Below are 72,089 nucleotides of genomic sequence, written 5' to 3' on the forward strand. Positions count from 1 at the left end.
ACAACATCATTGTGAGGAAGAATGTTACTCACAATAATGTAGGGTTAAATGCAAACTGTCCTGCACTAGTGAGTATAAAAATATGTGTAACTGTTGAAAAAAATCAGCCTGGCTGTCCCTGAAGAACAATGCATCTAACACCAACATCTTCAGATACAGATCTGTAGCACAAACATTTAGAATAGAAAATAGAATGACTAGAAGTAGAGCTGATTTAAATTTTGTTAGATCATTTATTCTATAAGCAACCTAGGTCATATTACAGTGGCTAGAACAATAACAATACTTAAACTGGATTAAAAATTGATAACAGACCACCACCAAGTTGTGGAATTTTTTTGCCATCAGGACTGATACTTTGGAAAATGGTATTTTGCCATCAAGCAATATAGCTACTGGCAAATCTCCACTATCTTTGAGAATTGGGAGATTCAAACTTTAAATAAAATAAATATCAACTCATCATCTGATCTTGGTAATCCTAATGGCTAGTTCATAAACTAGATAAAAAAAAAAAACATGAGCACATACCGAACCTGCAGATCTCAAAAAGACTGCAGAACACAGGTATTTGAGATATCAGTTGCAGGGAAAACTAGGCCCATAATTGTGACCTACTTATTGGTCAGATGCTTTAAAAAAGGTATTACTTACATATATCAAAGTAAATTATTATATTACATGAGATATAAACCAGGATGGGTTTATCCAGGAGAGATTATGTAAACAAATGTGATTCAGATCTGTACCGATATAATGAATATGGCAGAAACTGGACTACCAACTGATAGCATAAACCTTGTCAAAGCTGTGACTCAGTCTCTATTTCAACAGCTACATCAACAGTGGATCGTGGCATGGTCAAAGACAGAAAATCCAAGGTTAAGATCAGGAAAGCTTTGTCAAGCAACGTCTTTCTCATGAAATAAGTATCCCTAGGATATTGAATAACAGCTATATGTCTACCATTCCAACAATTTAAAACATCGGCACATCTATATTTGCGGATGGCACCAAAATAATAGGCATAGTGTCCATAATGACTGATCAAAATATTCTACAATTAGATACTACAATTTTATTTAGAAAAACTCCACATTTGGCCAGATAATCACCAAGTGTATTTTAATACTTGCAAATGGTAAGTAATGTAACTAAGGTTTCAAAACAACCAGCACCCATATGCTGTGAACCACAACCATTTAGATGGCTGTAGTGAGTTCAGAGATCTTGAGGTCATAGTAAACAGCAAACTGACATTTGACAAACATGCAACAATGGCAGTTAGAAAGTGTTACTATATCACTAAAACCATTTTGATTTTAGTTTCTTCACGGTACAATGATGAATTACCCCTACATAAGAGCTTAATTAGATCAGTGCCACAATGCAGCACTGCTTTTTGCATTTTTTGCTCTGGTAATGCTAATACAGTAGAAGAAAAACAGAAATACTACACAAAGTACATTTCATGCCACAGCAGATTAGGTTTAGCAATAAATTAATGGCAGGTCATCAATTTGCCAAGGACTGACTGGGCAGTGTTTGAAAAAATTAAGAAATCTGACCCATATGGGTGTACTACAGGTGCTCATGGGCTAATAGCTGATGACATTGTCCAACATGAATAGACAACACTCCAGATATGTGTGCCTGGATAACCAGTCACATCCATATACAAATCCAGCACACTAATAATGTATCACAGTGATGACCAATGATAAACTGATGCTATTAATCCATAAATGCAAGGTCCAAAGTTCTGTTCAAACATGTACCTGTTTTGCTGTAGTCACACCTTCTTCATTACAAAACATGTGACCACTTTAAATGTGTCTAAACGTTAAGTGTTTAGTAAGTTTTAAAGAACTATATCACAAATAAATACAAATCACCATTCATTTAAGCCAGGATTAAATAAAGCCCACAACATAATAATCCAAAATTCTTCACTGTCCGACAACATTTCATGTGACTGAAATGATCGTATGTTCTTGTTCCAAATTGTCGTGAAGTTTAAAACACAGAGCAATTACATATTATTAAATAAATAATCCATTCACTATAATGTGATTAAAAAGGTGCCATAAAAATCTGATGTTCATAGGTTTATAGATATATACTAGGATAATGATGACCAGGGCTTTTATATGCCTAGATTTGCAATCCAACCCAATTGTGCCCTTATGTATCATGGGTGTTTATTAGGATGTGGATGTTAATTAGGAAGTTTTTAGAGGTTATGTGGAGAGGTCTCTTATTCTGGCCATTACTTCTGCCTCTGTCTATCAGTGACATGAGGACCAGACCCAGGGTGAATTTTAGATTTCCCATCCATTGGTCAAAGTTATGATTAAATAGGGTTAGGAATGGACTCTGCTTCACATGGATGGGGAGCCTGTTCCAGAGAATGGGGATCCTTTGACACACATATTTGTCTTGATAACATTACTTATTTATATCACAAGCAAAATTTAAATCCTTCGACCTAGTGGCTCTTATGCTGTTTATTTTGTAGATGTGTAAAAGGTCCATCAGAGCTGAATCCAAGCATCCCTTGTATGCCAGGCATAGATCACCTCACTGTAACATTTAGGAGATAGAGTATAGAGATAGGACTTTAAGGCAATCCATATAAGATGATGTGTTTATACCCCGGATTCTCCTGGTCAGGAATCTTTGTGGGTATTCCAGCTGTTGCATATGCCTGGTCAGGCACATGCTGAAGAGGTAATTGTACTCAGGGATGTTTGATAGGAGCCGAATAAAGTGACACTATGACTTCCTTGGACATGAATGTCATACCCTTACTTATAAGTTAGTGAACATAGAATGATTTTCTTACTACGTTGGCCATTTGTTGATCAAAGGCCAGATTTCCATCTACATATATACTCAGATCCCTGACTACTGGGTTGACCTTTAAGGATGTTTTATTGAAGGAGTATGTAGCCCAGGTGGAAGATTTTTCAAAAGGCACTATAATGCATTTCTTGGCACTGAATTTTAGCCTGTGACTTTGACACCAATCATTTGCCTGTGTTAGATCCTCTTGTAAGATGCTTGCATCATGGGGAATGTATAATAACTCCCAATTTATAATCATCTGTGAACCTGGTCAGACAAAGGCCTTTGACGTGAGCTTTTGCATCCAAGATGTAGATGCCAAACAGAAGTGGTCCCAACATGGAGCCCTAAGGTACTCCTCTAGGGAGTGGTCTCTTAATGGGGGTGATATCACCAATCCTGACTTTCTGGGTGCTGTTCTGTGAGCCAGCTGGCAATCCAGGGAGTTATGTAGGGGTTCATGCCCAGTGTGGTGAGTTTAACTATACCCAAGTGGGGTATTGTATTGAATTCCTTTGCCAGTTCCAGGTAGGTTAATATGCACAGTTTTCCCCTCATCTATTGCCTTCGTGGGTGACCTTCTCAGAGAAGTCTATCAAGTTTAGTAGGTATAAGCTTTCTTTGAAAAAGGCTAACTGGGTTGTATCTAGTGTCTGAAGGTTGTCTATGTCTTTGATGATCATTTCCCTGATAATTCATGCCATGACTTTGAATATTACACTAGTCAGACCAATAGGCCTGTAGTTTCAGGGGAAGGTTAATGGCCTACCCTTTTGATGTGAGATAACTGTTTCAGCCCTCCATTCCCATGGTATAAGGTCTGTTTTGTGGCTATAGTTGAAAAGTGACTCAAATGGTCCTGATAGGTCATGTTGCAATCTATTTAGGAAGCTGTGTTTTTGGCCTTAGTGAGCATCACCAGGACCTGTTCCCTGTTAATAGTTGGAGGAGGGGGAGATGTTATGTATTTCATGGGAGGGAGGCAGGAGAGAGTAGGGGGTGGGAGTTTGAGCTGAATTTGGTAGCCAGCAAATTCTGCATGTCGCTTTTCTCAGTAAAGGTGGCACCATTGACTACCACTTCAGCAAACTGACTTGTATTACCTTTGATGTTTTGGATATAGCTGTAGAAGGCCTTGTGGTTGTCTTTAGCCTGTGAGGCTATCTTGACCTTATAATTGGCCTGGTTGGATTTAAATAGTCTCCTTAGTTTCCTGTTTAGTTTAATTACAGAGCTCCTATAATTATAGGAATTGATCTTCATGATTTTAGTTATGACTTTTTTCTTTTTGTTATATGCCCTAATAAGATTAGGATTCCATCACTGTGGTTTAGTTTTAGAGTTCCTTTGGGCTTACTTCTAGTGGGTACAGCAGTCTCTATACAGCCATTTACAAGGTTGTGCTGCAAACTTGGGGTTGGCAGGGGCCCTGAATTTTGACAAACTGTTGCTTAATAGGATGTAGTTTGCTTTGGAATAGTTCCTAACCTTTACGGGGTTTACTGAGGTTACAAAGTTGATTTTTATTTTGAGGGAGACAGCTTTGTGGTCCAACCTTATGAGTGAAGATGTGACACAGGGGGGTGCAGTACTCTTCCATAGTGGTGAACCAGGTGCAGTATGTTTGAACCTCTGGTATCTGTAATAATTATCTTGACAAGGGTATTTGTTTTAATGAAGCCGAGGAATCATTGTGCCTGTGCGTATGAGGAAATGTTATGTTTCCCAGTCTATAGAGTGGTAGTTAAAGTCTCCCCTAAATAGGATATTTGGTTTAATGGTGAGTGTCTCCAGTAGCCTTAGGAATGAGCTATGGACTAGGGACATAGAGGGTGACCTATAGTTTGCCAGAATATGGTATGGGACTTTGTCTACTGTGATTTGCACATGGATAAATTCCATGGAATTGTCCTGTTTAACCAGTATAGAGTTATGCTTATTGCTAATATAGACTGACACTCCTCCAATTGCTGTCCTTGCCTGTGCAGTTGATGGTCTAAATGTGCAGAAGGCACTGAAGCCTTGTACTTTTTCAGATTTAAACCATGTCTCAGTAACTGCACAAATGTCTATATTCTCCAGAGTGAGGAGAGTTTGTAGGGTGTGGAACTTCTTGTCTAGGTTCCTAAAAGTAAGACCTTTAGGTTTCTTTGGGTTTTCTTTGCAGTGTTGGTTGTTTTGTCAATTTGGCTTTGCCTAAAACAAAGGTCATAAGGGGTGGATAAAGATGTAGCCAATATTTGGAAATCTAGGGAGGACAGGTGCAGACCACCTTTTGCAAAACAATGTGGTCTGTTTACCCTGTCCTCCCATGCTTACAAATACAAATATTGAATCCCCCTGGAAAGACACCTGAAACTAAGTAATTTATTGAAACCAGTCATATTTTGTTAGACAAAATTGCTCTTATCAGCAATCACAGTTTGTCCAGAACTGACTCTTTCTGCAGTTCATATAGAGTCACATATATCAACAGTCTTGTTGCAGTATTATGCCCTTCGGTATGCCTTTCATTATACAACCCTCCGCCATTAGTGTATGACACCCAGCAACAAGGTGTGTGACTGTTTCCAGTTCTGTTTTACAGAACCTGCATATGTCTGTTTCTCCCACATCTTCACTGGTCTTTGTAAACCATCGTGTATGTAGTCCACTATCCTGCGCCTCCAATATTAACTTTTCATCTTTTGTTTAAATTCACCTCTCCTTAACAATTCCTGCATCAGATACTGACTGACATGAGGTTGTTCCAGGAGTTTTCTGTCCTTGCAATTATATTTATGCCTTTTCCACAATTCTTGCCTTCTTATCTGATCCTACTCCTTATTTATTTATTTAACATTTGTTTAGCGGGAAAGTCTGACTTGGAACAAAGCTATTTTTCAGTGGAGGCCCAGAGAGAAATGCCCCAGATGCATATCTTTTTTTTATATTCTTTCTTTTGTTTTTTTGACACATTAAGTTGCTTCCTGATTTTTGTCTACTTCTGGTTTGATTTCCATTCTCACTTGATGCTGATATGCATCTAGAAAAACTAAGCGGGGAAGTCATCTTAAGCTTGTTCTCCTCATGTTTTAAAACTTTCACTGCATTTGGATCTTTAGTGAAAGCAGATTTGTATGCATTCCTACAATTGTTGACCTCTGCACCTAATCAGTTTTGAGGAGACCTATACCTCCTTCAGAAAAAATAATCTATAATCCTTGTATCATACCTTTCAACTGTCCAGATTTTCACAGAATGTCCAGATTTTTGCCTCATATTTTTGCTTTTTTCTTAATAAAATGTGTAGTTTTCTGAAAAATCATTGAAAACTGAAGTTATTAAATAATAACATACATTTGAGGGTCACACTTCATATCCCTCAGAAAATGTATGCAAACACCAGTACTGTTATTCTATCAACTTTCTAAGTTTATAAGCGTAGTGTTTAAAACCTATTCCTATGTTTGGGCCTTTGTCCCCCCATTATTTTAGGCTCTATCCAGATTTCTTGCCCTTAGAGGATGAGAGGTATGCCTTGTATACACTGATTTTTGTATATCATTTTGTGAGCGTGAAGCATTTTTCTTGTTTTCCTGTCCAGCTGATCCAATATCTTTTGGAGCTAGTCAATTACCCCAAAACTGTAAGTTAGGAACAGGAAGCACAAATTAGTTTATAGCTTGGACATTATTCCTAGATGCCAGGGTTGTTTTCAGTATTAATTTTTGTCTTCTAAAATAGTCTTTCTGAGTTTTGCTCCTGTTCTCAGTTTTATTGTCAATCCTTCATCAATTCCCAAGTAGTTATACACTCCCTCCTGCTCTAGTTCCTTTATATCACATTTCCAGTCTGATATTTTTGGAGTTGCAGCTTTCCCACTTTAAATGTTGCTTTTTGCATATTTATTAAGACCAGATGACATTCTTACATTATCTGAGAAAGTTTTGACAACTTGACGTTGCGCTCTCAGCTCCTCATCTGATGAACTATACACATTTAAATAATTCACAAAAAGAAGGTGCAAAGACTTTTCACATTGTTTTTGGGGAGTCAAACTGTAGCCATGACATAATCTGTTAAGGATACAGCTTAATGGATTAAGGCAAGATAAAAGAGCAGATGTAACAAAGAGTCAACCTGGAATATCCCCCTTTGAATCTTTATCCCTAGGATAATCATTTGTCCTTTATCATGGCATAGCTGCAAGGTGGTTTGTCACTGTTTCATGGTCACAGTAATGTAATTGATCAATGTAGGGTGTATTTTATACATTTGTAAGGACTCCTTTATCCATGAATGTGGGATGATATCAAATGCTTTGTTGTAGTCTATCCATGCCATGGTTAGATTTTTCCCCTTTTTACAATTCTTCATTATGACTTTAATTAACAAAAATGTTCCATTGTTCAAAATTACTTTCTTTTGTTACTGTTCTGTTCTATTGCTATGAATAAACTCTGTCAGCAACATTTCAAGTATATAGTTTATATATCATTGGAAGGCAACTTGCTGATCTATAATTTTTAGGATGGCTTGCAGGTTCACTCTTAAGGAAGAGTATAATTTTTTCCTTTTGTTAACTAGGTTGGTGTCTGTTCAAGAAGTGGATATAAGTAGTTCTTGCTTAGGGCTAAATAAATAAAGATGTCCATACTTTTGGCTAGAAGCTAGGTACTGCTTCTGGACCTGGGGCTTTCCAGTTAGGAGCTTTTTTTAAATTTTGTTTCAGTTTCTCTCTCCATTACTTCACCCCATTTCATATCCTGTACATTTGAACTTCTTACTATTTATTTTACTTCTTCTATCCATTCCACATCTTAGTTATGTTCCTCAGGGTCTTCATAGATAGTTCTCCAAAATGTGTTTAATTCTTCTTTTTGCATATCTTTTAAGTTTTTCTGCCTGTACTGATATCTTTATTGTTAATAGTGTACAATAAAGTCTGGTCTGTTCTGATACTGCACATTGCTTTTATCACATATATCTTCCTAAGTATTTTTGTCGATCTGCTCCCTATTCTATACTCTTCTAACAGTGACACTTCTTGTCTTAATTGCTTTATAGTTTTCTCTATTCAGTACTTCCACGATAACATTTGATTTCTTCCCTTCGTTTCCCTTATTGCCCTGTGTTTTTGTGGTAAGTCGTTATTTGTTTTAATTTAGCTGCAGTTATATATCCTATTAATGTCTATTATATAATTACATTTCTGTTAATTGTCTTGATTACTGTGTTCATTTGTTTTTTTCAGGTGATTAACATTTTAAGTCTTATTTACTTTCTGTAATCTGTTTTTTTCATTGATCTTAATATGCCTATCCATGTCTATTAAATCAAGCAAATCTTCTCTTAGGTAATTTTCTTCTAAACTGAAGGCACATTCTTTGTTCTACGTTTCCTGTGGGCATTATACAGAAAGTTGCAGACCATCTTCCTGTGACATAGTCTCTTTAGATGCATCCTGCATCATCCTTTGCTCTTTCATGTGATATTCAGTGGCCTATCACTCCACAGCAGTGGCTGTGTCAGAATTGCCACTGTTTACTGCTACTTCCTTTGCTGTGCAACTCCAGCTGAACTTTTCTACTAGTTTCCTACTGAAGGCTCTGGAGAATCTTTATGTGGCAAGTGGTCAGATGCTTCCCATTCCTCCTATTTCTCTTTAATATGGGGACTCATTGCTCGAACATGCTGTGACATAACCTGTATTAGACTTCCTACATTAAATCCTTCACTTTGCAGGTATTTCATAACATCACATTCTATTTATTTAACTTCTGGTATACTAATCATTTGTTCTATGTCCCCCTTTGTGATCTTCTTTTTTATATTGTGAAATTTTCCATAGCTGAGTGCCTTTTGCTTGTATTTTTCTTCAAATTTCTTTGGAGTTGCTTTTTTGTATTTATTAGTTTGTCTTTCTCCTTTGAATAAATATTGATTCATATAAGCTATCTCTTTGTTTCCCCAAGTCTATGTTTCATTTTTATATCTTTCAAAAATCTCTAGGTTTTGTTGTTTATATTTTTGTACTTCTTCAGTCACTTTTTTTTCCAAAAGGCCCAAAGTTTCTTGGTTTATATATATATATATATATATATATATATATATATATTTTTTTTTTTTTTTTCATGGATCTGTTGTATTAATGAACACACATTTGTATTTGAAGCTTTTGACAGTTTTTCTTGTACAAGTATTTTTCTTTCCTTTAATTTCTCTGTTAATCTTTTCAGTACCTTCTATCTGGAAATGCTGGGTTCCTGCACAATAGTAACAATACATCATTTTTTTTGCCCTCAGTAGTCTCCTGTAGCATCTTTATGGCTCTTTTTATGGCTGTCAGTTTTTGTGCTTTTTGTGGACTACTACTTCCTTTTACAATGGGGAGGGGTGGGGGCATCCTCCCCCTAAGCTTGGCTTAACCTCAGTTTTGGAATGTTTCCGTGTCTTGAAGATTCTTCAATGCCATTTTCCAGTCCTGTTACTAGTGTCCATATCAGGATTGGGCACTTTTTTATCCTGGGATTTGTACACCTATATTTTTAAATTTTTAATCTACTTCTCTACATGATATATGCTATATGTTATATAACATACAGTCTATATATATCAGAGTCATCCTGATGAGATTTTGTAAAAACAGGGTCCACTTCTTGAAGGTACTCACCACTTGAGGATGAAGTAAATTCCATCAATACTAATCTTCTTTGCTTGCCAATTTTGTCATTTCTCCATTCTGAAGTCTTTTGGGTTTCTAACACCATGAGAGGAATGGGCCCCATTCCCAAGTCAAACTATGATTAACGTTCATGAAATTAGTATTGTTTCAATCTTTGATGTCAGCCAAAAGTGCTCTGTGCAGCACATGCAATGTGTCCAGTAATGTCTCCTTCTGCAAATTGTACAGACTTACATACACTGGAAACATATCTAAATATGATTTAAATTATTTTTTATAAGACCCAGTTGCTCCTACTGCTATTGGAACTGTGGGTATCCTTCTTCCACATTGCCCTTGTTTCTGCCTGCAAATCCTGTTATTTTATGACTTTATGTCTATCTGTACGTAAGACATTGTGTAGTCTCTAGGTGTACTGATTTCAATGAACAAAGCTATTTTTGTTTTCTTTTCCCAGACTATATCTGGTTTTCTTGCATCGATTTTTGAACTGTTGGTAATGGCTGATCCCATGTGATATAAACTTCATCATTTTCTATAATGCTTTGTGGCTCATGGTTCCAATGTTTTTCAGCTACTTCAGTATTATAATGTTTGCACAATACCAGTTTGAGGTGTAAAGTCAACTTATTTCACAAATGTGGAATGCATTGAGCTCTGTCCAGATTTCTAGCACTAAAAAGTTGAGAGGAATACGGCGACCATACAGTCAACTATATGGAACATAGGGAAATATGCTTGCTTGCAAATGATCTGTTCAGGCTGCCATTTACCTTGTGCATCTAGTGTTAACATCCAGTACCATTTCAAAATTTTTTTGAAATGTTTTCATCTCAGTGTTCACAAAAATGGACAGCTTTTGTGATTTAAACCATTAACTACATTTTAACTAACATTTTGTACTTGCATGTTAAGTAAAATCTATACAAGTAATGGCTATATTCTTACAAAATGCTATAATATGTGGTATAGAAAGCATTAATAAGTAAGAAGTGTTTTACTACAAATTTGGTTTCATCATTGTTGGATACAAGTCAAGAGTTCAATAATTACTTGAAAACATTTCCTTAGCAAAGAGAATTCCACAAAAGGTGTGAAATGAGGTGAAAATGTGTCCTTTCATTTTGATGAGGCAGTGGAGACAGAGGTCTCTGTTTGAGAGATTTCCTTACTATCGAGAGCTTCTCCCTGACAGGATTACAGTTTCAGTGTATGAGTAGTTGCGCAAAAGGCTTTATTGGTGGGGCTTGATTCCAACTTCCTAAAGGATTTTGGCCTCATTTGAGAACTTACAGTCAGAGGGAACAGTTGAAAGAGAGTTTAGCCCAATATTTTTATATTGCTTAATTCTATGTCCTGTATTTATAACAAAACTGGCTGACGTTTATGAAAGGAGGAATTATGAATTTAGACCCCATTTGTGGTATGTATTAGGGACAGAAACCATCATGTTAGAAGACTGCTATAGCATCACAATGTAATATAATTGAACCAGACAGCTGCTGAGTATTACAGCTTGGAAAGCTCCCTGTCCTGCATTAGGGTTATGTACCTGTCCTATCTGCTGACCAGGATTCCTGCTAAACAATAGTACCTGTTGCCTTTAACTACAATAAGGAATAGAAGCCAACCTCTCCCTGAGTTCATCCTTTCAAGAAAGTAAGAAAGTATGTTAGCTGCTTTGGTAAAGTATATTTGTCTAAACATTAGGTTCATTTAATAATCCTCCATTACCAGGATAGCCAGCAACCATACTCTTTTTGACTTCTTTTCTTCCCCCCTACCCTCTCTCACACCCTTCACCTTGCTTTACTATTTTCCTCCCCTACTACTAGATCCACTTCTTTCCTTCCAGGTGTTAATATTGTACTATAGCTTTTACCCACTAGATGGGACCCTCTTCCTTATTCATCTATTCCACTCCCTCATTTTTGAAACACTCAGGAAACTAGTTTTACCTTACTTATTCCATTGCACGTAACTAGTTGTATACCTTACTTATTTCTGCCTAGACCTACTTTAAGCTTCCATTTTTCACCTTCATCTACCTATCGACCCAACCTACCCAGACTATTACTGCATCTATCACCTCCTTTACTTACCAGCACCGAAACTTACCTCTAGCAGTCAGCATTTCCACTGATTGTTTTTCACAGGCTGTTTTTCCTCCTTACTTGGCTTTTCCTGCTCCGTTCGCCCTATGGGCTCACTCCACTCCCCTACCCTACCCCCAAATTTCACCCCCCCCACTGCATCTAGCCTAATACCTCACTAACCACTCCTACTCCCCTAACAGCCAATCACATTCCACACCTCGTTAATTTTTACCCTCTAGCTCACCACTCCTCCCATTACATCTTCTACTCTCACCTTCTCACTCCCCACTCTACTTCTTAAGCACTATGCCTATTTCACCTACATCCCCATACCTTACACCCCTACTTCTTTTCTCAATTCTCCCTCTCCTTTTCCTTCCATATATCTTAACTGCCTATGAACATCTTCACTGCTCTAACTTCCATCAGCCCTCAAAACAAACATCCCTTCCTGCTCTATCAACCACCCTGAAACACATAAACATAACATGCACAACCAACTATTTCCTTCCAGTGTATCACAGAGCCAACCATATTTCCTACAAACACTATCAAGTCAATAGAGCACATAACTTCCTGAATCTTACTCTTATTCACACTTACAGATTACACCTTCACCTCCTTATAGATGGTGACATTCATCCCAACCCCGGCCCTACCAGTAACACCCCTACCAACACAATCAGTCCTTCTTCTGCTTCCATACACAACCCTACAAAGCTTCCAGTTTCCCTCTTATTATGTCACTTAAATATATGTAGTATTAACAATAAAATAACTTACCTTCATGCCCTACTTGAGGTACACAACTTTGACATTCTATGTTTAACTGAGACATGGCTAAAACCATCTACCCAGGACTATGAAATCACTCCTCCAGGATATAGTATTTTAAGAATTGATCACCCTAACAAGAAGGGAGGGGGCATGGCCTTAATATATAAAACAGGGCTCCAACTTACACTACTAGACACTTGTCCTCCAGCTAATACCAATTCCAAAATTCTTTTCACCAAGTTACAACTAAATACTTGTAAGTCCGTCTATATTTTATGCTCATATCTTCCTCCAGGTAATAACATCAACTCCCTTGAAAACATCCTCAGCTGGCTGTCCACTAACTATCCTCAAGAAACCATTGTCCTAGGTGACTTTAATATTGACTGGAATACCTGTAATAATAATAACCCTTCTAACCACATAAACCTTCATGGCTTCTCTCAAATTGTCACCTTACCCAATTAAATCCATAAACCCACCAACAAAGAATCAATCCTTGCTTGGATCCTTATAAATACTCAGTCTCCAATCTACATGGTAGGCATCCTCCCCGATGACATGAGTGATCACTCTTTAACTTATTTAATTCAACATAAGACCAATACACCCTGTCCTATAACCTACAGAGCTTCTCGCTCCAATAGACACTTTAACCCTGAATATTTCCATAATGAGCTGAGCCTATGCAACTGGTCACCCTTGAAACACCTCCAACTAGAGAAAGCAGTGGCTTACTTCAATTCTAAGTTCCGTGAAATCCTCAACTTCCACGCCCCTTCCTGTACCCTTAGGAATTGGACCAAAACTGCACCATGGCTTACAAAAGAAACCAAACAAAAGATTTTGATGAGAAACAAATTTTGGTCTAGATGACGTTCTTCAAAGGACCCATCTGATCACATAAAATTTAAACAACTTGGAAACTATACTAAAGCATCTATTCTATTAGACAAAAAAACACTTCTTCTTTCAACTCCAGCAAACTTACCAACAAAGCCCACAGAAATTCTGATCAGGGATCAATAGACTCCTTCATCCAGGCAGCACTAAGACACCCACCCCCTCTGGAATAATCTAAGTCACTCCCAATCAAATTGCTGACTCCTTCAACAACTTCTTTACTGAAGCTATCCAGTCTCTTGCCAACTCACTACCTTCTTTATCCACAAATTCACCCCCCTCCTCCTTGACCTCTCCACCCACTTTCCAACTCCAACCTGTCCCTACTTCCCTTATCTGTATCCTACTACAAAAACTCAAACCCTCTACCCCCTCAGTAGACCTACCACCTGCTAACTATCTTCAAATTGCAGCCAAAGTTATTGTTTAACCTATTCAATCCTAATTAACAGAACCATAAAAGAAGGTACCATACCAACCATCTGGAAAATCTCACATATTATCCCCCTTCATAAGGGTGGGAACTCTACAGAACTTTCTAACTTTCGTCCAATTGCCCTACTTTCTCCCTTAGCTAAAATCATGGAAAAATGCATCCACCACAAACTACTTGACCACCTTCTCCGAAATGACTTATTAGCTAGATCTCAGCATGGCTTTAGACCCTTCCATAGCAATACTACTGCCCTCCTTTCATTTACTGACCACATCAACAAAAACCGTAACAATAATATCCTGTCCTCTGCTATCTTCATTGATCTTTCAAAGCATTTGACATGGTTAATCATCAAATACTTTTGAATCTTCTGAAATCCCTCTCACTTTACACTCAAGCACTACAGTGGTTCAAGTCCTACTTAGATAATAGGTAACAGGCAGTGCTCTGGGAAAACACTCTATCCACCCTTCTTCCTGTCTCCCTTGGTGTACCCCAAGGATCTAACTTAGGCCCTCTTCTATTCTCCATCTTTATCAACAATCTAGTTATTAGTATTCCCCAAGCTGTAACCATACAATACGTTGATGATTCCACTTTAATCTCCTCAGCTACAACTCCATCTGAACTCCATGCCCTCAACCAAAGTGTCTTTGAGCTTGTAGAAGATTGTTTTTTTTACAGCGCTGTCTCCTCCTCAACCCTAAAAAGACTAAACCACTATTTACTCCTACACAAAAGTCCACCCCATTTCACTTCTCTATAAAATCCAAAAATGGCACAGTCATATCTCCAGACACAACAGCCATACTCTTAGGGGTTACTGTTGACCCCAACCTTAACTCTGATACTCATATCAATACCACAATAAAATTGGTAAACCGAAAGCAAGGCTCCCTCTACAAAATTAAGCCCTTCATCATTCCTACAGCCAGAACTACTATTGCCCACACCCACCTCATCTCCACTCTCTTCTATGCCTCTCCTTTATACACAAATCTATCAAAAACCTACCTCAACAAGCTGTCAATCTCCTACAACAGTATAGATAGATTTGCTACCGGCTCCCCATTTAGAACCCACCACTGCCTAAATTGAAACCAACTCGGTTGGCTGGAACTACACAATCAGTTCTTATTTCAGCAACTAATTATTTCACATAAAACCCTTTATTATCCAGAGAAAACACCAATTCTTACAAATCTTATCAGTCCATACAAAAATCTTTCCAATCTACGCTCAGCTAATAAACTACTAGTATCCACATATAAACCCAATAATAAAGCAGGAGTTTCCCTTTTCTCTAATACTGTGGGTAAACGCTGGAACCTACTGCCTGGTGACCTCACTTGTATCTCCTCTACTTTACTTTTCAAAAAGAAACTTAAATTTTGTCTTACTAGCCACTGGCTCTGTCCCTGTACCAACCCTGACTAATACTTTCTCCTCCTGCTTTCAACATCAATAATTTTTCCTAAGCTATTTCACCTTACATTATTGTCACTTCTAAGATTACTACCTCTAAGTGGGACTTAGCATACCCAAGATAGACTTAACAGACATCCTACCTTCTTCTTCTAGAGGGGTAACCTCCCCTTTACTACTCTCTCCCATTCCTGATTTTCTTCTCTTCTATAACTAGTTTCTTTTCCCATTCCTTACTAATGACTTTGTTGTTCTGGGAATCTCCCTCTTTCTTCTATTACTTTCCCACAGTGTAAACAAAAAAACCTTACTAGTGAAAATAGGGGAAGGGGTATTTTATCTTAACTGAACTTTAATGTATCTGTAACTGAACTTTAATGTTTTGTCCTTTATTTCATCTTAACTGAACTTTAATGTATCTGTAACTGAACTTTAATATTTTGTAACTGTTATTGTATTTTTAATCTTAAAATTTTGTAATTTGAAATATTTTTAATCTTGTTTGATCCTTGTGGAGCTTTTCTTCCCGGGCCTCTACTGAAAATTGACATATATTCAGCTAGACTAGCCCGGTCAACAAATGTAAAATAAAAATAAAATAAAAAATAAATACTCAGTACAACAGTCTTGCCACATTATTATGCCTTTCAGTATTCAGTCCTTCTGCCATTAGTATATCACAACCAGCAACAAGATGCCTGTTTCCAATTATGTTTTAAAAAACCTACATTTGTCTGATTCTCTCACATTTCAATGGACTTTGTGAACGAACATGTACATAGTCAACTATCTTGGGCTGCTAATATAACCTTTCATCTTTTGGTTTAAATTCACCTCTCTTTAACCATTCCTGCATTCAAGCATGTCACCATGAGGTTGTGCCAAGAGTTTTCTATACTTGAAACTATAGTTATGCATTTTCTCCCTTTTAATTTCTCCAAGTCCTTTGAGTTTCTAATACCATGACAGGAATGGATCTCATTCCTAAGTCAACATATGATTAAAGTTTATGAAATTAGCACTGTTTCAATTTTTGATGTCAGCCAGAAGTACTCTTTGCAGCACCCGTAATGTGCCCAATAATGACTCCTGCAATTTGTATGGAGTTATATGTACTGGTAGCATATCTAAATATGATTGCATTTTTGTTTTGTTTTTAATTTTTCCAAATCTTTTGGGTTTCTAATTTCATGACAGGAATGGTCCCCATTCTTAAGTCAAAGCACAATTAAAGTTCATGAAATTAGTATTGTTTCAATCTTTGATGTCAGCCAGAAGTGCTCTTCGCAGTACCCAAAATGTGCCCAGTAATGACTCCTTCTGCAGTTCGTATGGAGTTACACATATTGGTAACATTTCCAAATATGTTTGTAGATTCTTTTTTATAAGATCTGTTGTTCCTACTACTGTTGGAACAATTTGGGTATCTTTCTTCCACATTGCTCTCATTTCTGCCTACAAATCCTGATATTTTATGACTTTGTGTCTCTCTGTACACAAGAAACTGTAGTCACAGGGTGTGGTGACTTCAATGATCAATGCTACTTTTGTCTTTTCTTGGAACACTATATCCAATTTTCTAGCATCTAACTGTTGGTAATGGATGATCCCATGTGATGTAGACGTCATCATTTTCTATGATGGTTTGTGACTCATGTTTCCATTGTTTTTCAGCCACTTCAATACCATAATGCTTGCACAATCCCCAGTGAAACAGTCTTGTGACATTATTATACCTTTCAGTAGCAGTCCTTCTGTCATTAGCATGTCGCAACCAGCAATGAGGTGTGCAACTGCTTCCAATTCTCTTATACAAAACCTGCATTTGTCTGCTTCTCTCACATGTTCAATGGACTTTGAACGAATGTGTACATAGCCCACATCCTTGTGCCAGCAATATTAAACTTTCATGTCTTGGTTTGAATTCACCTCTCCTTAACCATTCCTGTGTTCATTCCTGATCAACATGAGGTTCTTCCAGAAGTTTTCTATATTTGCAACTATATTTATGAATTTTCTAGAGTTCTTGCCTTCTCAGCTGGTCCTTCACCTTATATTCTTTATTTTGTGTTTTGGCACATTCAGTTGCTGCCTGATTTCTTTCTACTTGTGGTTTGATTTCCATTCCTGCTTGACGCCGATATACTTCTGCTAGCCTAACCAGGGAAGTCATCTTAGATTTATTCTCTGCATGTTTCTAAAGTTTTATTACAATTGGGTCTTGTGAGGTCAGCAGATATGTGTGGAATCCCACGATTGCAGATCTATACATATAATCAATTTCAAGGAGGCCCATCCCTCCTTCAGAACGGGGAATATATAATCTTGGTATGCACTGATGTTTATAAATCATTTGGTGAGCATGAAGCATCCTTCTTGTTTTCCTATCTAATCTATCCAATACATTTTGGGGCCACTCAATCACTCCAAAACTGTATGTTAGGACAGGAAGAACAAATTGGTTTATAGTTTAGATTTTGTTTCTATATGTCAACATTCTTTTCAGGATTAATTTAAGTCTTCTAAAGTATTCCTTACTAAGTTTTATTTGCATTTGTTCATGTTTTATTGTTGATGCTTCATCATTTCCCAAATATTTATGCACTCCCTCTTGCTCAAGTTTTTTTAAAATCACATTCTTGTCCCAAACTGATGTTTTCTTGGTGCTGCAGTTTTCCTGCTTTAAAGGTTGCTTTTGGACATTTATCAAGACCAAATGACATTCTTTTATCATCTGAAAAGGTTTTAACAACTTGCAGTTGTACTTTCAGTTCCTCCAAAAGAAGATAAGTCTTTATACTTAGTTTTTTCTAGGAGCCAAATTATAGCCAGTCAAGTAGACAGCTTAATGGGTTAAGAGCAAGGCAGAATAGCAGCGGTGACAGAGAGTCACCCTGGAATATCCCCTTTGAATTTTTATCCCTGGAGTAAAAATGTGTCCTTTATCATGGCTTAATTGCAAAGTGGTCTGCCACTGTTTCATGATCACTGCAATGTAGTCGATCAGTGTGGGGTGTATCTTATATATTTGTAAGCACTCTTTTATCCATAAATGTAAGATACAATCAAATGCTTTTTTGTAGTCCATCCATGCCATACTTAAATTCTTCCCCTTTTTACAGTTCTCCACTATAACTTTATTTAATAACAAATTGTCCTTTGGTCCATATGACTTTCTTTTATTGCCCTTTTGTTCTATTGCCATAATTGAATTTTTTTCTAAATGACTATAAACTCTGTCGGCATCAGTTCCAGTGTATAGTTTATATGTCATCAGAAGGCAAGTTACTGGTCTATAATTTTTAGGATAGCTTGCAGGTTCACTCTTAAGTAGGAGCATTGTTTTTCCTGTTGTTAGCCAGGTTGGTGTCTGTTCAGGGTGCACATATAAATAGTTCTTACTCATGGCTAAATCTTCGTGCAAAGATGTTAATACTTTTAACCAAAAGTTAGATACTGCATCTGGGCCTGGGGTTTTCCAGTTAGAGGTTTTTCTTAACTTTGTTTCAATCTCTCATGCTGGTACTTCATTGCATTTCATATCCTGTACCTTTAAACTTCTTATTCTTTCTTTTACTTCTTCTATCCATTTAACATTTTTGATATGTTCCACAAGATCTTCATAGATACTTTTCCAAAATGTATCTATGTCTTCTTTTTTTTTTGGTGGTCTTTCAATTCCTTCTACCTTGTTTCCCAATTCTCTATAACACTTTTTTGGGTCATCAATAAATTGCTTATTTTGAACTTTTCCTTGATATTTTTCTGTGCACCTTCTAAGTTTTTCTGCCTGTGCTGAGATTTTTAGTTTATTTGCCATAGTGTCTTAATTGCTTTATAGTTTTCTCTATTCAATACTTCCATGCTGGTATTCAATTTCTCTGCTTCCTTTCCCTCACTACCCTGTCTTTTTGTGATGGAATCAGTTATTAATTTAGCTGCACAGTAATATATCTTATTTACTTCTGTTATATCATATGCATCTCTATGGACAGTCCTGATTACTGTGTTAATGTGTTTTGTCAAACTTCTGACTTTTGATGTTTTATTGACCTTCTGCAGTCTATTTCTTTCAATGATCTTAATAGGTGTCTCTGTTTACATCAAAAATAAATATACTTCAAGGCTGGTCAAACAGGGCAATGCACTTGAGCTGCTCCATGTTTAAATCACCAAAGGTAAAATCCAATATCACTTCCTTGCAATCTACAGGTCCCCCTCTATGACCCAGGAAACCCATACCATGTATTTAAACTTATTAGAAACACTAACCATCCAACCCAATACCATTTTCATGGGTGACTTTAATTACCCCACTATTAACTGGGAATTCTATATGACACTAAATGCACATGCACAGCGATTCCTGGATTTTGTAAACACAAACTCCCTGAACCAGATGGTCAATACACCAACCAGGGTGAAACCATACTGGATCTAGTCCTTACTAATATGGGAGACTGCTGCACAACCTCTATGGTAATGCCTTCCCTGGTAAGGTCAGACCACAAAATGCTCTCCCTTGAAGTAAAAATAAAACCTGGATCCCCAGCTAAACATGGAATATTCTGGAACTATTCTAAGGTTAACCTCCTGCTATTAAGTGAGAACCTGGCAAAATTTCAAGCCCCCATAAACCCTGGGAACACTTCTGCCTATGCAGAACTTTTCACAGAAACCCTGTACAAGCATGTTAATAGCTGCATAGAGGCAGCTGTGCCCACCAGGAAGAAGTACAGAACTAACTCAAAAAACAAGCCACCCTAGTGGAATCACAAAATCAATCAGATGTATTACAGGAGGAAGAAAATCATGGCAAAATTAGGAGGTGCAGCACCCAGCAGGATAAAAAGCACTCTTATTAAACTAAACAAACATCTCAGAGGACAAATAAAGTCTACCAAAGCCAAATTTGAGTTAAGTTTGGCCTCCCAGGCCAAGGACAACCACAAAGCATTCTTTAGTTATGTCCGCAACCTCAAAGGCAATACACAATTGTGTGCAGAGCTCATTGTAAATGGAGTCACCTATACTGAGCCAGAAGATATAGCAAACCTACTGGCTGATAAATTCAGATCAAACTTTACTCCTCTCTCCCCCCTCAACCTTCCCCTCAGTAAATATCATCAAATATAACTCTCCCTGCTATCACTAGGGAACAGGTCCTTAATGCTCTCTCAAAGACCAAGAACACTGCATCAATGGGCCCAGACAATAGCCTTCTAAATAGCATGAAACATGACCTATCATGGCCTCTGGAATTGCTATTTAACTGTAGCCTCCAAATAGGATTCATTCCACATGAATGGAGAAAGGCAACAGTCATCCTTCTGCACAAAGGTGGGCCATCTACAGACCCTGGAAACTACAGACCCATAAGTTTCACTAGTCTTATATGTAAAGCCACAGAAAGAATTATCATGGAGATAATCAACAGAGATATAGTAAACCTCCAGACTTTGGACCCAACCAAGTTTGTTTTTTTCAAGGGCAGATCATGCCTACTCAACCTGGTGGACTTCTTTTAGAAGATCACCAAATCAATGGATGAGGGCAAAATCATTCACACTGCCTACCTTGACTTGGCCAAGGCATTTGACACAATACCCCACTCAGGCATTTTTGACAAACTCAAGAGGTTAGGGACAAACCCGTATCTCACCCAATGGATAGCCAACTGGCTCAGAGACAGGATGCAGGAAGTTAGAATTGCCTCTACAAAGAGGCCAGTCACAAGTGGAGTCCCTCAGGGATCAGTCCTTGGACCGCTTCTTTTTGGCATTTACGTCTCAGAAGTCAAGGTCAATGTCAGTGGTCTCTGGCTAACTAAATATGCAGATGATTGCAAATTAGGAGTTGTCAAAGAATCTCACACTGACACAAATGTTCTCCAGGAGGGGCTGACACAGAGAAGCAACTAGTGTAAGAGCCATGGACTAAAACTAAATGCCAAGAAATGCATAATAGTATCCTTTGGGAAGTCATCCACTCCTAGTAACTATCATATTGAGAGCACACCCCTTAGAGCTGACCCAATAGTCATGGACTTAGGGACACATCATGTGTTTCCAGTGGTGAGGTAATCATTCTACATTGCACAACTTATAAACGGAAGGCACAGTGGTGCAGCAGTAGCAGTGTCACCTCACAGCAAGAGGTTCTCTGGTTTGATTCTTGGCTGGGGTTCCTTCTGTGTGGAGTCTGCATCTCCTCCCTAAATTCATGTGGGTTTCCTCCAGGTGCTCCAGTTTCCTCCCACATTACAAATACATGCATCTGGAGCATTTTTCCATGGGCCTCCTCTGAAACTTGTCTTTGTTCCAAGTCGGACTTTCCCAGTTAATAAATGTTAAATGAATAAAATAATAAATAAATAAACTAAGGTATGGCATCTAAGTCCAAGGAAGTCATTGTTCCACTATATTCGGCATTCATCAGACCTATCATTGAGTACAATGACCCCTTTGGTAGGTACCTAAACAGGCATATCCAACAGTTGGAATGTCAACAGAGGTTCCTCACTAAACGAATACAGGGCATAAGTAAAATGCTCTATACAGACTGCCTCAAGGCCCTATCCTTGTATTCTGTCTCCTACAGTTTTTGAGGGGAGATCTATGGCTGGCATACAGGGCATTGTCAGACCCCACTCTAATGGACCTCCTTCATATCTATAAAACAAACAGCACCAGAATTACCCATTCTAAAGACTTAAACCTTGCCTATGATATAAATAGGACCTGCTGGAGAGATGGGTATGTATCCCAGAGATTATCCCATCTATGGAACAGGCTCCTCATCCATGTAAAGCAGAGTTCCTCCCTAACCCCATTCAAGTGTAACTTGGACAACTTGATGGGAAACCAGAAATTCATTCCTGGTTTGGCATCTATGTCTCTAATGGATAGTGGTAACATGTAAATGGTTCATCTCCCAGGCCCATGCTTATACTTATCAGAGTACCAGAACTTGTCAGAGATTTGAGATGCATGGCTAGGCTTAAAAAGGCCCTTATGGTCGTTAGCCTAGTAAACTTCTATGAAGCTATGAACCTATAAACATATGAGCAGTAAAATGTAAATCTTTAAGTGAAGCTGCCTGAAAGATAACAATTGTTTTATTCAAAAGTGGATTGAAAGAAGAGTGAAATGTAAACTCTTTAGTAGGTGAACATTCATGATTTTGAAAACACAGCCTTAAATTCAATGCAGGACAAAAAAATTCCTCTCAGTGTAAAGTGGTCACCTACAGTAAGCTCTACATGTGAAATAGTATGAATCAATTGTTATTTGCTCATAATTTGTTGAAGCAGTTGCATCCCAGAATTATCTCATTTTGGTGTGGGTGAACTCCCACCACCATCAATATCTGTATCAGTCATTGAAAGCATATCATCCATAACATTTTCAGATGTTTCAGAGGTCATTAATTTGTAGTGTGAAAATGCATGTTGGCATTTCAGCTTAACTTGTTGGTGACCATATTCAAATTATTATTTTTTTGTTGTTGTTGGTATCATCAGATTTAGCAAACCATACTGCCTTTTTATATTCTTTCCAAGAAAAATGTCTATTAGATTTAGAATCTTAAATGTCTCTGTTATAGTTACATAATTTATAATCAGCCAAGTCCTTATCCCATGTGGCCAGGCTTTTAAATAAACCCATAAGCTGTGCCTGGTAATTTTTTTTTTCTGAAGCAATCTCTGCCCTCTGGCTGAATTGACCAACCACTTGTCGATGTTTGGGAATTTGATGATCATACAATTCAGTTAATGGACATTATCGAAGTTAATTGTTAAATGTTACACCTTAGCTGAGTAAAAGACTCATCCATATCAGCCACATTTGGTTCTACCATTGCCCTCAAACTGTGAGGAGTGAGGTCAGCTGCCTTATAAGCCTTGAGTAACCTCAAATGCCACACCATCCTGAGGCAGACCTGCTTTCTGCCACCATATGCATGAAAAGTCAAGTGCATGACTCCTAGTAGCCCAGTCTTCTGTCCCTGCATAACTCTCCCAACATCTGATACTACATATGACATAGTCCTACCACAGCCTAAACCCTAAGCCTAAATTCCCATCCAGTTCTCAACTTCTGTCCTTGGTCCATAAGCTTAAATCTGCACTCATCCTTCCTAACCCTAAAGTCCACAGTTGCTGCCTAAACCTAAAACCCCTCCTTCTTAAACCTAAATTCCCCAATTTTATCCAAATACTAAACCACTCCCCACCAAACCTAAATTCCTTAATGGCTCCCTAAACCTAACACCCTATTCACTAATCTTAACCCCCATACCTCTTTCTCCTCATATTCAAGTTCCAGCAGGAGCAGTACTCCCTCCCCATGGCTGTGAGTAGCAGCCAACCAAAGCTACAAGACTAGTGAGTCTCTTGCTTCAAAACAGTGGGTTTGAACACTTATAGTAGAACCATCCCATGTCATAACATCACAATAATTAACTACTTTGTCCAGAGCATGAGAAAAGTAGTCATTCCTTCCCCTATCTTAAATTTAAAGATAATAAGATATTGTTTCACTCTAGCAAGAATAAAGAGCATTTACACATTAAAAGTATTCAGATAAGAAACTATGCCCCATGGAGGTAAAGTGAGATGTACTGGTGATACTCCACAATTAAACCAATTACACTCACAGGAGTCAAAATGTCTGAGCTTCTGTTCATCACTTAGCATTTAAACTATTAAAATGTTAATGCAAAACTTTGATTCGCTTAACATTGTCCTAAATTGTTCCTAAAGAGATGCTACCTTTCAGGAAAGTACAGAGAGCCTTAGTTGTTTAAATAAGAATCCAAATATATTTTGGGATCTAACATCTAAAGTTTATGATGTTGTTTCTAATATAAGTTTCAGAATACCACATTTGGTTTCAACAAAACTGGTTGTTACTAACAGTTTGTGACATTCCATAAATTAATCGTTATAGGAATAAAAAAAAGGAAATATGACAGCACTGGCATAGAAATATAATGCTGCTCAATATCACCAGTTTTTGCAATGTCTAAAGGGGCAGCTGCTGCCTGTTAAGATTTTACAAAAAAAGTATGACTTAGTACTTCCTATCACTGAGAAAATATTTTACAACATATTTCAGCATCATAGAATAAATTAATGGTCTCATAACACAGTCTTATTTCAATAACAAGTACATTGTTTCTACTTTGGTATAAACAGGTCCAAAGTCATAATACAGACCCGTTCATCTCTAGGATGTGAATATAATAGCATATGCTTTCGGGAAGAATAGTATGAAACATCAAGAATCTGTGGCTGTTCCTACAGAAAACATGTTTTGGATTAAGGATATTAATGTGGGGTTACACAGTAAGGTGAAGTCCACAAATACACTTGGAAAAAGAAATATATATATATGAAAATACGCTGGTCGTATGACTGAAGAATTCTTTATCCTTAATCTTCTAGTCCTTCTAGAAGGAAAGAGTTTTGTTGACATGGAGAAGAGCAAACTGGGCAAAGAATGTACTATCACTGATGAGGTTCTGAGTAAACAGAACATAACAAAGCTGGCCCACACTGAACCAATGAATTAATAATATATCTATTGCCTGGACATTCTCTAATCGTAGTCTCTGACAATCTCACATGCACATTTTACATATGCTTATTTGCTATGAGAGCCAATAGAAAACATAAGCAAGAATCTTAAGAAATGTTCTCTTACAATATTGACTGTCTCCTTCTCAGAGAAATTTATGAGGGAAGAGTTGCAATGAAAGCAATGACTGAAATATTACAAAAATAAAGTAGTCCACATACACTGATAGTGTACAGGGATAAAGCCTTCATTTCAGTCCTGGTGACATAAGTGGCTTGTGTGTTTGACTCCACAGACAAGGAGGATGGGTTTACCTATCTTGAGGGGCAAGGAAGATGGGATTGCCTATCCTGCGAGGCAAGGAAGATGGGTTTAACCACCCTGTGGGGCAAGGAGGATGGGTTTACCTATCTTAGGGGGCAAGGAGAATGGGTTTACATATCCTGAAGGGTAGGGAAGATGGCATTACCTATACTGAGGGGAAAGGACAGTGGTTCTCTTCTAGCTTGTACCACCGGTCTGATAACACAGCATCAGCTTTAGAACAATATTCATCAAAATGGAGGGAGTCAGTACCTGGAAGATGTGACCATGGCTGCTGGCAGTCCATGACAGTGCATGTGTGGGCGAATGTATGTATGTATGTATGTTTAATACTGCATTGGTGGCCCTTGAAGCTAACATCACTACCCGGGGTGGAGTTTAGCCATAAAAATAGAAAAAAAAAAAAATCGCTTTGCTGTTGAGAGCACCTTCATGGCTGACTGGATGATGACCCCTTCAGATAACATATGTCTAATCAAGGGGTGGCTGAATGATTAACAGTAACAGAGAGAAGTACATACATGAAACATACACACACACACACACACACACACACACACACACACACACACACACACACACACACACACACACACACACACTAAAAGTAAAGAAGTATGTCAAACTACCAGACCAGTTGTTTTCATTGTTAAAGGACCCTGGTACTGATGGTGTTTTATTGCTAGATTATAATATGAACTTAAGAAAGGAACCTGGAAAAAACAGCCGATCAAAATTACTGAAAGCTGAATTTATGGAAGGGGTAAATATTACAAAAGATTCAACAGTAGAAAGTTCCACTTTTGTTAAACTAATCTCAAGAGATATTCAAAGCTTTTTTTAAAGAAAATTATAATAATCTGGAGAAAGAAAGGAAGAGAAACATAACAAATATGTTAGCAACATTGGACAAAGTACTGCAAGAGAAGTTGCATTTAACTACTCCTGTTTTGGAAGATAAAGAAACCAGTATGGTCTACAGAGTAGATGTACAGGGAGATTTGAAACTGGCAAGTTTAATAAATAATTAGTAGGCAAATGTAGCCTTGATATGAGGAATAATGGCAGTGATATAATGAATGGACAGGCAGAAAATGAGGAACCTTCTCATCGTGATCCGGATTCTTCCATGAGTTTCTTCCATCCAGAAAGGGGTGGGGGAGCCTACAGGATGACCTGAAAAGAAATAGGATCATTAATCACAGGCTAAAGAATATCACAGTCATGTGCATGGATTTAGTATCTTCAGAAAATGCAGAAAAAGAGGAGAGAATATGAATATGGTGCTATGCAACAAAATGGGGACAGAACACACAGATAAAACAATGTATATGGTGGATTATATGTAGTGTACAAAATTAAAGAAGAAAAGTCCTAAAACAATGAAAATGATTTTAAATCAAATGATACAACAAAATCTTAAGGATTTTAATAAGGGCATTGACTATGATTATCTTTCATAAGCAACTGACTGGGTAGAAACAACCAGTTGTTTTCTTGCTGCTGGGTACGTACATTTCAAGTATTGATCTGGCTCAATCAAATGTAGGTTATATTGGTTTATATACTGATATGGGTGACCCTGTATATACGTTAAGTAGGACAGAGGGATGAAGAAACACATGATTAGATGGTGACAGTGTCAGTATAGCTAAGAAAGATTCATATGGATGGTGCAATTGTATCACTAGATGGGACACAACCCTAATGGGATGGAAGACTAACATTGAATATTCTGACTTTTTATAATTTATCAAACTAGTTTATGGAATAAACATTTATTTAAAATTTATCAAAATATGTATGCAATAAGCATGGTTAGAAAAGCTTCTACCATATTTCTGGGCAGGTTTTAATGTATTTCAGACTGAAGCAAGACAAGAGTCAGAATATTATAGAACTGAAAGTTACTTATTAATTTTATCTAAACCTTATTTATTGTGCTTGATGAAGATTGATTAATGTAATTGTATTACAGTTGAAGGCATCTGAGAAGGAAGAACAATAACAAATGATAATGTTTACATCCCTCCTGTAGAGGCATATCATATAGATAATGGTGCCTGGAAAAGATTTCAGAGCATTGTAGCTGTATAACTGTCTAAAGCTAAAGCCACAAGTGTGATGATTATTGGGAATTTTAATGCCCATATTGGGGTGTGAGATGAAAGTCAAGATAATACCCTTTTTATATATATATATTTTTTGAAATTCTCTTTATTGTAAATTTTCAGCAAAAGGAAAACAGAAAGCAAAACTCACATTACAAAAATTACATAAAAAACCACATTAGGAATTACAGTAAGTGAACTATGATAAGGAACACAAACAAGAAACCTAAAACATTCACATAAAGGATAAAATATACTAAACCGGAAACTATATACACCTCATACGTTGCCCAAAAACAATTCCTGTATCAGTCCAATACAGCGTGGTGAGAACTGATGGTAACCCTGAAAGGTAAGTCTTTATCTAAGTATATGATCAGATAATATTCCCCAAAATTCCTTAATAATCGGCTTGTGCTTGATATTGTGGAACAAGAATTTGTGTGCTTTGAGGTGCTTAATAGCCATGTGTTTAAAGCCTTCCCAAGAAAGGGAGTGTCTATTTTTCCAATTCAAGGAAATGTAATATTTAACTAGCATAAAAATAGGAATCAGTATCTTGCATTTTCTTTCAGATAGGCCGGGAGGAGGAATATGAAGGATGGTGAATTCCCATGAGAGGGTGGATTTTTCATATCCAATTTTTTCAAGTATCACCCTCAGAGCACACCATAGCTTGTAGGAACACTTGCAGCTCCAAAACAAATGAAGGATATCATCCGTTGGGTTTGAACAATATTGACATTTAGGGGATTGATTAGGGAAGATTTTGCTGAGGACCTCAGGGGTATAGTAAGCATTGTACATAATCATCAGTTGAGTGTATTTCATCTTTTTGAAGGGGATAGATTTAGAGCTTAGATTTAAAGCCTTTAAGATTTGTCCTTGATTTATATCAGGGTTAATCTTTAGCCAGAATTTCGAATAAATGAGTTCCCTCTGATATCTAAGAGTCATGATGACCTTATATGTGTTTGATGTCATTTTTTTTCCACTGAGCAGGAGTTTCCTTAGCGTTATGCATGTTGAGATATCATTATCCGAGACCAATGGGTGGTCTAAGTATTTTCGTTCTAATTCTCTTATTTGTCGTAATATAGTCAGGTACTTATAGGGCAAGTCTAGGTGAGTTCTTAGGTTAGATATTGTCTGCTGTCTAAAGGGGAAGAGATCAGAGATAACGGTATTTAGCAGAAGGGGGTATTTCTCCAGGTTTAACATGTGGCCATTTAATTTAAGGTTGGGGTTAAGATGTAGTGGCTGTAAGGTTAAGAACGAGTAAGATAGATTCAAAGATTTGAAAAGGGCCTGTAGGGATTTTACGCTAAATAGTAAGTGCGTTTTAAAATACCTAAGTTACTTTCAATTAGAAATGGTAGGGCAGCAGGGTTGAATTTTAATGTTTTGATGTAGTTATTCTGTAGAGACACCCAAGCTGGGGCCCATGTCGGTGTATCCTTATTATAGGCCGCTATCTTAAATATTCTACTACCATTAATGATCTCATAATAGGTTTTAAAGTCAGGTAGGCCCAGACCCCCCTGCTCCTTGGGACAGATGAGTTTTGAGTATCTAATCCTGACCGATTTAGGGGCCCATATAAATTTAGAGATACATGTTGTAACATTTTTAAAAAATCTGTTATGTAATATACTTGTAGTTGCATGAAACAGATAAAGGAGTCTAGGAAGAATATTCATCTTAATCACTGTTGTTCTGGCCAAAAAAAGGGAGCTTGAGCTTAGACCATCTTATGATATCATTTTGAACATTAGTCCAGTACCTGACTACATTATCCTGATAGTAATTATGGTTATTTTGTGAGAATTGAATACCTAAATAGTGCAGCTGGTCCTTGGATTTGATCCCTGTATTTAACATTATATTAGGCAACATCGAATGGATGTTTATAATTTTTGACATTGCTGATATCACCCTATCAATCCAGGCATGATCAAATTAATGAAGGTAGAAAGAGGGGGATACATTTCCTGGATGAATGTAAGTTTTGAGCCATAATGCAACATTTGGGCAGGACAGAGTTAAATGTTTTACACACATTCTGACTGTCTTTTCTCATGTCCTATCTGGACACTGATTACGACTGGATGTGTCACTTCATATTCTGGTTGTGAAGTTATATTAGATGAGTGGCTAGCCTTTAAAAATTTGTTTAAGTTAAATCAAGGGATAAATGATTATAGGGAAAAACATTTTAAGAGATGCTTTCTTTCCCTTATCCCTATCAGAAGATAACTAGACAGGAAATAAGAACTGCAGCTGATACCTTGAAATTGTGAAAAATGGGAATGGGAAGTTTCACAGAAAAGATTTAAAAGATGTAGTTTCAAACAAACCTCTTTGCATATTTTTCAGTCTCTTGATACAAGCATTGAGATTTGCTTTTATGTTTTAATGAGTAAAGGGTATAACCATATTCAAGAAAGGTGACAAACTTTTCCCAGCTAACTATGTATGCTTATGTTTGTTATGTTTCAACATAGTAGGCTCACTCACTGCAGAGTTGACTTATAAGAACATTTAGCTCCACTACTATTTTGATTGCTTTAGTACTTTGGTTATAATCTGATAAGAACTTCAGATCACACATATATATATATATATATATATATATATATATATATATATATATATATATATATATATATATATGAAGAAGAAATCTCTGGAATTTGTTGAGTTCTCTTCAACCTTTCCCTCTGTCAATAGAAGCATACTCTGGACATAATGAAGTGACATGGCATCTACTTAGAATAAATGTATCTTGTTAGAGTTATGCATCAGAATACATGACTAATGGTAAGGAGGTATGGTCTGACAGAGGATTCAGCAAGGGAAAAATATTTCTTGCCCCAATTATCTTTAAATATTGTGAAAATCCCAGACTGAATACTCTCATCAACCATATAAAGGATAGTCCTAAATGTAAGACTAAATGCATTAGTGCAGTCACATATGCAGATGACTTAGTTCCACTATCTCCCCACCTACTATTACACCTAGGTTGCCTACCTACCAGGTGTATACTCCCCCCGTTATGTCTCTAATACTTAAGCCTTCTAAAATACCACCTCTGTTCTACACCCTACCTTTACTAATCACCCTTTATCCTCTCACCATCTATGAAAACCAATCCCATGTAGGATTCAACCATCGCAAACACCTTGCTAACACCCCAATCCTCTCAAAACTTTATGCCCACTCATTCATGTCCATTGACGCCAACTCCTTTACCCCTACTAACACCCACCCTGTTATACCCAGATATGTTAACACCAAAACTAAATACTACCAAAAACTGATGAATACATTTCTAAAGCTCATAGCTAGTTTGCCCCACACCCTTACTATTGATGGGGATATCCACCCCAACCCTGGGCCACCATCCCCAGGCAACACTAACTCTAATCATAACAGCCTAAACATAAGACAGAGTTTAAACAGACCCCCCAACTTACTACTGACCTGCTACTTAAACATTAGAAGCATCAACAATAAGGTCCACAACCTCCATGCTCTCCTGACAACCTTCTCCCCCCAACATACTTTGTCTAACCTAAACAGGGTTAAAAGCAACTACACCAGATAATGAAATTCTACCTCTAGGGTATAATATATTCAGGCTAGACTGTACTACCAGGAAAGGGAGAGGGGTTGCTCTTCTCTATAAAAGCACCCTATATATTACTCTAGACAACCTTCAATCACCTATATTTAACAAAGCAGAAATTATGATTTCCAAACTACAAATAAATAAAAACAAATGTATAAACATAGTATGTGTCTATATTCCCCCGGGTAATAACTCAGGGACCCTATAAGACATCCTCTACTGGCTATCCAATGCCTACCCCCAAGAGACCATTGTTCTAGGGGACCTCAGTATAGATTGGAATACCTGCAGTGCAGAGACTCCAACCACCCACGTAAACCTACATGGTTTTACACAAACTATAGCCTCCCCTACTAGGATTAGCAAGCCCAACAATAAAGAAAGTATCCTAGCCTGGATACTAATTAATAGCCCCCACCACATGTACAAATCAGGTACTCTCCCTGAAGATCTAAGTGATTATTTCTTAACATATACTATTAGGCATAAAGTTGAATGTCCATATCTACCCACCTATAAAACAATAAGAAATAACAAAAATTTCAACCTTAATAAATTCTTAGAAGAACTTAAATTATGCAAATGGTCAATTCTAAAACAACTACCACTATCATTAAAGAAACCAAACTAAAGATCATCCAAATAAATAATGCCTGGAACACCTGGTGCTCCTCTAAAGCCCCACAAGATCAATTCAAATGTTGACAATATAGGAATGATACAAAAAATCCATATTACTATACAAAAAAACTGTTTCTGCCATCTACAGCAGAAACACCACAACAAGTCACAGACGTTCTGGACAGGTATTAACAAACTCCTCCACCCAGGCCAATCCACAACTCCAGCTCCCTCAGCCCCAACCCAAATATCGCCAGAGTCCATTGCCAACACCTTCAACAGTTTCTTCACAGAATCCATCCAGGCCCTTGCTAGCAAACTTAAACCCACTTGTCCTAACACTGAAACCCCTAAACCCAGTGACATTCTCTCCTTTAGCTTCCAAAAAGTTCCGAATTCACTCATTAGAGCCCTAATTAAAAAACTCAAACCAACCACCTTTTCAGCTGATCTCCTCCCTGCAGACTACCTGCAAAAAGCTGCTGATGTTATAGCATTCCCTGTCTCTATTTTGATAAACAGAACCATAACTGAAGCCTCTACCCCCTCCATCTGGAAAATATCCCATGTCATACCACTCCACAAAGGAGGCAGCTCCATTGAGCTGTCAAACTATAGACCAATAGCTATCCTTTCCCCTCTGGCTAAAATTATGGAAAAGTGTATCCATAAACAACTCTTACACTATCTTATTCAACATAATCTTCTGGCTATCTCCCAGCATGAATTTAGACCAAAGCACAGTACCACCACAGCCCTCCTCTCCTTTTCTGTAATAAATTCCAACTATAACAACAACAAACTATCTTCTGCCCTGTTTATCAATCTTTACAAGGCCTTCGACATGGCTAACCACCAGCTACTCTTACTTACCCTAAATAAAATATCCCTAAACAACCATGCTATACAATGGTTTCAATCTTATCTTAGTGGAAGACAGCAGGCTGTTCTTTGGCAGGACAAACTCTCCATCCTTCTCCCTGTTACTCTTGGTTACCCTTGGTGTCCCTCAAGGCTCCATATTAGGTCCCCTTCTTTTCTCCCTATTTATCAATGACCTCCACACTGTAATCCCAGATGCAACCTGTATATAATATGCCTATGACTACACCCTGATTTGCTCAGCCTCTACGCCCTGCAGATCTCTTTAGTTTAACCCAGAAAACCTTTAATACAGTGGAAAATTTTATCTCTAATCAAGAGCTGATATTAAACCCTAATAAAACAAAGCTATTGCTCTTATCCCCTACTCGCAAATCCTCTCAACCTTCATTTACTATAACATCTAACAATGGGACCATAATCTCACCAAATATGTATACCAAACTCCTGGGTGTTATAATAGACAACAACCTCAAATATAATATGCACATAAACCAAACTGTTAAAACCGTTAATAAAAAATGTGGCTCCCTATACAAAAACAAATATTTTCTCACCCCTCTAGCTAGGACTGCCATTGCCCGTACCCATCTGCTTTCAACTCTACTCTGTGCCTTGCCAATACTCACTAACTTGAACAAAACTGATCTCAGCAATCTCCTAGCTGCTACAATCAAATTGCCAGGCTTGTCACAGAAACTCTCTACTGAACACACCATTGTCAAAACCTAAACCTCTCAGGATGTCTAGAACTCCCCAGGCTAATTCAATATAATCTACTTACTGTAGCATTCAAGGTTATTAACCATCCAGAAAAAAAAGTCCTCCCTTAAAAACATTATCCATCCCTACAAAAATGCTAGGTCAGTTCGTTCTACTACAAAACTTTTGGTTCAATCTGTCAAACCTAGCAACCTGTTTGGAGAATCTTTGTTTGCAAATTCAGTAGGCAAAACCTGGAATTCGCTCCCATCTGACCTTACTCTGAACCCCTCCCTTAATCAGGTAAAACAAAAAAAATCCAACCCAGTATTTTAAAACTCACAGTTATGTCCTTGCTCTAACCTTGACTAAAGCCTAATCTACTTCCATATCCCTACAATTTTTATATTCACAGAGACTTACCTCTTACACTAAACGGTTTGAAAAGAGAAACTGTAACATCTCTGCAGATACGCTGTATATAGCTGCACCTATAGGTTTGATAAGAAAAACTGTAACATATTTGTATATATTTCTGAATATAAACTGTATTCTTCATAGGCTTGAAATGTGAGAGTGTAACTTGTATGCTAACACAATATGTTTGTGCACATACTGTAACTTGCTTGTCTTTATCTGTTTGTAAGTTTGGAGCTTTTCTCTCCAAGCCTCTGCTGAAAATGGACATTTATCCAGTCGGACAATCCCATTCAACAAATGTAAAATAATAATAAAATAATAAAAAAATAATATAATTTATTATGTTAAGGCCTTAAGGCTAAGACTGCAATTTTAATTTAATAGACTTTGCAGATGAATTAGTTTAGAAGAATAATCAGACAAAACAAATGTCTGCATTTCTGTCAATCTTGTCAGGTTTATATGTTTCACTTTAGTTAAAAAAAAACTTTTATTTAAACACCTAAGGAATTTTAGAAGACACAGTCAGTTACTAATGTTGAGCATTATGCAGTTTTAGTAACTTATCTAGCTTTTTGGCTAATATTTTTGTGGATAAGTTCTTGTGACTAAAAACACTCATATTTCAGGTTGTTACTTGGATTTGTCTAATAATCTAGATGTTTGCCCAAATATTAGACATAAAATCATGTTAAATACTGTAAGAAATATTAAACATTCCACACCAGCCGGTATTGATATCTTTCATGATTAATTTCTCTCAAAAATTCCTGAGTATATGGCTCCTTGCTGACAGTTTCTGTTTTAGCGCTCTTTCTGAGCTGGTTTTGTTCCACCAATTTAGAAAGTGGCAATAGTTATATCAGTTCTCAAAGGGAGTATAACTACTTCTGTTGATGACTATCATCCAATTAGTTTGACTTGCATTCTGGACAAATTTGATTTAAGTAAGTGTATTAATAAAACCCATTTATTCGGCATTGGACATTCACCAGCACACCTTTATGGACAGTAGCTCCTGTTTGACTAAACTAAGAAGATATGATGCATTTGGACCTGGCCAAGATATTCATGTATGTTCACATGTTACTATGACATGCAAACAGTTAACAACAACAGTTAAATCACTACATGGGCAGGTAGTTAGCTGCTGTGAAGAACATATAGGGTTAAGATTAAAAATTATTTTTCAGACATAAAAAAATATGGAAATAGGTCCCCGCAGGGATTGATGTTTGCTCCACATATGTTATCCATGTTTATGTCCATTTTTCCAACTCATACTAAGATCTAGATCAGTGAGTTCACCTCTCAATACTAAACAGGGGGCTATTGTTTCCAACCTGGAAGATCAGATTAGGTTGTATGGCTTTATGAACAAACTAGAACTATGGAGTTCAATGCAAAAAAAAAATCAGTTATTCAGAATGGAGTTGATAAGTCCACATACCCCCATGATTTGAATAGCCCAACCTTTGAAAATGTGGTTATTATATATGATCTAGGGGTGGTATCAGACAGCAAAGTAACATTTGAGGTGAATGTAAGGTGCATTACTAGGAACTGTTAAAGTGCTGTTAAACATATTCTGCGTACCATCACTAGTTGGGATTAAACAAGTGTCATCTGCTCTTTATACAACAATGGCTGGACCTCATACTGAGTATTGTACGGTTCTTTGTTCCTATAATAAGGAACAGTTATAAAAGTTAGGGAGAATACAGAGGAACTTTACAAAGCAACTAACTGAATTTGTGGAAACACAATACAAAAGAAGGGTCAAAAGTTTGTCTTTTTTCACAATTAACTACATGCTAATAAAGGATGATGTGATTCTTACATATAACTGTATGAATTATACCAGGATAGCAGCCAGTTTGGGAATTGTGGTTCAAATCAATTCAATTTAAATTCAGTGGGTTAGCTGATGTTCACTGTAGTATGAAAATGTCTAACAGAGAGAATTTCACAGCAGAGCAGGTCTAATGTGGAATGTACTGCCTTATAAAATAAGAAAATATGTAAGCCTGTAGACATTTAAGTGCACAGAGAGTTGGTAATAGGCTATATGATCACACACTGACAGATGTCAAGTTCTTAGAAGGCCTAAACTGATGCTTGGAGCTTGACAACAGCAAATATTGAAACATTCAGTAAATAATCTTGAAACATGTAACATCTAACATTATCGACTTTTACATGTAGCCCCAGCTCCATCCAGTAGAAATTCAATCTCCTCTCAAAGGCATCATCAACATATTTATACTCTTAATTTAAAATACAAACAAAAATATAAACAGGGGGAAGAGTTGCCTGCATCACAGATTATTATAGCAATAATCCACGCCTGGGTGTGGGTAATGCTGGATTTACCCACGGTTGGCTATGTTAAACCCATTTAACATAACAAGACAGTTTTGAAAAAAAGCAATGGAGAAAGCAAGATCTCCATTGCTTTTTACAAACTGTTTCACTATGTTAAATGGATTTAACATAGCAAGACAGCTTTAAAATAAGTAACGGAGATCTCCGTTGCTTATTTTAAAGCTGTCTTGCTATGTTAAACCCATTTAACATAGCAAGACAGGTTTAAAAAAAAGCAACGGAGAAAACAAGATCTCCGTTGCTTTTTACACACTGTCTCACTATGTTAAAAAAGTTTAACATAGTGAGACAGCTTTAAAAAAGCAACGGAGATTCTCCGTTGCTTTTTTAAACCTGTCTCACTATGTTAAACTCCTTTAACATAGCGAGACAGTGTTTTAAAAATGACTTGTACTAATGGAAAAAGTCCGGGCGACCGGACCTTTTTCCATTAGTATAAGTCGATTTACAACGTGCACACTGACCAATCAGCGGGCACGTTTTGGAATATTAATGGGGGGGTTATGGTATAATACATTTTTAATAACAGTACCTGTTACCAACAAAGTCTATCTATGATGTACATTTATCTATCATATTATCATATTCATTAATATAGTACATCAATATCAATAGACATCAACTGTATACATTTTTAAGTAAAGAGAAACAAGTTTATGTATAACTCTTTTGCTACCTTTGTTTATGGCAATAAGATAAACATTCAGTAATTTCCCCAGTCATTTCTGTAGCTTGAAGACTTGCATAGTTAGGAAAATTAAATGATAAATAAAACTCTAGTATTAAACCTTTTAGAGCACTTTGCTTAGCAGATGAATCTTGTATGCCCATAATTTTCAAAGTACGTAACACAATTCTGTGTTCTACATAGATTCATTACCCTTCCAAGTGAATTACAACAATATATATATATATATATATATATATATATATATATATATATATATATACATGTGTGTGTGTGTGTGTGTGTGTGTGTGTGTGTGCATGTCCCTAAGAATACACATGTGCATGCATGCACACACAAACACACATTTTGAAGTAAATAGTTTTTGATCATTTCTATCATTGCATAATCTACTTGTTTTCAGGTTCACAACACAGAAAAAAATTAAGGGGAACATTGTAACACAGTCACAGGAACTGAAAAGGGCAGTTAGTAGAGATTCAAAAGGATTTGAGTTATTTTAAAGACGTGAAAGGTAATTCAGCGAAATCCCATTGCCGAAATATAGTGATAGGGGAATGTTCGGGGTACCTCTATTTAGCTGGAGCAATGCAATGATGAAAATACCTCCAAAGTCCTGTGAGCTCATTATAACACTGCAGTGGAACAATACCTGGATAGACTGCCTGAGGACAACTCAAGACATCTAAGAACAATTTAAACTCTCCATCAGTTTGTACAGGAATTTACCTTTGTAGAGCTCTGGAGGACTTTACAGCATAAAGAGACTGACTATACCATCTTGTCACCTACTGCTGGAGAATATAGTAGGATAGAGTTGTGGCTCAGTTGTGTGGCAGTGGCAGAGTGTTAGCTGTAGATATCTTTTCACAGTCATTATCAGACCACTGTATTGAATGGCTAGAATTTATAGGCATTTAGATCACTAAAATCTCTCCTAACTGGCAGCTCAATCTTGTAATTGTAGATCACCCTCAAGAGGTACAGGTTACAAAGTTACTGAGTTGAACCCATCAAGGAACCTTATTCAATGAAGATAGGTGGCAAAGTCCAAAATGGAACTTACACAGAAAGTTAGAGGCTTAATGAAAATGCAACAGATAGAGAATATATCCAACAAAATTTATTTTCATTATCTCAGCCACTGAGAAAAACAAAGGAAGCCAGAATATTGAAATTCAGAGATTTTATGGGGAAAAAGCAAATATGTAATATAACATACTCTATCTCTTGGAAATATACCAAAGGTAGAAAATGAATTAGGCAATTCCAATGGAATAGAAATGTTAGCATTCCCCAAACATTTAGACAGCAGTCTACAATGTAGAAATGCAGATTGTACTATTTGTTTCATAACTGGTCACATTGGTATGCCCCAGTTCACTGGGTTGGCATCATTAACATCACAAGGGATATCTGTATCAGGTCTACCAGACAGCATGCTGAGCAGACACCAGCTTCATACCAAGTGATTTATGTCTCAAGAATATCCAAATAACCACCCCAGAAACTGTCATATCTGTTCAAAACTAACCCGCAAGGAAGGATGTCTGTCCAAATGCTTTCAAGATAACCAGAATCATTGCAAGCTTGACGATAATTTTTGAACTCCACACCCCAGCTATGATTTTCACATATCTTGAGTTAATCCACAAATAAAAAAAATGCCAAACCCTTCCTCTGTGGCTTTAGATTAGAACATGAACCTGGTCTGAACATTGCTGCAGGTTCCAAAACCTCTGCTATTACGTATACATACAATGTGCAGTATGCAATTACAATGCTCTTATACACAGTAGATGATATAGGGTGCTGGTCATTATATATCTCTCTGCTAAACAAGGAATCATTAATGACAACCTTCTTCTGGGGATCAGTAGTCTGCAAGATAGTGTCACTGTAGCTGGATGTATCTGCACGATGCTCCATATTGCAGCACTGTATTTCCTATTCTTCACATATTTGAGCCCAATGTTGTCACAATCATGCACTCTAAGTACCAAGGCAAGACTGAAAATGGAGAATACATGCAAGCTATCCTTCAGGGATTGAGTATTTAAGGCACTGAAAATGTTTGGTTGTACATGATTTGACATTTACCATAAGGGTAGTGTGACTATATTGTGACTTCAGCAGAGAGCGGGAAAAGGGATTTTGTTGTTAAATTCTTGAGTGATATACCCTCTGGATTTAATCTGACATATATTCTTTTGATATTTGTAATACTCAAACCATATTATGACACCGGCTTTTGATTCCACTGCATGTAGACTTCTATTACGGGCATGGGCCTTGTGCTTGGGCACCATCTTATTTTTTCACTTCGGGGATATTCCTTCATTTTGTTACATACTTATGAGACATGGCACCAGTTTAACTAAAGCTGTACATTTATATGATTTTGACAGGGGAAATCTTTTTTCACACACAGCAAAAAATCCATAGTGTAGCAAGTTAGAGAAGAAGGGGGCAATCACCCTAGGCACAATGTGTTAGAGGATGTGATCAGTGTCAGAGGGGGCAATCACCCTAGGCACAATGTGTTAGAGGATGTGATCAGTGTCAGAGGGGGCAATCACCCTAGGCACAATGTGTTAGAGGATGTGATCAGTGTCAGAGGGAGCAATCACCCTAGGCACAATGTGTTAGAGGATGTGATCAGTGTCAGAGGGAGCAATCACCCTAGGCACAATGTGTTAGAGGATGTGATCAGTGTCAGAGGGGGCAATCACCCTAGGCACAATGTGTTAGAGGATGTGATCAGTGTCAGAGGGGGCAATCACCCTAGGCACAATGTGTTAGAGGATGTGATCAGTGTCAGAGGGGGCAATCACCCTAGGCACAATGTGTTAGAGGATGTGATCAGTGTCAGAGGGAGCAATCACCCTAGGCACAATGTGTTAGAGGATGTGATCAGTGTCAGAGGGGGCAATCACCCTAGGCACAGTGTCAGAGGGTTGAGTTTAAGAGCTCTTGCAGCATTCATAAGTGCACTGCTTTTGTATTTACCAACCTGTGGGAAGAGAAAGGCAATATCTGTAACCAAGTTCCTTTTTTATTTTATTTTATTTTATTTTATGTATTTGTTTATTTGTTTATTTTTGCTGGGAGGGAGTGAATTGGCTTCTGTAGGAAATCAATGCACCAAATGGATTTTTACAAACAATCAGAATCCTTTTTTTTTTTTTTTTTACTTAAAAAACTGGGGGAATAGATTTGCCGGCTGTAGCAAGCCAATGCACCAGTCAGCTTTCTACAAGACGGCAAATCCTTTTTTTGGGGAGGTATAGTATGTCTCTCTGCAAAAAATAAGAGTTTCTATAATCTCTGATCTTCATAAGAATAAGACAGATATAACCATAGATCACCATTATATGTTGACCTGAACTCCCTTATTAAGTTTAAAGTTTTACTATAGCAAAGGGTATCATCAATAGCCTTGTTTGTGCCCAAGTCATTAAATACCATATTTTGTGAACATACAGTCCCAGTATTGAGGGATATTAATAAAGTACTGTATCCTTAAATGAATATACAATACAACCCAGATACTTACAAAAATGTTCCACATCTTCTGGAGAAATTTCCTATACAGCCAAGATACTTACAAAAATGTTCCACACCTTCTGGAGAAAGCGCCTTCTTAGATTTCCAGTCCTTGGCACAAAGCAATTTCATCATATTAACTAATGCTCAGGTTTTTTTTATTTTTCTTACCTCAGAAATCCAAAATATCCAATCACAGTTCAGAGTCACATTATAATTCATTTCCAACAATTGTATTAGATATTCCCAATATTCCTTTCTATGCGGGCAGTCCCAGAACATGTGCAAGTTAGCACCCCCACTCTGGCCAGACCTCCAACATTCACTGATGGATTTTGATCTTGTCTTCAGTTATTCAAATAACAAAGCAAAATGAAACAATCTTTTTTCAAGCCATTCATCCACCACTCATTTAAATATATATATATATCTAAGCCCTCCTAATACCAAGTCTATTCCAGATTTTACCAGATCTACTTTGAAAGGCCCAATTGTCAAAGCAGTGTTACAAGATTGTTTCTAAGGAGTGGACTCTAAACTGAACACCCAAGGTCACTGCAGAAACATATTTTTTTATGAATTTATATATTAATATTAAATCACCACTAAGTAATCTGTAAATAACTGAATACAAGGCTAGCCTTTCCAACTTATCCCCATGACTCAAGTGTTCAACATCTGTGATCTGTCTTGTAAAGCATTTCTGGACCCTTTCAAATCTACATAATTGTGATCAAATACAGGCACATGAAGCCACACAAGATTCCATCACGGATCTCACAAAAGCCTTATTAATAGGAATAAGGACATTTTCATGCCTGCTAACCATGTTACACAAAATATATTTAATGGCTGAGTAGTACTTCTTAATAACCAGTAAATGGTGCACCATCTTAAGAGCTAATTAACTTAAAGGCAATAGCATACCTAGTTAGATGTGGGAAATCCCAACCCCAAAACAACTTGGAATATACACATATAAGAATGAGATCCTTGGGACTTATTCATCTACTACACAGTTATTAATATGGTTATTGCCAATGCCTAAGACTCTGTGGTTCACAGAAGCTGGTGGATTTCTGACTGGATATATAATATAAGGCATTACCATAACCTGCAATGCTGGAATTTTCTCTGATACTGTTTTCACATTATTCAGCTTCAATAGAAAATTATTTACAGCTTTCATAGTTAGTATTGCTAAATTTTCTTCTATTGTGTCTTTGACGCCCTCCCCTACATATAAGGCTGAGTATCTTGAATAGCTTGTAACAGGAATATTCAGATTTTCACGATCATACTCAGCACTGACACTTTTTATCATTGTTGACATATCAAAGTTCAGTACTAGACCCGAGGCTTACCAAATGCCCAGAAATGTTCATTACTCCTACGTGACCTCAGGAAGACTGCTGGTTAGTAGCATACAGTCATTCCCAAATAGCTGAAAGGAACTCATCACCCCTTTAGTTATAGCTAAGTAATGCTCTGATTTGGAAGGCTAACTTATCCATAACCAGGAAAAATAAACCAGGTGAAATGTGGCATTCTTGCCTGGTGACTCTGTCAATATGTCCTGATTCAGAAATAACACCATTTACCACCACTCTGAAAGAGGACACAGTATATAGATTCCTCAAATATCTGGCAAATGTATCTCTAAAATTCCTAGTTTCCAGGACCTGAAATAGGCAGGCCCAGCTCACTGTGTCACATGCTTTGATAATGTTGAAAAAGACAATACATACCCTTTATCTGGTCCCATTAGTTGTCTCTTATCACTTCTCCTTTGACAAAAACATTTTGATCACCCTGTATTAAGGCTGGTATCAGGTTATCCATTCCATACAGCTTAATCTTTTACAGCAAGAAATCTGGACAAAGATATAAATAATTAGGGGTCAAAGGCCCAAAAATAGGGACAATATTTTAAATATTTCTCTTGCAAACTTACAAAGTTGATAAAATAACAGGTTATGCATTAGCATGAATTTTATGAAGGGTATGAAGTCTGAAACTCAAATGTCTGTCATTATTTTCTGACTTAAATCTTCAATGATTTGTCAATTATGCCTGAAAAAAACACAATTTTGTGAATAGGCTAAAAATATGAGGCAATATCTGGACATTTCTGCAAAAATCTGTACAGTTGAGAGGTATGATTATTAAATGTTATAATTGTTGCCAAAGTTTTGTGATCCAGATTATTATGGCATATAGGTTACTTAGTCCTGATATGCTCTCCTTGCAGTTTGGAATTACAGCTTTCATTGCTGAAATAGGTTTTGAAAATGGAGGAATTATAGACCTAAGTCAGTACCCTATAAAGTCTCATCCTCCCCACTTGTGAAATTCCAGGGGAAACCACCCTAGCTGAGAGCTTTGTTTACTTTTAGTTTGGCAGCAACTCTTGCAATTATTTTATAGCTGATAGACTGATTGAGATGCCTATTCCCATTGGAATCTGCTGGGGATGGACTGCTGTTTCGATAGCATTATAAATGGTTAGAAATTATTGCCAAAATTCTTCTCTAAGCTCTGCTTTTCCTGTCATGATTAAGTTGGAGGACTGCTTAATCTGGGGGGTTCTTCTTGAAATACATTCATACTTCTCAGCCTCTTAGAGCAAGAAATTTTGACAAACCAATAAATAATGGGGGGGACAAAGGCCCAAAAATAGGGACAGTTTTTAAATATTGTTCTTACAGACTTGGAAAGTTGAGAGAATAGCAAGTTTTGCATTAGCATGAATTTTCTGAAGGGTATGAAGTCTGAAACAGAAATGACTTTCAACATTTTCTTACTTCAGTCCTCAAAAAATTGCCAATAATTTACAAGAAAACAAAAAATTCATGAGGAACAGACTAAACATAGAAGGCAAAAATCTGGGCATTTTGTGAATATCTGGACAGTTGAGAGGTACGATCTATACACTGTGAGTCTATAGCATATGAATATCAAAGTCAAAGCAAACTTTATTGTCATTTAGAACTACACACACGTATTCTAAACAAAATTTTGTGCATCAGCTCAATTCTTGAGGTTACAAAGGAATGTGAAACAACACATACAAGTACAGGAATAACCATAACTAACAAATACAATACTACTCCCAACACATGCAAGAATGAGCAGAGACATTTACTAACACTCATATATGAAAAAAATACCCTCACTTGAGTTAAATTAAATACCCTATTTAAAGTAAAACTACACACACTACAGATTGAAATGCCTAGGTTATTTGTCTAATATTGACATGAGTGAGTTAAATAATACTGACTATGGATATAATAAATAAATATTGCCCTTACTTGGAATATATGCAAGTATATAGTGCACAAATAAATAAAAATTGACTCATTATGTGTCCAGACCCCTAGGACTAGTGCCTGAGTTCAGAAGTCTCGCATCTATCAGATGACGATCTAATTTCTGATTCTTTAAGGATACTAGTTCAGCCTTCGTTAACTATTGGAAACAGAGGTAATCCAAAAAGTCTGAGTCATGTCTGGTATCCCACCTGTGACGCAGAGTATAAAGCACTAGTCCAGATAAAATCACTTTAGTTAGCAGATCTAGGAGACTCTGTCTCTGATGCCCTCTCTGTGGGAGGAATAAAGACACCCTGTTGAAGTTTCAAGAGATTTATTCACTTAAGTAGGTAGATGGATGAGTCTTTGTTAGAACAAGAGCACTCATTCATCTACCAACTTGACTGAACAGGCTAGCACAGACTTCAGCATGCTGCTGTCTTAAGTTCCTGGTTGTTGAGATCTTGCAAAGATGGATGGACTGCAGGTTTTTCATTAGTCTTTTGGAGGTCACAGTCACATGATCATCCTGGTTAGGCAGTTCTATATTTCTGTACAAAGAATTTTCTTGTGTGGGACAGCTGATTTGTGCAGCGAGGATAGACACGGTCTTTTATTCTGAACTATTTTCCACTCCATTTCCTGTGAGTCCCCTCCAGATGTGTAATTTTGGGTTTTATAATTTATAAAGATCTGCACATTTTAACATCATGCAGGATACCTCTGATGCCCTCCTTGTCAGCTACTAAAACAGCTACATACACTATGACTGAATTAAACATGAGAACAGTCTACAAGGGTGGAGCAATTTCCATATGTTGAATAACATTTGGAAATAGTCTGCTAAACAACAGGTAGTGCTTACCCTAGGGCGCTTCCTTATGCCTACGACTATTTGCAACAAGCCATTCTCTGGTCCTAGCTGACTGTAGTGCAATCGGGACATGTCTGAGAGCATATGTACATCTAAGATAACACCTCCAGTGAAACTCTTGTGTGTCTTTCCAAATAAATCCAAAATACATAAACACAGTGCTTCCACAGAGCCATGAGAACACAGTAGTGAACAAGGCAAATAAAAATTATGTAAAAACAGTGTATGTAATATGATACTTAAGTGCATTCATTGTTAAATAATTTACCACTGAACTTCTTCAATACTACCAAACTTTAACAGGAGTTCACTCAAATTTACTTTCCCTTCATCACATGATTAAATACAACCAATCCTACAACAGAGTGTGCAATATTTGTATCATGAGTAATTAAATTAAATGTCACATACACTCAGCACATAAAGGTGTATAATATGAAATATATCAATTTTGTTTAATGATTAAAAGTAATACTAATAATAATACATACAATGAAGTTACTAAAGAATTACTAAAAATATTCCCTGCAGTTATAATTCTGCTTCTCACCATTTTAAAACACTGCTTATAGATGTGCTGTAATTTAATCCTGGAGGTGTTGTGGCATTTAATCTTAATTGCCATAACAACTCTTTGTATTCTATATGTTCCTCTAATACTTACAGAAACAATTTTGAAAATAGGAAATTGGAAACATCCAAACAAACTGCAGTTAGTAATATGTCTAAATACCATATTGTGCACATTGTTAGTTCTAATATCATTTGAATGTTTATAAATTTGTTTACCTAACATGCACTCCATTTTTCTATGTAAAACATGCCACATGGCATGCATATGGCAAGGTAAACCAGTGCTTTGAATAAACAGTTCCCATCAGCTGGAAATAAGGTGGGCCATGTCCCACTCAGAATAACTATCTTGGCTCCTTCTAGTATGTTAGAACATAGCTTGCAACTTCCATATCTTCTAGTACCCTTCCTAATTTTGCTGTTGTCCAAATGACTGTTGCCAGTGCCTTCTACCAACATCTTAATGTTTCTTACTTTTCTATATTCAAAAGGGGATTTTCTCCTAACATAGTGAACAGTGCAGGGTTGCCCCTAAAGATGCTCCAATTTTTAGAAACAGTATTTTAAACTTCTGTAGAGACGGAATTAAATTCTGTCTGTTCAAATCAGCAAATTCAATTTTATTAATCTCCACATTTATATGGAGACTTTTCGCTAGTTATAGGGTATGCTTATCCCCCATCCTGTAGTAACATCTTCATTTACATTTTGCAAGGACAACTGTGGATATCCTCTTTCATGAGCATGACTAGTAGTCTCTCTCTCTCTGTATCTCTCTCTCTCTCTCTCTCTCTCTCTCTTTCTCTCTCTTTCCTGTTCAATTATTTCAAAATAGAGGCCATCTGTATCTCCCTTACTTGTTGTCTCTTAACCAGACTTTTCTTAAATCGGATTGGGTGGCAACTGTTGAAGTGTAGGTAGCTGATGGAAATTGTGGCCTTTCTCTAGCAAAGCCATCAGTTTTTTAGTGACCAACACATCCAAAACATTCATAGATGTATGGTCAGAATGATGTGAAAATCTAAAAAGTTAGCGGTATTATGGTATTAATTTAAAAAGCAGACACACGCTATCTAACAGTGAATTTTTCCAAATGAATATCTTCTCCCATGACCACATCACCATGTTCGCACAGATGGTAGCACAAGCTGCCTCCATAGCAACCGACTTAACTTGTTTGAGAAATTCTCCTTCAAAAACAATACAATTATTGTTTCGATACTACCTCCATTAACTTAGTCAAACATAAAATCTCATTTCAGTTCAAGGTAGAAATGCTCCACAATGCCTCAACGAAAAACTCTAAGCCTTCATCTCTTGGGAAATAAGATAATAAATCAACCACATCAGTTGTAACAAAAATAATATTTTCACCTGAACAATTTAGGTTAAATTTTTCCAAGAAAATCCCAAAAGTCCATGAGAAGATAACTATTGTTTTTATAAAATATTTGGAACAATTCGCCTATATAAGTAGCCATAAGGTAGGTTTTAGAAGCATGAGAAGCCACTATAGATCTAAAAGGTGAATCAGTTATACTTATGTGAACTTTTAAATACCAAATAATGTAGGAGAAACAGGGAGGGCAGTTGGAGTGATGACTCCTGCATTAAATTATCATTAAAAATAGGTCAGTATATGAAGGTATACTATATTTATCTCATAAAGAGATATAGGCATATATTTTTCCTTGTCTAATAGAAATAAAAATGCATTTGACTGATATAATCATAGGATCATAGGAAGTTACTAGGCTAATAGCCCTTGGGCCCTTACAAGCCTAGTCAAGTTCTGCCCTTGTTTCCGCAATCAAAACCTATTGCTCCTGTCCAAGAGAATCACAGGTGGAACCCACAGGGTGAATTTACGGTTACTCATCTAGTCGTCCAGATTGTGCTTTAAGACAGCCAAAGAGGTGCTCTTTTTGACATTAATTGGGAAAGTGTTCCACATGTGTGGTAACCTCTGGGAGACAAATCTGTCCCTCCAGCAGGTTCTATTAATGTCACATACTAGATTAAGGTTGTTAGAGCGAGTAACCCATGAGCCACTGGACTTATGGATATGCAGCATTTCCAAGAAGACAGAGTCAGAAATTGCCTTATATGCAAGGCAAAGATTGCCTCTCAGTAGTCTGCATGATACAGAATAAAGTGACAGTGATTTCAGCATATAGGACAGATGCTGAAGACCTTTAATTCTCCTTGTGAGGAACTTTTTGTGGTCTTTCCAGTTGCTGCAGGTGCCTGGAAAGGTACATACCAGAAGGGGCGTTGTACTCAATTATTGGCCTGCTGAGGGAAGAGTACAGGGAGGTTATAACTTCTTTTTTTCTGGAGGCAGTACTCTTACTTATGAGATGAGCAATATAGAATACCCTTCTTACCACTGTGGAGACATGGTGATCAAATGTAAGGTTGATGTCAACCTGTGCACCCAGGTCTCAAACCGATGAGTGTGTGCTTAGGGTGTTTCTATTGATGTGGTAGTTAGCTGGAACATCCCTCTTACCAAAAGGATGATAATACATTTTTTGCTTTGAGTTTAAGGCTGTGACTTTGGCACCAATCATTTGTTTGTTTGTTAAGACCCTCTTGTAGGATGTTGACATCATTTGGGGATTCTATGACTGCTCCCAGTTTGCAGTCATCAGTGAACGTTGTCAGCCACAGACCTTTAGTTATTGCTTTTACTTTGCAGAAATAGATTCTAAACAACAGAGATCCCAGAACTGACCCTGTGGAACACCATTGGTTATGGGTCTGCTGTGGAGTTGGATTTCCTGTTTTGACTGTATGGATTCTATTGATATGCCAGTTAGTGACCCACCTAACGATATAAGCGTTGATACCCAGCTGGGTGAGTTTGTCAATAATGCCTATAGGGTCAAAAGCTTGGCCAAGTCCAGGTATGCTGTATGCACAGTTTTCCCCTTGTCCAAGGCTATGGTGACTGTCTTAAAGAAGTCCACCAGGTTTAACAGGCATTATCTCCCTTTGACAAATCCAAACTGAGTAGAGTCAAGTGTTTGGAGATTACCTATATTTTTGATGATAAGGTCCATGATGATTCACTCCATGGCCTTACAGATAAGCTAGTCAGGCTAATAGGGCTACAGTTCCTGGGGTCAATGGAAGCATTGTGCAAGTAGAAAACGATAGCTATTTTCCATTCAGCTGGGATGAAGCTAGTGCTTAGACTATGACTGAGAAGAATACCCAGTGGTGTTGCTAATTCTTGTTGGACTCCATGTAGGATGCAGCCTGGGATGTTATCAGGTCCCATAGATGCTGTGTTTTTGACCTTAGAGAGGGCATTTATGACCTGCTGTCTAGAGATACAAGGTGGAGGACAGTTGGAAGGAATGTCATTGGGTATATGTGGTAAGGACAGGGAAGTGAAATTTTCACAGAACCTGTCAGCTAACAGGTTTGCTACATCCTTATATATGTAGTACCATTAACTTCCAGTTTGGTGCACATCTGGGTCTTACCTTTTAGGCTACGGATGTAACTAAGGAATGAATTATGGTTGTCCTTAGTTGAGGATACTAATTTGTATTTGTAGTTGCTTTGGAGGACTTCACAAGAAACCTTATTTGCTTATTTAAGCTGAGGAAGGAGTGTTTCCAGTTTAGGGCATGCTCCCTCTAACATTTGGACAACAATTTCTTCCTCTTATTGTAAAGCCAGTTAATGGCAGTTGTCCACCATGCAGGTTTCCTCTTCCTGGAAGAGCTTGTTTTGGTCCTATCAGGTATGGCTGCATCAATACAAGTGTTTGTAAAAAGCACTGGTGTACGACTCGGCATAGTTACCAGTCGCATCTGAGTGGGGAGGTGCAGTTAAGCTATTTATGCCATCTCTTAGAAGGATATAATCTGCTTTGGAGAAGTTTTTTAGTTTAGTTGCTGCTAGAGGAGGGGGTTTGGTGTGATTGTTACTTCAAATGAGATCTAACAAGGAAAGACCTCAGAGTGGGGGTGCTACAACAGTACCCATATTGGTAAGCACCAGATTCAAGATGTTGGCATAAGTAGTTGGGGTGTCCACCAGCTGGTCCAGGGTTTTGGAGTTAATAACCTCAAGGAACCTATGGGCAGGTGAGTTTCAGCAGGAGTAATATACCCAGTCAATGGATGAGTAATTAAAATCACCCAGAACCATGGTGTTTGGATGTATCTTGATGGATACCAGTTGATCCAAGTAGGCAGAGTGGGTGTCTTGATTCATGGAGGGAATCCTGTAGCTGGCAATGATTTGAATAGTTGTCATACCTACAGTTAGTTGCACCTGAAGTGTCTCCAGGGGATCATACTGTTTAATAAATCTGGAGGTGTATTTATCTTTAATGAATATTGATACATTGCCTCCTTTAGTTTTCATGCCTTCCATTCATGGTCTGAACATGTGGTAGGAGGTGTAACCTGGTATGGCTGGGGTGCTCTGCTCTGCATAGATGTTAGCATCTTCCAAGGTGAGGACTGCTTCCAGTGATTACAGTTTCATGCTAAGACTCCTAGCATTTAGCAGCATAACCTTGAGGTTGTTTTGTGATGAAATGTTTACATCAGGTATTTTGGCCTTGTGACATTACCTAAAAAAGGCACTATCGGGGTGGCAAGAGCCTTTGCCAGTAGCTGAAATCTCAGGGGTGACAGATGAAGACCATCTCTGGCAAAGCATTGAGGTCTATTGATCATGTCATCCCAGGCTGACAGAAGCTAGATCCCCTTAGAATGGCACCAGATGCTAAGCCAATTATAGAAGTCAATGATTTTCTGTTTATATTGTGGTATCATCCTAGGTGAGGGTAATATGCTGCTCAAGGCTAGGGACATACCTGCCTGCAACACATAATCAGAGAGCTCAATCATGTCTCTCTTCATGTAGTCCAAGGAGGTATATCTCAAGTCGTTCACACCAACATCTACAATGACCAAATCATAATGGTACTTGTTCATAGGCTCATAGGTGTTTACTAGGTTAATGACCACAAGGGCCTTTTTAAGACTAGCCATGCATCCTAAATCCCTGACAAGTTCTGATACCCTTGATAAGTGTAAGCATGGGCCTGGGAGATGAACCATTTACAAGTTGCCTGTGTCCATTAGAAACCTAGGTACCAAACCAGGACCAGTTTCCCATCCAATTGCCCAAGTTGCACTTGAATTGGGTTAGGGAGGAACTCTACTGCACATGGATGGGTTTCCTGTTCCATAAACAGGGTAGTCCCTGGATACATACCTATCTCTCCAGCAGGTCCTATTTATATAGGTTCATAGGTAGGTACTAGGCTATTGGCCCTAGGGCCAATATAAGCCTAGCCAAATGGTACCCTAGATTTTGCCACCCAAGAAAATTATTTTCCTGTGCCTCTGTCAAGCAAAGCCACAAAAGTGATCTCCGGGGTGAATTTCCTATCTCCCATCCAATCATCAAGATTTTTCTTGAAGAGTGCTAATGAGGAGGTTTGTTTGCTATAGATAGGTAGTTTGTTCCAGAGTATGGGAAGTCTCTGAGACAGGAATCTATCCCTCCAGCATCTTCTGTTTATTGTGGTAACAAGGTTTAGGTCCCTAGAGCATGTAGCTCGGAGGGATTGGGATTTCTTTACCTGGAGCATAGCTTTGTATGTTAGGCAGAGATCGCCCCTGAGTAGGCGATATGCGACAGAGTAAAGCTGGAGTTTTTTTAGACGGTCTGAGTAGGGCATCTGTTTGAGGCTGGTAATCCTCTGTGTGAGGTACTTCTGTGGCCTTTCCAGTTGTTGTAGATGTCTTGTGAGGTACATACCAAAGGCGTTGTATTCTATAATGGGTCTAATGAGTGATGAGTAGAGGGGAACAATGACCTCTTTTTTCCTGGATGAGAAACCTTTTGTGATGAGGTGTGCCACGTAGAAGGACTTCCTGACTACTGTAGCAATGTGATTATCAAAGCAGAGACTACTGTCCACTTGTGTCCCAGGGTCTCTTATCACACTTTCGGTTGTTAAGTAGACTACCGCCTATGTGGTAGTTCATGGGTACAGAGTTTTTACCGAAAGGGTTGATGATGCACTTTTTGGCATTGAGCTTGAGTCCATGGCTTTGACACCAGGCATCTGTCTCAGTGAGGCCCTTTTGTAGTATGTCCACATCGTTAGGAGTTTAGATTATGGCTCCTAGTTTGCAATCATCTGTGAACTTTGTTAGCCAAAGACCTTCTGTGTTAGCCTGTACTTCAGAGAAGTAGATACCAAACAGGAGAGGACCTAGGACTGAACCCTGTGGTACTCCACTTGTCACTGGTCAGAAGTTGGATTTAGAGTCTGCTATAATGGTTGGTTTAGTATGTATGTATTTTGGAGGTTTCTGGTGTTTAGGTAGATTTTTTGTAGCTTCATGAGGGGCTGACACATACAAACAACTGGTGTCAAAGCCATGGACTAAAACAAAATGCCAAGAAAAGCATAATAGTATCCTTTGGAAAGTCATCCATCCCTGTTAATCTCCCCTCAAAAACCTGTAGGATACAGAATACAGGCATAGGGCCTTGAGGTGGTCTGCATACAACATTTTACTTATGCCTTGTATTCTTTTAGTGAGGAACCTCTGCTATCACAGGTAAGGTTTAAGTCTTTATAATGGGTAATTCTGGTGCCGTTTGTTTTTGGATATGCAGGAGGTCCATCAGACTAGGGTCTGACAATGCCCTGTATGCTAGGCATAGATCTCCCCTCAAAAGCATGTAGGATACAGAATACAGGCATAGGGCCTTGAGGCAGTCTGCATAATACATTTTACTTATGCCCTGTATTCTTTTAGTGAAGAACCTCTATGGGCTTTCCAGTTCTTGGATACACCTGGTTAGGTACCTACCAAAGGGGTCATTGTACTCAATGATAGGTCTGATGAATGCCAAATATAGTGGAACAATGACTTCCTTGGACTTAGATGCCATACCTTTGTTTATAAGTTGTGCAACATAGAATGATTTCTCACCACTGTAGACACATGTGTCCCTATGTCCCTGGCTACTGGGTCACATCTAAGGGTTGTGTTGGCAATATGATAGTTACCATGGATGGATGACTTTCCAAAGGATACTATTATGCTTTTCTTGGCATTCAGTTTTAGTCCATGGCTCTGACACCAGTTGATTGTCTGTGTCAGCCCCTCATGAAGAACATTTGTGTCGGTGTGAGATTTAATGACAACTCCTAGTTTGCAATCATCTGCAAATTTAGTCAGCCAGAGACCACTGACATTGACCTTTACTTCTGAGAAGTAAATGCCAAAAAGGAGCAGTCCAAGGACTGATCCCTGAGGGACTCCACTTGTGACAGGCCTCTTTGTAGAGGTGGACTCCCCAGTTCTAACTTCCTGGGTCCTGCCTGTGAGCCAGATGAAAGACCTGAGTGCCTGCATGATCTGATGAATCCTGGCACCAGAAAGGCAGCTGACTGTGACTTGCTCCTTGTTCAGTTTGGTGAGGGGAACATCTGTGTGTCTCACTATAGAGTCGCCTATGACTAAGATATTTGCAGTCGATGTGCATTGCCTTATGGGCTTTGATGGTGAGACACTTGAGTCATTATGTGTATTGTGTGTTTTGGGTGTTATGGTTGGTTTAGTATGTATGTGTTTTGGAGGTTTCTGGTGTTTAGGTAGATTTTTTGTGAGTACCTCTGCATATGTTGGTCTATGTATATGCTTTGTGTCATGAGTAGGAGTTGTGGCAGGTGGGCTGACAAACCACTTTTTATTGCTATCTATTGCGTGAGAGCGCTGTGATTCCAGATTCATAATGCAGGTGCATCTCTCACAAATGGTACAGGAATAATTTAGAAGTAGGGGGTTGTCAGTGAACATGAGGCAATTGGTACACTGCCTCTGCCGACCCATGTCAACCAGGCTGGTAGGAGAAAAGGGGGAACTGAGATTTCATGGTCCTAGGAATAATCTTGGTCTGGCTATAACAGTTGAATAGGTAATACAGCAGGGGAAGGTATTAGTAGGTTTAGGTACAAAGAGCTCTGGTTTATGTAATAATTGTGAGGCTAGAGAGCAGGTGTCTTTAACCAGCAATCCCTCTGCGCAGTAGTGCACAATGCTACATGATGGGCAACCAGGCACAAACAAGCACAAACTGGTTCAAACCCAGGCTTTTAAAAGCAGAAAAACAGGAAACAGCCAAAGTTCAAATTATCCAATAAAAATGCCCTAAACAGAGCCCTGCAACAGTAACTCTAGCTATATCAGTCCAAACTGTACCTTCCTGCCACGAGGGCACTGGGGGGCCTCTTCATAAAAAAGAATAACTTTTTATGGGCATCAAAGGTCAAAAACAGTACTAGATTAATCAAAAACATGAACCTAGTCTATGCTAGTGTATTTCCAGTGCAGCAAATAAGTAAAATGAACAAAACCAGCAGATGAGCAGTAATTACAATTGTAAGAGGAATTCAATTAGTAGACAATCTAAAAAATGCAGTAAAATAGAGTTGCACAGTTTAAACAAACATATATACCGCAAATATTGTTATAGTTAATCAGAAAGTGCAGAAAATAGTTGAAAATAAGCATTTATCATTAGTAGTCTCTCAGCAGGTCTTTGGAAAACAGTAGAGCAAGTGCAGAAGGCCTAACTCACTTCAGCTTTGAGCAAACAAGCACAAACCGGTTCAAACATATGCTTTTTTAAAGCAGAAAAACAGGAAACAGCCAAAGTTTCCTATTGAAATTTCATTGCCTGATGGTTCCCTATCAACAGGAGCCCTATATCCCGCATCATGTGGACTTAAATCAGTTGCAACATTCATGCTTCAATGCCAGTCTGCTTGGATGTTTCATTAAAGATAGGCAAGTCATAGCCACACAGCAGTCATCTTAAAGTTAACAAATTTAACACTCACATGTGTCACCAAAGAATAGGCACATGATGAATTGGTGTTATCACCAACCGTCAAACAACCAAGTCTGTAAGAAGGAGGAGCAGGGAATAGTTCAATTCATTGAGATAATAACTCCACCAACTGTGTAAGCTCACCAGTGAGTCTTATGATGTCATTGCTGAATTGCTCACTCTTGTCAGTATACTCACTCTCTAGAACAATCTCCCCTGATGCTGGTAGATCTATATGAATGTTGCTGGCCACCAAAACTAAGAAAACAACTCCAGCATAACTTGTTTGTGTTGTTACAGATAAACCCAAAATATATGAACACAGCACTTCTATTGAGCCAAGAGAATTTACCAAGGAACCAGGCAAATAAAAATAATGTTAAAACAGCAAATATTATCTGATACTTAAGTGCTTTTTTCCCTAAGATATTTACCACTGGATTTCTTCAAAACTACCAAACTTTACAGTAAATCATTCAAATACACTCTTCCTTCGTCACATGATTAAATATAACCAGCCCTAGACTAGATTGCTTGAACAGTGTTTTTTTTTAATGAAAAACAACACATAAAGGAACACAGTACATAAATATTCCAAAAACACCATTCAGTTCATTAGATTACTCAGGAAAATGCTCAACATGCTGAATGCCACTAGTTTTTACACCAAAGTATCCAAAAACAAAATAAGCATAGTTAATGCCAATATTAATTTAATTCTTAAAAATGTATTGTCACAACAAATAATCATGGAATATCTTCATCAGATTTTGCTTGTCTAACCCAGTTGTGCCTGCAGTAGTTGAGATTTCTAAAACCCACACTAACCTGAGTGATCTACCACTGCAGCCCATAGTCTCTGCATGTGGTTCCATCACACAACCTCTTGCTATTTTTGTTGATCACAAACTTAAGAATATTTTGGGTAAGAATCCTCAGATAGTAAAGGACATATGGCATTTTTTGTCATCCCTTCCCAAGGTGGAGCATTCTGTCAACTTGTTAGTAATAGCCGACATTAAAAGTTTGTACACAGTTATTCCTCACAAAACAGAAATGGAATGGTTTATGTTTTCTGTGGCAAAACACACAGAATTAAATACAACAGAAGTCAGATTTATATAAATTTTTATGTGCATGACACTGAAGAACAATTTTGTCTTTTTTAAAGGTGAATACTTTCAGCAGTTCACTGGTGTGGAAATGTTTGCAGCAGCAGCACCCATTTATAGCAACCTAGTTCTTATACACTGGGAAAAGGAATACATTTTTGCCTGTTCATTTAAAACCATCATTGTATTGCATGTTAGATATCAAGATGATATTTTCTCGTTATGGTCAAGTACTACCAGTGAAATGGAATATTTTTTTAAAAAACTTGATACAGACGACAGAGTTTCTAAGATTTTCCTGTTCCTTCGCTAAATAGTTTTCATTATTTGAATGTGTTGATCCCAAAAGACAATGTGTGCCATTGTTTTCAATCTTCCTTATATCATACCCCAAGCTTTTCTAACACCAGTCTCCACTACAGCAGCTGCCATCCTTTTCACCAGAAGTGCAGTCCTGCGAAAGGATAAATGATAAGACTGTCCCAGATTATTTCATTGGATAGTGTGTTTTTTAGAAAACAAAATGCCTGTTCTTAAAAACATGCTCATCAGCGAACACTACAAAGTCCAGCTCATTGAAGAGACAGCAGCTGCAGTAATTAGAGGTAGAAGTCTGGTATATAAACCCATTCTGAATGATTGGGGTTCACTGTGAATAACAATGAAGTATTCAATCTTGGACCACTGAATCTTTCATTACAACTTTTTCAGTGGACGTGGGACACATTTGTAAAATTGTAAACTACAACTGGGAAAACACTATGCCTTTGTACTTCATGCAAACCTTAGGTGTTGAACCAAAACTAGTTTTTAGAAGGGCACGTAATATTAAGGCCATAATAGATAGTTCAAGACACTTTTATCACTGACAATGGAAAAATGTCAAAATGTGGGATGTGCAGATAATTAGATATATTTATGACACAACAAATGTCTCAGTTAAAAACTATCAGAGGATGATCCCTTGAACTTGTAGATGTAGCTGCAGCACTAGAATAGTAGTATATTTCACACATGTCTTTCCTGTGATGCATATTATGTATGGAATGGACTGTTCCCTTAAAGAAAAGATGTTGCAGGTATTAATAAGGTGATTGTTAACTGTGCACTAGTTAAGCATTCTCTTATTTTCCCAAACTACAAGAAGATTGTGTCTTTTGTGATTAGCAAAATAAATCTATCTGAAAGGGGAGGTACCTAAAAATGCAGACTTGAATCAGTGCTATAAAGTTTTCAGGAATCATTGACAATTTTACATATTGCCAATCTTGGCACAGAAATCTTTGAAATATTAGCTGTAAATAGACGTGTATTATAATGCCACCTACAAAATATCACTTAAGTGTTTTATCACTTTAAATTGTTGTACATGTTAATTTTACTTGCTGACTTTGATTGGCTATTGCTGTTCACACAATTCTTAGTTTTTAAAGTGAGGTTGAAAATGTTTTTAACAATTTTCATTGTCTGTTTGTTGCTGTGGGGTGAAAGCACTCAACTGTTTTTGGAATAAAACATTTTTTGTGAAGACAAACGGAGGAGTTCCTTTAGTTCTTAATTTACATTTTTTTTGCAGTACTGGAAAATACAATTTCCCTACAAGTGTATCTAAACAGTCAAAGTTCTGTAAGAATCAGCATCAGTGGATGGTTTTTAGTGTCAATCAAAATCTGAATTGCTAAAGTAAGCGTGCCCTTTTTATTTTGTCTATCTGGAACAATTAGCTGCAAAATATTCAGTAACCCTCAGTTACCTTAAAAATGAATATAGAACGTTTAGCTATTTGATCATAAACATTACTTCTTTTTACTGATGACAAATGATATGCTTTTATAATCAGAATTTATTACTTTATTAACTTTTCTCCTAAAACAAAACAGCATTGCATTTTATTACAGGTCAGCAGCCAGAATAATGTTTCTTTTATCCTTTTTATTTTTAAGCTACTTAATCGTCAGTATTATACCGCACTTTTTAATCAATTACATGTTAATACTTTAGCAGATTATATGAGAATGACAAAATGCCTCTTCAAAAAAAAGTATTGGGGAAAAAAATCATTCTGCAAAATTGTCCTCAAAAACTGGAACAACCTCATGAAAGACATTAGAGGTGAATCATACTACAGAACTTCTGGTTAAAACACACAAAGCATTTATAACTGGTCACAGTTGCACATGTTTCAGGGTTGCAGGTTAGTTTCAGCATCACTTTCTGAAAAGTGAAGTGGGTATGCAACTGCCACATCATCCTCTACAAACGTTACTCTCCCTCCTAGTTCTCAAGAAGTACTATTGAATTTTGTATAGTCTTTACTACTCTGAACCTTTCTTCATCCTTACCACTCTGTGATCCTTTCACACATTTTGTTTTTGGGCTTTTTATGTCTCTATCTCCTATTATTTTAAAGTCTTATGTACTGAATGCATATTAGTGTTTTCTCCAACAATGTGCTAGCACTTTTTCCACAATGCATAGTTGTAGTACTTTGATTTTTCTTTTACTGTCTGATGCCTTAAAGTCCTTGGTTGTTTTTGGAAAAGGCCATCCGACCAATGCTTTCACCTGGTAATAATATTTAATAAAATCCCAATATAACGATCCAGAGATTCTTACATATACTAAACTATTGCAGTAAAGTATCTAATTTAAAAAATCAACACTTCTTCCTTTCAGGAACATCAGTGTGATAACAAATCCCACCCCGGTATTGTCTATTGCTATATCCCTTAAAGAGTTGCAATCCATAGGAGTAAAATATAAACTAAATATTACATTTTCTATTCACATTAGCTCTAATTCTGTCATGGGTAGGGTAAATATTGACAGAAAATTGTGAATGAGTTAAATTCAGTGTTCCAGAAAGGTTCTTTATAATCAAAAATGAGCATTGCTTGACTTCTGTTTCTGCAATAATTCAGCCTCTTTGGTAGAATTCCTAGAATTATTTAAGTCAAAGTTCTGATGGCAAAATAATACTCTTGGTTTAGTCTTAATCACCTTTCATGTCTCAGAAATAAAGGATGTCTTAAAGTTGGTGAAGTTCATACTTTTCTATACTATTTCTTGAATGTTAAATTGCTCTTAATTCATGATCATTTCATTTATTCACAAAGAAATACTACATTATAAATCATTATATCTAATGTGCTAGTTCATAAAACAGAGATATTCCACTACCATCCATTTTTTAGATACATCCTTGAGTTGATTCACCAAATGTCCTTTTCCAAGATATTTTTATTAAGACACAACTGAAACAACATAGGTGCACATACATTGATGAAAAGAAAGTAACCCTTTGTGATATTTCTCAATATTTTTCTGCTGTATACATATATATTTTTAACAATTATGATTCACTACAGCATTACATACAATCCTCAGTTAATGCCATCCCTAAAAACTCAGTCATCCTCTTGAATATTATTCTGCATGTATTGTTTCAGAAATTCTGTTTATTCTTATGTAATTTGTTCCTTCCCTTTTCTAAAGATCACATAACAGTTATTTTATCTTCTTTATAATATTCTATATTTCAGTTACTGTTGTTTTAGATTATGATTGCCATTTCCTAGTAAATGTTTTTATGGCAGCCAATAGCTTAAAACTTAGTAAGGCCTTACTATGTCTTGACAATTTACATCCTGTTTCCCAGTTCAAAAGAATAATTTCCTTATTTGCAACCATTTAATCCCCAAACATTTTTGCCAAAGTACTCAGTGGTGAGATTTTAAAATATGTCAACTCATTACACTCCCAAAAATATGTTTTCAGTTACCTCTCTCTCTCTTTTGCATGACATCTCCAGTATTTGCTATTTACTGGAGGAAAAATCTCTGAAGTCTGTTTGGGCTATAAATATGTCTATGCAAACACTTCCAAACACAAATCCTAAACCTTCTGGTCATTGTTGCATTTCTGTGAGCCATATAGATAACTCCCCATTCCTCCTTTGTAAATTATCTTTTCAGCCTCACTTTTTTGCCAAAACATTTGATTAAATGAGAAGAAATAAGTTAAACCTGTGATATACCTTAATCAAGAAAGTACTGTAAATTTGGACATATTTGAATATTTATTTATGACTCTCTGAGGGTCAGTCATGGTGGTGGAGCGGTTAGCATTGTCACCTCGCAGCAAGAGGTTCTCCTGTTCGATTCTCGGCTGGAACGCCTTCTGTGTGGAGTCTGCATGTTCTCCCCATGGTCGAGTGATGTCTAAAGACATGCAGGTAGGTGCGTGCGTGAATGGGTGTGCCTTCTTTGAAGGTTGGGCATCGGGCTGGCAACTCAGCAACGTAAAAATCCACTGCCAATCATTAGAGGACCGTAGTTCCGCTGTGGCGACCCCTAACCAGGAAAAGCCGAAAGACTTTTAATTTATGAGTCTATGAGCAATCTCCTAATACCTGGAAGCAATGTAAAGTACTATGTTTGTCTGTTCTTCATGGCCTGGTTTAGTTATATTCTGCTTTCATTCTCTACTTGTATTAAGGATCATTTGCTCCTGCTATTCTGGGGATGTTGTTAATCATGTGATCAATGTTGGTAATATATTCTTCATTACAGTACATTGTATATGACTTTTGCAATTCACGGTCATATTTTATTTGCTGTATGTGGACTGTGAAATTAATGTTGAATATTGTTGTTGCTATTTGCTATGTGCTACTTTCCTATACAAATCATAATGTTTTGTGAAACAATGTAATAATAAAAAATTATGGTTTTGGATAATAAAATATGGTGTCCACTGCTATAATTTTCAAAAATGTTCAAACAGCCATAGATAGATATGACTAAACTCATATTTCATTACAAATATATGACTTCATTTGCATCAGAATTCTAGATCGCCTTTATCCAAAATGACTGTCAGAATATCTTTTTATAGTGATTGGAAAATAAAATATAACTATATTCCACAATAACATGTATTATGGTGCTCTACATTTATATTGATCATGGAGACCAAAATGCTGTATTAATGACCCTTAAAACTGATTGTAGTTTTATTGATCTATTATAACATCTGTAGAAAATTTATATGAAGTTTGTAAATATTATGCATGTCTCTCAATATAGTTTATTGGCTATTTAAAAATTATATGAAAAAAGTTACGTGCTTACAAGTTAGAATGCTCAAGATCCATTTATTTGAAGAAGCATGATTCATGATGCCCTGGTAAGCCAGAGTGAGAAAAGACATGGCCCTGCAGAATGTCTGGGAAATAACTTTGACCAAATGGTATTTTGGTTAAGGAAACTGATTCTAAGCTTGAGTCTAAATATTTTACCCATTAAGTCATGAAGTTGAAATGAAAAAAAAAAAAAACTGTCCTTCAGTAAAACATTTGTCCTAAAAAGATGTTTCAGGAAACATGATTAACACACTGAAATACTTATTTCCCCTAGCTTGTCCCTATCTATATTTGTAAAGCTATCTATATGTAGTACTATCTATATATGTAAAACTATCTATATGTAGTACTATCTATATTTGTAAAACTATCTATATGTAGTACTATCTATATTTGTAAAACTATCTATATGTAGTACTATACATATTTGTAAAACTATCTATATATAGTACTATATATATTTGTAAAGCTATCTATATGTAGTACTATATATATTTGTAAAACTATCTATATGTAGTACTATCTATATTTGTAAAGCTATCTATATGTAGTACTATCTATATTTGTAAAGCTATCTATATGTAGTACTATCTATATTTTTAAAGCTATCGATATGTTGAACTATCTATATTTGTAAAGCTATCTATATGTAGTACTATCTATATTTGTAAAGCTATCTATATGTAGTACTATCTATATTTGTAAAACTATCTATATGTAGTACTATCTATATTTGTAAAACTATCTATATGTAGTACGATATATATATTTGTAAAACTATCTATAGGTAGTACTATCTATATTTGTAAAGCTATTTATATGTAGTAGTATATATATTTGTAAAGCTATCTATATGTAGTACTATCCATATTTGTAAAGCTATCTATATGTAGTACTATCAATATTTGTAAAGCTATCTATATGTAGTACTATCTATATTTGTAAAGCTATCTATATGTAATAATATCTATATTTGTAAAGCTATCTATATGTAGTACTATCTATATTTGTAAAGCTATCTATATGTAGTACTATCTATATTTGTAAAGCTATCTAGATGTAGTACTATCTATATTTGTAAAGCTGTCTATATGTAGTACTATCTATATTTGTAAAGCTATCTATATGTAGTACTATCTATATTTGTAAAGCTATCTATATGTAGTACTATCTATATTTGTAAAACTATCTATATGTAGTACTATCTATATTTGTAAAGCTATCTAGATGTAGTACTATCTATATTTGTAAAGCTATCTATATGTAGTACTATCTATATTTGTAAAGCTATCTAGATGTAGTACTATCTATATTTGTAAAGCTATCTAGATGTAGTACTATCTATATTTGTAAAGCTATCTATATGTAGTACTATCTATATTTGTAAAGCTATCTAGATGTAGTACTATCTATATTTGTAAAGCTATCTATATGTAGTACTATCTGTATTTGTAAAGCTATCTATATGTAGTACTATCTATATTTGTAAAGCTATCTGTATGTAGTACTATATATATTTGTAAAATTATCTATAGGTAGTACTATCTATATTTGTAAAGCTATCTATATGTAGTACTATCTATATTTGTAAAGCTATCTATATGTAGTACTATCTATATTTGTAAAGCTATCTATATGTAGTACTATCTATATTTGTAAAGCTATCTGTATGTAGTACTATATATATTTATAAAATTATCTATAGGTAGTACTATCTATATTTGTAAAGCTATTTATATGTAGTAGTATATATATTTGTAAAGCTATCTATATGTAGTACTATCTATATTTGTAAAGCTATCTATATATAGTACTATCTATATGTAGTACTATCTATATTTGTAAAGCTATCTATATGTAGTACTATCTATATCTGTAAAGCTATCTGTATGTAGTACTACCTACATTTGTAAAGCTATCTATATGTAGTACTATCTATATTTGTAAAGCTATTCATATCTAGTACTATCTATATTTGTAAAGCTGTCTATATGTAGTACTATCTATATTTGTAAAGCTATCTAGATGTAGTACTATCTATATTTGTAAAGCTATCTAGATGTAGTACTATCTATATTTGTAAAGCTATCTAGATGTAGTACTATCTATATTTGCAAAGCTGTCTATATGTAGTACTATCTGTATTTGTAAAGCTATCTATATGTAGTACTATCTGCATTTGTAAAGCTATCTATATGTAGTACTATCTATATTTGTAAAGCTATCTATATGTAGTCCTATCTATATTTGTAAAGCTATCTATATGTAGTCCTATCTATATTTGTAAAGCTATCTATATGTAGTCCTATCTATATTTGTAAAGCTATCTATATGTAGTCCTATATATATTTGTAAAGCTATCTATATGTAGTACTATCTATATTTGTAAAGCTATCTACATGTAGTACTATCTATATTTGTAAAGCGATCTATATGTAGTACTATCTATATTTGTAAAGCTATTTATATGTAGTACTAACTATATTTGTAAAGCTATCTATATGTAGTACTATCTATATTTATAAAGCTATCTATATGTAGTACTATCTATATTTGTAAAGCTATCTATATGTAGTACTATCTATATTTGTAAAGCTATCTATATGTAGTACTATCTATATTTGTAAAGCTATCTATATGTAGTACTATCTATATTTGTAAAGCTATCTATATGTAGTACTATCTATATTTGTAAAGCTATCTATATGTAGTACTATCAATATTTGTAAAGCTATCTATATGTAGTACTATCTATATTTGTATAGCTATCTATATCTAGTACTATCTATATTTGTAAAGCTATCTATGTGTAGTACTACCTATATTTGTAAAGCTATCTATATGTAGTACTATCTATATTTGTAAAGCTATCTATATGTAGTACTATCTATATTTGTAAAGCTATCTAGATGTAGTACTATCTATATTTGTAAAGCTGTCTATATGTAGTACTATCTATATTTGTAAAGCTATCTAGATGTAGTACTATCTATATTTGTAAAGCTATCTATATGTAGTACTATCTATATTTGTAAAGCTATCTATATGTAGTACTATCTATATTTGTAAAGCTATCTAGATGTAGTACTATCTATATTTGTAAAGCTGTCTGGTAGTACTATCTATATTTGTAAAGCTGTCTAGATGTAGTACTATCTATATTTGTAAAGCTATCTAGATGTAGTACTATCTTTATTTGTAAAGCTATTAATATTTAGTACTATCTATATTTGTAAAGCTATCTAGATGTAGTACTATCTATATTTGTAAAGCTGTCTATATGTAGTACTATCTATATTTGTAAAGCTATCTATATGTAGTACTATCTATATTTGTAAAGCTATCTATATGTAGTACTATCTATATTTGTAAAGCTATCTATATGTAGTACTATCTATATTTGTAAAGCTATCTATATGTAGTACTATCTATATTTGTAAAGCTATCTACATGTAGTACTATCTATATTTGTAAAGCGATCTATATGTAGTACTATCTATATTTGTAAAGCTATTTATATGTAGTACTAACTATATTTGTAAAGCTATCTATATGTAGTACTATCTATATTTATAAAGCTATCTATATGTAGTATTATCTATATTTGTAAAGCTATCTATATGTAGTACTATCTATATTTGTAAAGCTATCTATATGTAGTACTATCTATATTTGTAAAGCTATCTATATGTAGTACTATCTATATTTGTAAAGCTATCTATATGTAGTACTATCTATATTTGTAAAGCTATCTATATGTAGTACTATCTATATTTGTAAAGCTATCTAGATGTAGTACTATCTATATTTGTAAAGCTATCTAGATGTAGTACTATCTATATTTGTAAAGCTATCTAGATGTAGTACTATCTATATTTGTAAAGCTATCTAGATGTAGTACTATCTATATTTGTAAAACTATCTAGATGTAGTACTATCTATATTTGTAAAACTATCTATATGTAGTACTATCAATATTTGTAAAGCTATCTAGATGTAGTACTATCTATATTTGTAAAGCTGTCTATATGTAGTACTATCTATATTTGTAAAGCTATCTAGATGTAGTACTATCTATATTTGTAAAGCTATCTAGATGTAGTACTATCTATATTTGTAAAGCTATCTATATGTAGTACTATCTGTATTTGTAAAGCTATCTATATGTAGTACTATCTATATTTGTAAAGCTATCTATATGTAGTACTATCTATATTTGTAAAGCTATCTATATGTAGTACTATCTATATTTGTAAAGCTATCTATATGTAGTACTATCTATATTTGTAAAGCTATCTATATGTAGTACTATCTATATTTGTAAAGCTATCTATATGTAGTACTATCTATATTTGTAAAGCTATCTATATGTAGTACTATCTATATTTGTAAAGCTATCTATATGTAATACTATTTATATTTGTAAAGCTATCTATATGTAGTCCTATCTATATTTGTAAAGCTATCTATATGTAGTCCTATCTATATTTGTAAAGCTATCTATATGTAGTCCTATCTATATTTGTAAAGCTATCTATATGTAGTCCTATATATATTTGTAAAGCTATCTATATGTAGTACTATCTATATTTGTAAAGCGATCTATATGTAGTACTATCTATATTTGTAAAGCTATTTATATGTAGTACTAACTATATTTGTAAAGCTATCTATATGTAGTACTATCTATATTTATAAAGCTATCTATATGTAGTATTATCTATATTTGTAAAGCTATCTATATGTAGTACTATCTATATTTGTAAAGCTATCTATATGTAGTACTATCTATATTTGTAAAGCTATCTATATGTAGTACTATCTATATTTGTAAAGCTATCTATATGTAGTACTATCTATATTTGTAAAGCTATCTAGATGTAGTACTATCTATATTTGTAAAGCTATCTATATGTAGTACTATCTATATTTGTAAAGCTATCTATATGTAGTACTATCTATATTTGTAAAGCTATCTAGATGTAGTACTATCTATATTTGTAAAGCTGTCTATATGTAGTACTATCTATATTTGTAAAGCTATCTAGATGTAGTACTATCTATATTTGTAAAGCTATCTAGATGTAGTACTATCTATATGTAGTACTATCTGCATTTGTAAAGCTATCTATATGTAGTACTATCTATATTTGTAAAGCTATCTATATGTAATACTATTTATATTTGTAAAGCTATCTATATGTAGTCCTATCTATATTTGTAAAGCTATCTATATGTAGTCCTATCTATATTTGTAAAGCTATCTATATGTAGTCCTATCTATATTTGTAAAGCTATCTATATGTAGTCCTATATATATTTGTAAAGCTATCTATATGTAGTACTATCTATATTTGTAAAGCTATCTACATGTAGTACTATCTATATTTGTAAAGCGATCTATATGTAGTACTATCTATATTTGTAAAGCTATTTATATGTAGTACTAACTATATTTGTAAAGCTATCTATATGTAGTACTATCTATATTTGTAAAGCTATCTATATGTAGTACTATCTATATTTGTAAAGCTATCTATATGTAGTACTATCAATATTTGTAAAGCTATCTATATGTAGTACTATCAATATCTGTAAAGCTATATATATGTAGTACTATCTATATTTGTAAAGCTATCTATGTGTAGTACTACCTATATTTGTAAAGCTATCTATATGTAGTACTATCTATATTTGTAAAGCTATCTATATGTAGTACTATCTATATTTGTAAAGCTATCTAGATGTAGTACTATCTATATTTGTAAAGCTGTCTATATGTAGTACTATCTGTATTTGTAAAGCTATCTATATGTAGTACTATCTATATTTGTAAAGCTATCTATATGTAATACTATCTATATTTGTAAAGCTATCTATATGTAGTCCTATCTATATTTGTAAAGCTATCTATATGTAGTCCTATCTATATTTGTAAAGATATCTATATGTAGTACTATCTATATTTGTAAAGCTATCTATATGTAGTACTATCTATATTTGTAAAGCTATCTATATGTAGTACTATCAATATTAGTAAAGCTATCTATATGTTGTACTATCAATATATGTAAAGCTATCTATATGTTGTACTATCAATATTTGTAAAGCTATCTATATGTAGTACTATCAATATTTGTAAAGCTATCTATATGTATTACTATCTATATTTGTAAAACTATCTATATGTAATAATATATATATTTGTAAAGCTATCTATATGTAGTATCTATATTTGTAAAGCTATCTCTATGTAGTACTATCTATATTTGTAAAGCTATCTGTATGTAGTACTATATATATTTATAAAATTATCTATAGGTAGTACTATCTATATTTGTAAAGCTATTTATATGTAGTAGTATATATATTTGTAAAGCTATCTATATGTAGTACTATCTATATTTGTAAAGCTATCTATATGTAGTACTATCTATATTTGTAAAGCTATCTATATGTAGTACTATCTATATTTGTAAAGCTATCTATATGTAGTACTATCTATATTTGTAAAGCTGTCTATATGTAGTACTTTCTATATTTGTAAAGCTATCTAGATGTGGTACCATCTATATTTGTAAAGCTATCTAGATGTAGTACTATCTATATTTGTAAAACTATCTAGATGTAGTACTATCTATATTTGTAAAACTATCTATATGTAGTACTATCAATATTTGTAAAGCTATCTATATGTAGTCCTATCTATATTTTTAAGGCTATCTATATGTTGTACTCTCTATATTTGTAAAACTATCTATATGTAGTACTATATATATTTGTAAAGCTATCTATATGTAGTACTATATATATTTGTGAAACCTGAACCTATGTCCATATTGGTTGTAGTCATAGTGCCCTTTTTCTTCTGTTTTCACGCCAAATACTTGCAAGCAAACCATAATTACTAAGGTGGTCTAGTGCATATGTAGATAGAACGACCATTTCACTGAATATAAAATCTCTGAATTTAAATGGCTGAAAGCCATTTTCCTTAAATGATAATTTATATGAAAGTGTATTTTATTGTAATTGTATATGTAGATGTAGGTTTGTACTACAGAAGCAGAAATACTTAGATGTGTATGGAGAAGCTTTACTTGGAGCTTGAAGTCAACTTTATATAATCATTGCTGATCTCATTTGCATATAGGCAGTGGCAGTGATTCCCTGTGTCTGGTATTTTCACTTTTCTACATAGTTGTGTGACTGTGGACTTAGTATAGTTAAATAACGATGGTGTGGAGAGGAAAAACTCCCAACATGGGAGACAAAGGCAGGAGGTCTTACACCCCTGCAGAAAAAGTGTTTTTGAATACTTTTACCATGGGTACTTTTGAATGTTTCAAGTTTCAGTTATTTTGAATTTGATTAAATAGTCTTTCACTGTAATTGGCTTTCAGACATTTTGACTGACTGAGCTGTTTTTCAGTGAAATGCCTACAACCCACCTATACTTTGTTTTAGTTAGAATGGGGAGTACAAAATAGGACTGTAATCAGTTTTGATGGCAAGGAAGATACTTCATGTATGAAAATCACCATAGCAACTTTTCTGTCTTGTGATAAGTAGCATTGTTATAATGTAAAATTGAAGTAGTGAGTTAGTGGCTTAAAAATGTATGGTGCTCTCATCTTTTTAATCCAGACAAGTGAGTCATTGTTTTAGTGCTATTTGGGGTGGGCCCTCTGTCTACTTTACAACAAAGAAAGGAGATGTTTTTGAAAAGAAATCATGGGTGCATTAGGTCATCATATGCACTTTTGTAATGAGACAAGTTACTTCATTTTTTGTGTAGTGGAAATGTTGTACTTTATAAGGCGTTATTTTTGTTGTAATCTTCACACTTTTTAGCTAGTGTATTTTATATATTAACATAGGCTGCACCACTGTGTCACCCTCACACACAAAATACACTCATTAAAACAAATTAACAAACGCACACTCAAACACAAACCACATGTCTCATCCCTGTCCCTTTGTGGTCAGAATGTCCCTAATGTCTCTTTTTTCCTACCCTCATAAATAAGGATGAATTTAGTCATTCATTATCACCAGACATTAGAATTCTACCCTTCATATCCTTCAGATAATCCATGATAATGCAAAAGCTGTTAGAGTAGAAACGTTGTAAGTTTTTAGGAGCCATATTTAAATCTATCCTTGATTTTGTCCTGTCTTGCATTACGAGGTTGAGAGGTATGTCTCCTGTTCCTGTACCCCTCATATGTCATGAAGTGTTGCTGGCATGGAATGATATTCAAGATCCTCAATATATAAACAACCCTTATTGTAGTAACGTTTTAGTTAGTGCAGCAGGTTCGTGCTGACATTTACTGTAGACATGTTGGAGGGTCCCCCTCTTTTTTAGTGCATTTATACCACAGTAATTAATAATACCCTGCTGTCTAGTGCTTCCCTGCACCACATTTCTTTAATTAAGTAACTTTAAGACATGCTATATACAGTATCCCTGAGGTCTAGTACTGCTCCCTGACCCATGTAGTGAAAGGCATCTCTGGTGTCATGTGATCCCCACCTACTCCACATAGTTAAAGACATCCCTGGTGTCTAATATCCCCCTGACCCAATGCTGCAGGCTTTGTTCATTAGTTTAGTGTGAATTTGTGACAGTAACCCAACTCCCTCCACACAAACATTTACAGTCATTACACACACACACACACACACACACACACACACACACACACACACACACACACACACACACACACACACACACACACACACACACACACACACACACAAAATCCCCTCCCCATCTCATCTCAGTCACAGAACCATATATATTTACCTATACTCACCCACACAACTACCTAACATACCTCCTCTATACTCCCCCATTGCTACCTCCGTGGAAGACACACACTCACATGGAGACTCACATATGTAGCCTCTCACATGCACACACATTTACACACACCTTCTCACAATCTGGCCACTAAACTCCGCAGCACATAACCCTCCTACATTGGCTGTACACTGTCAAATTGGTACAAGAGGCCAGGAGCAGCCATGCTAATTAACATAGCATTGCTTGACTATGTAAATGTTTTACTGCAGGCAGTTCCAACGGGAGAGCTCATGGCTAATTAGCATATGCCTCTCCCCAGAATGCCTTATTATCATGCTGTATGGCTGCATAGACATTCTGCTGTACTCCTAATGCATGGTAGGATTGTCCCTGAATTGAAAATGGTTGCCACAAGGCATGCACCAAGTGTACACCTGACAGTAACCTTTCTGAGTCTGGCCCTGTATTTTGCCACATTTTGGTTCACTGGACAATATAACTACCCAAAATGAAAAAACAGGTGACTGGGCTGAAAGTTGCACTAAAGCACGTACCACAAACCAAGTGTAACAAAATAATTTATTGAAAGTAGATTTAGAGCTTTCATCTTATTCACATTAGGACTTTACCACCTGGTTCATGGTTCGTGCTTTTTTGTTTTGGTTGGTGATTTTACCTTGTTTTATAGTTACAATATAACCACCTCTCAACATGGTACAGTTTAAGAAAGAAAATGCAGTGTCTCATTGGAATAGCAAACTGATTATGTGCACTGCATTTCTATGTATGTGCCCTCTAGGCAGAGTTACAGTAAACTGTCCAGCTACATTTGGAAGGCAGCTTCTCCACTGTACTGCCTGTCATTTGTCTTTTTACCCTTTGAAGTTTGCCAAATTATTTTTCTCTCGCTCCTTCATTCTCCCTTTAATTTGCCCATGCACCTTCTTTTACATGCTACATTAAAACCCTCTGTCTACCATCTCTCATTTTGTGTATTTGTGTTCTGTGTTTTATATTTTGGTGTTAACTGATTAATCAATGAATTCATTAATTAAGAATGATATTATACAGTAAATGGAGAGAGCACTATTATTATAGCCATACCGAAGTTAAAAATTTGAATGCACCTGCTGGATGGCTTGAAAGTGTTGTTTTAGGCAGCAGTAGCATGCTATAAAAGGTTATGTTCTGCAATGCTAGGAGTCTAGTGAATATGATCAGGGAGACTGAGGCATAAAAAGAAAAAATCATGAAAAGGAGACAGTAAGGAAAAGTGAGGCATGGACATATGACAGGAGGTATGCAACATAAATGTAATATGAAAATACTTGCAGTGGGCTATAAGTTATGCATTAAAAGTAGGTAGGTTGGAGTAGGTTATGATATGACTAAGATGGGGATTGAGGGTAAGCTGGTGGAAGACTGAGAGGTGCAGTTAATTAGTGCTTCACATTGTCCTGCTGTAAAGGGGAGGGATGACAATGTTTGGGACTGAGGAACATTACTGCCTTGATGAAGACAGAGAATTTCTGTACTGTACAATATGGATTAAGGGATGGGAACAGAAAAAAGGTGGTAATTAAGATGGCCTTAATTTATCTGATACCTACTGCTTATTTCAGGCTGTTATTTGGGCAAGAAGAGCAATCTGACTGATGGGGAAATGTTGGCAAGAATGTATGTCTATATCTTGATGAAGCCGTTACCTACGTTAATACTAACTTTCTTCAAATCCTCGACTGCCATGCACCTTATCGCACTACTAGACTAAAAACAAAATCTGCCCCATGGCTCACAAAACAAACTAGGCAGAAGATACTCCTTAGAAATAAAATCTGGGCTAAATGGAGAGCTACCAAATGCCCAACAAACCACCTTCACTATAAACAGCTAAGAAATGCCACCAAGAAGGATATTCTTAGAGATAAAAAAGACTTCTACCTTCAACTACAACAAACCAGCCAACAAACTCCACAAAAATTTTGGTCTGGAATAAACACACTTCTTCAGCCAGGCCACACCACTACTCCAGACCCAACTGGTTTCAACCATAATAACTCCAACCAGATCCCTGATGCCTTTAATAACTACTTTACTGAAGCCATTCTAACCCTGGCCAATTCTTTACCACCTTTCACTACTTCCCAAACTAATACCTGCAATACTTCATTACCTACCTTTCAGATACAACCTGTATCTACATCCGTCATCTGTAAGCTACTTCAAAAACTGAAACCTTGCACCCCTTCTACTGACCATCTCCCATCTAAATTCCTACAAATAGCCTCAAAAAACATAGCCTATACAGTCTCTATACTTATTAACAGAACTATCTCAGAAGGCAAAATCCCTGCTCTATGGAAGATATCCCACATCATCCCTCTACACAAAGGTGGTCCTTCTACTGAGCTTTCAAACTATTGCCCTATTGCTTTACTCTCCCCTTTAGCTAAGATCATGGAAATATGTGTCCACAAACAATTACTTAACCACTTACTAAAAAATAACCTACTTGCAAACTGCCAACATGGCTGTAGGCCATTCCATAGCACATTGACTGGCCTCTTATCCTTTACCGACTATATAAAAATCGTAACAATAACTCTTTTTCCTCTGCACTATTTATTGACCTGTCAAAAGCCTTCGATATGGTTAACCATAACTTACTACTAGACAAACTAAATGCCTATTCTCTCGATCCTCAAGCTATACAATGGTTTAGGTCTTATCTGGAAAATAGACAGCAAGCAGTGCTCTGGCAGAATGATCTGTCTTCTCTACTCCCAGTAAATATTGAAGTACCCCAGGGCTCTATCCTAGGTCCCCTACTCTTTTCTTTATTTATTAACAATCTACACATCAACATACCTCAAGCCACCTGCATTCAATACGCTGATGACTCCACCTTAATCTGTACAGCCAAGAATATAGCCACTCTCCACTCTCTTACCCAAACTGTTTTTCAAAATGTTGAAAACTGGTTTATGCAACACTGCCTCCTCCTAAATCCTAAAAAACTAAATTACTACTTTTTACCCCTACTCACAAATCATCTACTTCTTTCTTCTCTATAACGTCTAACAATGGTACCAACATTACCCCAGATACTACAACCCGCCTACTAGGTGTAACAATTGATAATCATCTCAGCTATGATGAACACATCAACTCCCCTATAAAGTCTGTTAAAAAACTTAGCACCCTCTATAGAATCAAACCCTTCCTTACCCCTTCTGTAAGGCAAACTATTGCCCAAACCCACCTCATTTCTACCCTTTTCTATGCCTGTGTTATATATACTAACCTATTCTCAAACAACCTCTC

This window comes from Protopterus annectens, chromosome 1.part0 (genome assembly GCF_019279795.1).
Source record: "Protopterus annectens isolate FY-2018-M chromosome 1.part0, PAN1.0, whole genome shotgun sequence".
In the NCBI taxonomy this organism is placed as follows: domain Eukaryota; kingdom Metazoa; phylum Chordata; order Ceratodontiformes; family Protopteridae; genus Protopterus; species Protopterus annectens.